Consider the following 72,089-nt stretch of genomic DNA (forward strand, 5'->3'; position numbering starts at 1 on the left):
GAATCAATACATTTAATCATGTGGTCGAATCAATTAACTTAACTTGAAATTTGGTGTAAATAATGCATGTGGTCAAATCAATTACCTTTATTTAGTAGTATATCAATTACATTGGCTTAAAATGTGGTGCATATAATGCATACAGTCAAATAAATCATATCTCATTGGCATATTTACATATAATTAATGCATGATTTCGTCTAACTTCCAAATTAACTCTCCACTTAGGTTCTTAAGCTATTGACTAGTAATCAACAAGGTCATTTAACAAGGCTAATAACTAATAAGGTCATTAAATTTTAATAACAGTGCAATTAAATCTTAATTTTTAAATCTAACGACTAGTAATACAAATTCAAAACATTACATAACCTTTCTAAAAGGACACTAATGCAAAGTACAATATATAATAATACATACTGACACTATGGAAGGTGTATTCATTATTACAAAATGACATATTACATTAAAGTTAGAATCTAGGAATAGTAACATCAAGGGTGGTTCCTAGATTTGATTTTGGTGTTGGTTCATCAAAATTTCCTGGATTTGATGGAAGCCCATTCTGCTTTCATCAAGGCCAATTTTGCAAATTATATTTTTCTTTAAATTTTCTTCATTCGATTTTTCAAGATTATCTAGATCCTGTAGATCAAAGTCATATAGATCTTGAGAAACCTTTTCAAAATCCACTAGTGGTTTATCTTCAGTGTTTTCTGTAGAGTTTGTACTAACTAATCCTATTTCATTTATGCGTAAATTTCTCCATAGAGGTTCTCTGAGTTGTCCTTCCATTTCAAAGTATTTGGGTGATTCCAATGCTTTCGTGTGGTTGTCCTAAGTACAACTGGCTCCAGTACATTTTTTCGAGTACCTAGGCTTCTGTTGGGTAGTGACAAAATAGATGTCAAAGATGTCGGCATTGACTTGATTTACTTCTACTCCTTCCATCACAAATATATAAGTTGGTTTCATTTTTCACACAAATTAAGAAATCGTCTTTAATATCATTGAAAAATTAATTTTTGCCAAGATTTTCCTAATTTACCCCTATTTAAATTTTGGTATGTAATATTAAATTATTGATTGAATTGAGGAGAATCATTGGGAACCATAACTTGGAATTTTTGAAACTAGTAAAACTAAAACCAAAATTGATAATTCTGCCAGCCGAAAACTAGAAACTAAATTTAAACTTTTTGATCAAAACAAGTTGATCCAAATTCATACTGAAAACTTTAAAACAGAATTGATCAGAATGCCAATTTCCATTCAGCCAAATTTCAAATCTTGATCAAATTAAAATTCTTGAAAACTTTAAACCAGAATTGAAATTTTTGATCGAATCAAATTTCCGTTCCGTCAAATTCATACTGAAAATGCCAATTTGGATTTGAAAATTTTCACTTGCACGTTATAAATAGAGATCCAGAGATAGATTTAAGCACAACACAAAACATGAACAGCACATCAAAAACTTTTTCCATTGATTTGAATTTGTCGCCCAAAACTATTCCAACGTTCCACAAAATTTTCAACTCGATTTGAATCAATTTCCAGAAGATGTTGACTCTTTATGCACTACCGACACAGTGGCTAACAATATGCATCATGCAAACAAGAAGAAAAATTTATCCTATGACACAAGAAGAGCAGTTTTTGAGATGCTAATCCATGAACGACAAGATGGAAAGTTAGCAAAAGGAGTCATTTCGAAAGTTGCCAACTCGTTTTCTATATCTGCTAGATCAGTTTCTAGAATTTGGCATGACGGAAAATATTTTAGTACTACAAATTGTGATGTGCCAGATTTCTTTTCTAGGCTATTGAAAAGGAGATGTCGAAAGAGAGTGGAAATACGATTCGAACAAATGAAGGATATCCCTTTCCGTCGTTGAACAAATATGAGATCTTTATCGAACGCTTTGGATATGTCGAAATCAACTATACATAGGAGAGTTAAAGAAGGACATATTCGGCCACATTCAAATCCAGCGAAACCATATTTATCGGACGAGAACAAGAAAACACGGTCGGAATTTTGCCTATCAATGGTAGATGAAAGTACCCTCGCATCTACGCCTACTTTTGTTAACATGCTGAATCAAATTCATATTGATGAAAAGTGGTTTTATATGTCCAAGACATCACAAAATTATTATATCCATCAGGATGAAACGGAGCCCTTTCGCACATGTAAAAGTAAAAGGTTTATTACAAAGATAATGTTTTTGGCTGCCATTGCTTGTCCACAAGTTGATGGTACTACAAATGAAGAATTCAATGGCAAAATAGGAATATGGCCGTTCGAGTCTAAAGAACCAGCAAAGTAGAATAGTAAGAATCGTGTAGCCGGGACTTTGGAGTCGAAGCCTATTGTGTCGGTAACTAAAGATGTGATCCGATCATGTGTGATTGAAAATTTGCTGACTGCAATCAAACAGAAATGGCCATGTTCAAGTTCTAGGACCATCTTCATTCAACAAGACAATGCAAAGCAACATTTGGATGTTAAGGATATCAATTTTGTAGAAGCAGCGAGAAAGGATGGATTCGATATTCGTTTATGTTGTCAACCTCCGAACAGCCACGATATGAATGTCTTAGACCTTGGTTTTTTTAGAGCCATTGATTCACTTCAACATCAAGAGGCTCCAACTACAATTGAGGACTTCATTTTAGCAGTTGAGAATGCTTTCCAAACATTTCCTACTGAAGAGTTGAATAATGTGTTTTTGACATTACAATCATGCATGGTTGAGGTGATGAAAAATTCGGGGGTAACAATTACAGGATTCCACATACGAACAAACAAAATTTGATGAGAAATGGGCAACTACTGAATTGTATGCAGTTCGACTCTGACATTTTACGAATGACTAAGGCGGCTCTTAATTCAATCGAGTAACTTCAATCAGGTAATTTTGTAGATTTGCATACGAGCTCTGATTTGGGTCCATAATACCTTTTCGAGTAGGGAACGACGAGACGAATCAAACCAACTGCTATACAATTGCCTACGATGGATTTGAGCCATCCGAGGTCGTTAAGGACTCGAAAACAGCACGTTTATGTTATGTGTACCTTTTTTTTTTTTTTACATTAGTTACATCATTTTAGTTCTTGGCCCATATCCTAGCATTTCTAAAGTATTGTAACATGTTCAAAACTCATTTTGAGACTTGGCATTTGACGTTCGAACGATATCATTTGGTTGTGTTAGTTTCCCATTGATCAGCCTACATTATTTTTCTTACTGTACACCATGTTTCCCACACCATCCATGCATAAAAAAGGAAGCTATAAACTGAACTTACTCAACACCAGAAGCATGTACTGCAAAAAAAGAAAAACAAGATGCCTATTTGGTGTTCAACACATCCCTAAGTTGGCATTGAAATACGATAAACATTGGTTATGCACAAGCCTCGTAGAATTTGGATATACTATTTCTTAATATCAGCATCGACTTTATCAGCAAGAGCATCCATTTGGTCCTTTAGATTTTTGGTAGATATATTTTGATCATCTGAGAAACAACACGTTGAAACTCTTGAGAAGCGGAAACGTAACAATCTTTAGTCGGTAGAGCATTCAAATCAAGCAATGGCCTCACCGCTTTTTCGAGTTCAGATCACTTCGTAAAATTGATGCACAAGTATCTTCGATGGAACGTGGATGATTTTTAGAGTTCATACTTATGATCTACAGTGTGAATGATTGTGCTTTCGTGGAAATGTTTATCAGTTTCTAGTTTGAAAAAAAAATGATTTTATCAATGGCAGAAGACAGAAGACAAATAATCAGAGGCAAGACAAATAATCTGAGGCATATACTCGTGAAGACACAAAGAAGCTGAAGAATCACAAATGGAAGAAGACATGAAATTTTCAAGAAATGGGAAATATGTGCATTTGGATAATTTCAATGAGTTGGTATAATAAGTGTGGAAAATTAAATAAGGGCAACTTAGTAAAGTAACAAATCAAAATATTCTAAATGAAGAAACCAACCTATATATTTGGAACAAATGAAAAAGGAAATTCAGCCTATATAATTGGGACGGAGGGAGTATCAGTTATTAAGAGAAAAGTTTGACTGTAAGATTTTTTCATCCAATTTTTTGGATCATATCAAACTAACTCAAAAGCTCAATATTATATAAAGATTGTTACCCCTTATTTTTAAGTCACTGGAAGCTTTGTAAATATTTTAATTGCACCATAAATCAATCAATATAGTAAAATATAGAAGTGAGGTGGTTCGATTTCGTTTGATTCCAAAGGGTGGAAGCCCAAGAATAGCTAATCAAGAGGGGTGATTGGTTTTCAAGACTTTTTCTAAAATTAATTCTAGACTAAACCAATGTGATAACAAATGAAACAATTAGACAAATATGCACAAATACACACAGACACAACGACAAATAAGAACAAGTAATGGGAAAATATAATAGCAATTAATAAAAGAGAGAGGGATGCAAACGATATAACTGTAGAGGTTTGATCCAAGGCAATGATCTACGTCCTCTATTACCAAATTCTCCAGCACCATTCACTATGTTGATTGATTTATGGTGCAATCCAACCCTTCACAATGCTTCTGATGACTTACAAACAAAGAGCACCGATTCTTATAAAATCTTGAGCTTTATGGGATCTCAACATAACCTACACTATTAAGTTTTACGGGGCCTCAATATGATCCACACTTTATCAAAGTGATTTTACAATAAAATCATCTTTTGATAAAAAAAAAATACAAAACAAATTAAGTATTAAGAGAGGCTAACACTTCAATGAATAGTAATAAATGATAGCTCAAGTGTTAGATGAAAATTTTTGATGAATATAATATTTAAAAGTTAGATTCAATCAATCAAAGTATTTCAACGAGAAGATTATGGAGAATTAAATGCAATGTAATTTCAAAAAATCTTTTCCAACAAATCTCTCTCTTTAAATTAATGATTGTAATAAGTTAAGTACTAAGAGAAATGAAAAAACTTTGATGAATATGATAAATTGATAATTTTACAAATTTGATTTAATCAATCAAAGTTATTAATATGAAGTAGAAAGGATTATATAATATAAGTACAAAGACCTTCTTCAAAAATACATCTCTCTTTTAATATTGATATAAATAAATTAAGAATAAAGAGTGATGAAAAACTTTGATGAGAGAAATTTATTCAAGAAATTTGATTTAACAATCAAAGTTTTTGCTATTAAAAAATAAATAAAATGAAGATAAAAATGTAAACTCAAAGAAATTTTTTCACAAATATGCTTATGATGAATGAAAGTGAAATGGTATTTATAGCAATCAAAACAAAAAAGTTCTACCAAATTGGACTTCCACTCATGAATCGGACAAACAAACTAGCCGTTGTGTATCAGAAGTCAGAACTGTTAAAAAATTTTGACCGTTGGTGAACTGGATGTCCAATTGATCGTTGACCATAGACTTTTTTTATTTATATTTTGTCATCTTACTTTTGATTAAAACATTTTATTCAGGCGATAATGAAAATAACTTTTTCGTGCACAAAATGATTTTCAAGCTATTGTCATTTATTACTAAAGACCAAAGTGTTATACATTTACAGATTATCTAGAAAGCCTAGTCTTCAATCTTACTTCGAAGTTTGTTTCATGTTTGGCTCTTCAACTTCTCATCTTGATCTTTTTTTGATGTCATCTTTTATGCTCTTGATCTTGATCTTTTTTGGAAGCTTGATCTTTTTTGGCATTTAAGTCTCGTCTCGAATGATTTGACTTGAATGCTTAACTTTCATTTTGATCTTCATTTCAAGTCTGATAAATAATGTTTGATTGATTTTAATATTGAACTATCATCACTCAAAATAAATTGTTTAGAAAGAACATTAATCGTTTTTATTATGATCAAACCATTGAGGATGAAGTTGACTATATGTCAAACAAAGGGAACCAATGAGAATCTTATATATTGATCCATTGGTTCTATATCTAATGATCAAATATTATAGAAACTAAAATGAAATTAGGCTATTATTTTGTGATAATCTAGTACCACGAACCTAGCCCATTCAAGAAACGAGCTATGGAAGCTCAAACTATTTATGATTTTGAAAGCCCAAGCCATAAGTTAATTAAAATGCCAACAATTTAAGATACTAAGTTTAAGTAAATTTGATTACAAAGATTTAATGAATAACTAGGTTGCCTCATCTACATGGTATTTTATATGGGCAACATAGGTTCGAATTACCACGTAGATGTTTTTATAAAACTTTTTTATAATTTTTTAATGGCTTAAAAACTCTTCAAATTCTTAGTTAAAGATCCCATTTAACAAATTTAATGATAATATAATTCCCCTATTTAATTATTCATTAAAAATGAATGTTACAAGAAGTGGAATGTCACTTTTTCACTACATCTCTCTTCAAATCCGAATTTTCTCTTATTCTCTCTAAAAAAATATATATATTTCATGTCAAGTTAAGCTAAGGGAATATTATTACAAGGGTGAGAATAAGAAAGACTTTTTACACGTTTTGTTTTTTGATATCCAAGAAAATTCAAGGTAGTTAGAGGTGTAAGTATTTATTTCATTTTCAAATTATGATTTTTCGATAAATGTTTGAATGAAATGATACCTCCGGGTACCGTGGATTGGCACAACAACAGTTTGAATGATCATTCTTTGGCTCTACGTGTTATGATAATGCTATAGTAATTGAATTTTATCTAAAATCCATCTATGTGCGATCATATGAATCTATAGTTCAAAATTTTTAATTTGATAACGAAATGCACCGATGATATCTATTGAGTTTCAAACTCATGAGTTAATTCCCTTCTTACAATTTGAATGGATTTTCTTTGGAACACGAATAATGGTAAAGGATGATGCGACATGTCATGGAGAAGTCGGTGATTTAATATCTTTAGTTGATTATGAAATGTTTAAGTTTTCTTTAAATTAGATTCCTATGGATATCGTGTGTAGATCTATTCTTTAAACATTCTTTTATGAATAAATTATGTTTGAAAGTAGATATGTGTCATGGGAATAAATTTATAAATCACCATTTACAAAAATATGTTAGCAATTTAAAGTTTTGCTGTCTTTTCAAAAATTTCAGTTTCTGCCTCATCTTTAAAAATTTATAAATCTTTCGTTACTTGGCATTTTTATACAAAGTTAGTGGCGTTGGATAGCCTCATAAGTTAGCTACTGAATGAATTTGAAATCATGTCAATCCAATGTCGGTAGGATTTTATATGTTGCATAAAGTAAACTACACTGGTAAAGTTGCCCTTTTTCCAGCTTCTGCCGTGACTTCAAAAATTCATAACTCGATCGTTATTTGGAATTTTTGGATGAAATAAATTGGATTTGATAGTCACATGGATTAGCTAATGCATAAATTTAAAATAGTATGATTTTGATATTTGTGAAATTTTATATGTCATTTTAAATGAACTGCATTGGTTTACCTTTCAATCGAGTTGCTGCTGGGTTTTAAAAAATATTTTAATACCACATATGATGCCGACGGAAGCTGATTTTTTACTATATCATATTATAAGGAGTTTTTTACTTTACATTAAAATTTGATAAAGTTTCGAGGTCGATAGTTATGTAAACGAATTTATTTTGACAATTACTGTTTGAGACAAAAACTAAAACAGCAACATTACTTTTTAAGTTTTGCCAAAAATTTCACTTCAATAGTCGTTACTTGTATGGAACCCTTTCTAAAAACATTTTTGAGATTGTTTTCTTAGTATTGAATTATTGTTAAAAAAATAAATAAGTTCTTCAATTAAATTCTAAAATTTAATATTTATACCTTCCACTAAAAAAATATAATTAAATAAATTTACAACTAAAATACAGTTAATCTAGTGACATTTCAATCCATGCGGGTGCGAGCGTTATATTTGTAACTTGATTATCTTTAATAATCTTGAAGAAGATGATCTAGATTTTGACAATCTACTACTAAAACAACAAGAAATTTGAGTTCATACAAAAGATTGAATTAAAAATACACTTTTTCTTTACATTAAAGCTATGAATTTATGTAAAATATTTAGATTTAAATGTTTATTACTTTGCTGTAAAAGAAAGAAGAAGTACATGAAAATTAAAATTTTGACGTGAGATAATTTTAGGATCTAGTGTTTAAATAATTGGTTCATATTTGTGCAATATATCTGCAAAAAGAGAAAATAGGGAGAGTAGAATTCATTATTGTTTGTAGGGCTGTACCAAGAATCAATCGAAACCAATCGATTCTCAATGCATGGCCAATCCATTTAATAAAGGAATTGGAGCTGAACTGGCCAAATCTATTTGGTTCTGGTCCAATTCCATCACTTTCGAGAAAAAAATGTACACCCCTAGTTAAAATGCCTTGTGGCGGAGCGTTCCATAATGGAAGAAGTAGATCATTGCAATTCTCTCTACTCTTTTATTTATCTTTATTTTGCTAACGATTAGTGTTTGATTGATCTACATGAATTTTATTTGCTTTGTTTGAGATTAATATTTGAAAAAGTTTCAGAAAACAAATTCACTTGGATTATCAACACCATTATCTGAGAAGGAATTGGTTTCGGAAGTGGTGGATAGGGAAATTTTAAGTGCTATTGCTGCTGAGGATGCTAGTGGATTTCTGAATATGATTGCCGAGAAAATGACGAAAATGGTGGAGTTTTGAACAGTTTTGGATTTTGTTTAGTTCTCTCGGCCACACTTAATTGTGGAAATGTTGACTTGTCACTCTTGACTTCTCAGCGGTGCCTTCCAACTTCAACCCAGATAGGCCAGAACACGTGTGTGTCTATATGTAATGTTAAAAGACTAAATTGAATAAATAAAGACGTCCTTCACAAACTGAGGGTGTGCTCGAACCCCTTTAATTTTGAAAAATGTATTATTTAATAGTATATTGATGGTGAATATATAGTTAAAAAATAAGGAAAATTTTTTTCGTTTGCGTGTAATATTATTTTAATAAAAAATGTATAGTTAAAAATGAATACTGCAGAAAAATAATATAATAGAATATAAAATAATGAATGACAAACAGAGGCTCTCAAACAAAGCAATTGACATTGTATCTCTACGCTTTAAGAGGCGGCAGTTTTAACTTTATAAGTGGTATGATGCCAGCAAAGAAAATGCATTTAACTCTTGCGGCCAAAAAAAAAAAAAAAATTGAAAAAAAAAAGTCTATGCATTTTTTTCAGATGTAGGTCGTGCTTAGTTGTTTTCTGATTTATGAATACGTAAATGTACAGTTTTTAGAACTAATAAACTAAAAGCATAACAAAGACGGGTACATTGAATAACCTAAGCCCTTATTTGGCGGACTTAAAAAAAGAAAAAAAATTTAAAACATAATTTTAAATAGTGTTTTTTTTTTGAGAATGTGCGTTTGAAAAGTATGAAAAAATCTCTGATTTATGTATAAAATATTTAAAGGCCACCAAACAAGGGTTAAATAAACTTTAGTTTACGGATCCTTAAATGCAGTTTTTGGTCAACGGAGTTCCGTTTATCTTTCCTTTATCGGACGACGGCAACGAAGTATATTAACCTCAGTTGCTTGATAGTTTAGTTTTTTCAATTAATAGCAATGTTGTCAAGAACATATGGCAACTAAACTACAAATAGAACTCTACTATTCAACAATGAAAAATGTTGGTTGTACAGAACACTTCAGAGAGCACCATTTCTCAAAAACCAAAGCAAATTAGGGAAATTCCAGCATTAAAAAAATAACCTTTAACAAACGACGCCAGTAAACGTGCTTTCAGCTTAGCCAAAAATGCTCAAGCAGGTGTATCCAAAATTATTTTCCAAACAAGCTTTAAGTTTATCCAAGCATGCTCAAGCAGTTCGATCAAATTGAAAAAGAGAAGTACAACCAAATCCCCCAAAGAAGAAAGAGGAGGAGGCAGGAGGAAGAGTGGGGAGAGGAGGAGGAGCGGGAGGAGGAAAAGGAGGAGGAGAAGCAGCAGCAGCAGCGAGGAGAAGGAAGAACAAGAACAAGAGCAAGAACAATAACAAGAAGAAGAAGAAGAAGGAAATGGAGGAGGAGATGGAGGAGTAGGAGTAGGACGAGAAGGAGGTGGAAATGGAGGAGGAGTAGGAGTAGGAGTAGGAGTAGGAGGAGGAGGTGGTGGAGGAGGAGGAGGTGGAGGTGAAGATAGAAGAAGAAGAAAAAGAAGAAAAAGAAGCAGAAGAATATTTCTCAAGGATACAGAGAGGCTCCAGCAGCTCTTCTCTTTAGCTTTATCAATCTCTATTTGATGATAATCCACACAGATGAACAAACCATGAAAAATGCTACAATCAAGAAAAATTATGCATCAGAAGAGAGCATAAACAGGGCATAACTGAGAAAGAATGGCTGATGCTTCCAATAATCTCGAAATAGTTAAAAAACACAAAAGGAAATAAGATATGCATCCGGCAAGACAAAACAAGACTGGCCTCCAAGGATGAGGGCTCAAGAGGAAGGACATAGAGATGATACCATAAAAAAATAAGCAAGATAAGGTGGAATTTATCCTTAACAGTTACCGCCAAAACAACGGATCATAGCTTTATCATATTAATTACATCCTCACGGATAGAGCAATCCCCACGACTCGAGACAATGAGAGAATCTTAAAATTAAACCGAATTGCTTCCCAGTTTGATTATACAAATTTTTAGTAATTGAAAATCTATCATGCACAAGTCAGAAAATAATTATTATAATCTTTCCTTTAGTTTAACATATCTAATTTTTATATAAGACAATAATGGAAGTAGAAAATATAAATATTCATAAAAATACTCATAAAGCTCGTGGCTATGGAGGGAATCGCTGCTAGGCTTAAATTGAGCAAACAAATATGTAATGGGTGAGGTTTGTTCGCAACCTCCAAACTCAAATCAGTATTAAATCACAGAACTCAAAAGGAAATTCAGTAACCTAGTAAATTAATTGCAATAATGGTTCACTTACAGCAATTAATCATAAAAGAAGATATGAAGAAATGGAATGAGAAGAGGGAAAGAAATAGAATCTGAAGAAGGAAAATCGCGCATACACTTTGCACACCCACTATCTGATGTTATTAAGATGGTTAAAACAGAAATGAAAAGTAAGGGAAGAAATGAAAAGTGAGTTTCCCATTTTACAATCAATAATTTTAATTAAATATTGCCGCATCACTTAAAGCCAAACAACGTCATATTCTTCTAATTCAAGCTTCAGTTAAAAACGGTTGCCTCTGCTGTTCCTCTTCCGTTTTCCTCCCCAGTCCAGCTGAGTTCCAACCTTCTCTTCATAACATCCCTCCCCCTTAGCATACCCTTGTCCCCAAGGTTGAAATGCCAGAAATTTGGATTGAACGTAAGCTGATTCCTCCCAGGTAGCATCAGCTGGTGTAGTTCCTTCCCATTGAACTAGCTATTGGGCGACAGCTAGGCCATTCTTGTTAATCAGTCTCGTAGATAGTATCTGCAGAGGTTGTCCATGAAACTGCTGGTGCTTGTTCTGATCTGGGAGTTCAAAAATTGGCACTTCTTTCTCTCTAATTTTTTTCTTCAATAAAGAAACATGGAAGATAGGATGAATTTAAGCTGTGGCTGGTAAATCCAGTTTATAGGCCACCATCCAAAATTTTTTTATCACATGGTATGGACCATTACACTTCGCAGATAACTTCTTGTTGATCCTTTAACTACAGTTTGTTAAGCATAAAGGTGAAGCTTGAAGTAAACCCAATCCCCAATACTCTCTCACTCCCATGTCTATCTGCATATTGCTTCGTCCAGACTCCAGCTTGAGCCAGATTTTCTGTGACTAACTGGTCTATTCTACGCCTTTCCTGTAATAACTCTTCCACTGCAGCAATGTTAGTCTGTTGGTATGGACACAGAGCTAACTGTGGTGGTTTGTTACCATATAATGCTTCAAATGGAGTCATTTTGATGGATGTATACAGAGTGGTATTCTACCACCACTCAACCAAACTAATCCACTTGCTCCATTGTTTATGCTGTTTATAAACCATAAAACTGAGATACATATCCAAGCACTGTTCTGTTTTACCCATCTATTTGTGGGTGATAAGCAGTACTTATCTGCAATTTGACCCCTAGATGTTTGAATAAGCTTTGTCAAAACTCATTTGTGAATATTGTCCCTATCTGTAACAATGCCCTGAGGCATTCCATGCAGCTTATGTATGTTATATAGGAATAACTTGGCAATAGTAAGAGCTGAGGAGGAGGGTATCATTGTAATAAAATGTGCAAACTTAGTAAATCTGTCTACTACCATTACAATGAGTCAATGACATTCTTGGCTCCAGAAGTGGGAAGTCCCTCGATGAAATCTATAGAGATGTGGCTCTAGGTATAGTGTGGTTCTGGCAAAGGTTGTAATAAACCTGGGTAGGCCACACGATCCCCTTTACATCTTTGACGTGTCAAACTCTAGAACTTCCTGCTTAATTTCTTTGCTCATTCCTGGCCTCAAAAAAATATTGCTTAGCCATGTGAATACTAGCTTGTACCCCCTGAATGCCCTCCTCTTGTGATGAATGGATGGCTGCTATCAGTTTCCTCCTCACTTCACCATATGAACTAATATAAATTCTAGATTTGTATTTGAGCAATCCATTCAAGAATTGATAATCCTGCTCAACAGTGTTGTTGAGTAACAAAGCAGCAATCTTGCCTTTAGCTTATTTATCCGCTTGGTAACTGACTGTTACTTCTCCAATGCACAGTGGAGTAACTTCATCTATTGCTAAGCACTCAACTCCCTTCTCCTCTCCCTTACATGGAGCATCTACTTCTTTATTATTCAATCCTTTCTTATATCTTATCTCAAAGCTGAGCCCCATAAGTTCGGACAGCCACTTCTGTTGCAAAGGAGTAGTAATCCTTCGCTCAAGTAGATATTTCAGTGACTGATGATCTGTTTTGATGATAAAATTTTGGCCATCTAAGTAGTACCTCCATTTTCCAACTGTTGTTACTAGAGCTAGGAGCTCTCTCATAGATTGATAAACCCAAGTTCCTTCTGTTTATCACTTTGCTTAGATAGGCTATTGGTCTCTTATTTTACATCAACATCGCTCCCAATCCGCAATAGCAAGTATCAGTTTCTACAATGAATGGAATGGAGAAGACTGGTAAGGCCAGCATTGGTATAATATTCATATCTCTGGTTAATCCCTAAAAAGCCAATTCAGCAGACTCACCCCCAATTGAAATTCTCCTTTTTCAAAAGTTCAGTTAGTTTGGCTATCGCTCCATACCCCCTAGCAAACCTCCCATAATACACAGTTAGGTCTAAAAAACCCCCTAGTTTTTGACATTGACTAGCTTAGGCCACTCCTACATTATAACGACCCAAATTTTTACCTTTGGAATCATTATACATATTCTGTAAAATGATACTTTCATAAAAAAAAAAAAAAAACACTATCTTTTGAATGTGAAATGTTTAAAAAAAATTTTAAAAAAAAAAAAAAAAAAACACTATCTTTTGAATGTGAAATGTTTAAAACAAATTTTAAAGAAAATACAATAAACATAGTTAAAAATTGTTTACTACTTAAATCATTATTCATTTTCAACCACAAAGCACAATCCACCTCCGATCGCCTCGAACCCCCCTCTTTTAATTGCGTATAAAATATTTAACTTATACATGTGAGACAAAAATCTCAGTAAATGACTAATAACGAATTTTCATCTCATATTTAATTATAGCAAGTCATAACATGCATATGGAGACACGAGAATTAAAATCCGAACTTCGTGGCTATAATTCTCGTGCGTAGCGCTACTAAACTCCGGTCATTTGAACTTACACATATAAGACCCTTATCATAATCATATCTAGAATTTTCGTATCGTCATATTCATAATATAAATTTCTGTAATTTAAATAATGAAAGAACAATTTGTACTACTACACTTACCTTTCACTTGATAATTCAAAAATGATAGAAAAAGTGATTGTTGGAGAGAGATCCTTGAGCCGCGTGCCAGATTGTGTGATTGTGTAAGTGTATGACTAAATTTAATATGAGAAAGACGAGAAAGAGTAAAGGTGTAAAGACAAAGTGATATAGATAGAGAGGAAGAGAGTAAATAATTGGTGAAGGATAGTCCAATGTAGAGTTTAACTCCTATTTATAGTGTAAGTTCTTGGACCATGTATGGAAAATTGAAAGGAAATGGCTAAATGTTAGACATGGTCAAAACACAATTGGTTCATGTCTTGAAAGTTGTCAAATCAATTCATTTAATCATGTGATCAAATCAATTCACTTGACTTGAATCTTGGTGTAAATAATGCATGTGGTCTAATCAATTACCTTAGTTTATGTGGTCAAAGCAATTACTTTGCTTAAAATGTGATGAATAATGCATGTGATCAAATAATAACTTCAATCGTAGCTAATTGACATATTTACATATATTTTACATATAATTTTATTTAACTTCCAAATTAACTCGTCACTTAGGCTATCAAACTATTGGTTAGTAACTAATAAGATCATTAGACTTTAATAATAGCGCACTTAAGTTCTAATTTTTAATCTAATGACTAATAATAAAAATTCGAGATATTAAAAACTACCTCCCTTAAATTAAATTTTGTCTGCAAAATTTTCCTTGGAACTCCTTGAAGAGTTGTGGGTATTTGGCTCGCATTTCCATTTCTCGCTCCCAATTAACTTCTTCTACTGAGTGATGTTGCCATAACACTTTAACCAACGATATTTCTTTGTTGCAAAGCTTCTGTACTTTCTGAGCTATGATGTATATTGGTGCTTCTTCGTAACTTAGGTTCAGCTGAATATCTAACGATTGATGTCTCACCACATGAGTTAGGTCAAGGACATACTTTCTGAGCATTGATACATGAAAGACATTGTGTACAACGGAAAGTTCTGGTGGTAAGGCTAACTGGTATGCAACATTTCCAACCCGCTTTAAAATTTTGAAAGAACCAATGTCTCTTAGACTGAGCTTACCCCTCTTACCAAATCGTAGCACCCCTTTCATGGGTGTAACATTTAAAAGTACTTTATCTCCTATCGCAAATTCCAAGTCCTTTCTCCTTTTATCTACATAATTTTTCTGTCTATCTTGAGACTTCTTCATGCTAACTCTGATATTTTCAATTGCTTGTACTATTTGCTCCACAATTTCTAGCCCAAGATCTTACGTTCGCCAACATCATCCCAATGAATAGGCGATCTACATTTCCTCCCATAAAAAGTCTCATAGGGTGTCATGCCAATAGAGGCATGGTAGCTATTGTTGTATGCAAACTCAATTAAAGGTAGATGCTTTTCCCGATGTCTACCAAACTCTAGGACATACGATCGCAACATATCTTCTAATGTTTGAATTGTCTGTTTAGATTGTCCATCAGTTTGAGGGTGGAAAGTTGTCCTAAAGGTCAATTTAGTTTCCATGGCCCGATGTAAACTCTTCAAAAGTTTGATGTGAACCTTAGGTCCCTATCAAATACAATTGAAATTGGGGCACCATGTAGTCTCACTACTTCTTTAACATATAACTGTGCAAATTGGTCCATGAAAAATGTCATGCGAACAGATAGAAAATGGGCGGACCTGGATAAATGGTCGATAATAAACCAAATAGCCTCGTGTCCTTTTACTGACTTCAGAAAGCCTACAACAAAGTCCATCGTCACACGCTCCCATTTCCATTCTGGAACTTCCAACGATTGCAACAATCCTGATGGTCGCTGATGTTCATCTTTCACTTGTTGACATATCATACACTTCCCCACATATTTAGCTGCATCCCCTCCATATTTTTCTACCAAAATACAGCTCTTAGGTCACGATACATTTTTTACTTCCTGGATGCACAAAATAAGAAGAGTGGGCTTCCTCTAAGATTTAAGTTTTCAATTCTTTGAAATCTGGTACACATAGGCGTCCTTGATAATGAAGTGCCTTATCTTCAATTATGGCTAAATCTTTCCATTTCTCTGTATTAATCTCAACTTTGATAAACTCATAAAGGATTGATGACCTTTTTGATGGCTCTTAATCCGATCATGGAGAGTTGGTCGAATTGAAAGTGCTGCCATTCGAGTAATAGAATCAAAGGGGAGTAGCAACCACTTTGAGACTTAATCTCTCAAATTCTCTTTATAAAGGTTTTCGTGTTGTTAACATTGCTACTTGCCCCGTTGTCTTCCTACTTAAGGCGTCGGCTACTACGTTTGCCTTTCCTGGGTGGTAATGAATTCCACAATCGTAATCTTTTACTAGTTCAAGCCATCTTCTCTGTTTCATGTTCAACTCCTTTTGGGTGAAGATGTACTTGAGGCTTTTATGATCTGTATAGATGTCACACTTCCCTCCATACAAATAGTGCCTCCAAATTTTCAGGGCATGAACTACCGCAGCCAGTTCTAGGTCATGTATGGGATAGTTTTGCTCATAAGGCTTCAACTGTCTCGATGCATAAGCCACTAATTTGTCTTGTTGCATCAAAACACATCCAATAACCCAGTTTGGATGCATCACTGTATATTACAAAACCTTTCGATTTTCTAGGTATGGTTAAAACTAGAGCATTGATTAACCTCTTCTCTAACTCCTCAAAACTGCATTCAGATTTCTCTGACCATTCAAACTTTACACCTTTATGAGTTAATTGTGTTAATGGTCAGGATACTTTGGAGAATCCCTCAATAAACCATCTGTAGTATCCTGCTAAACCCAAAAAGCTACGAATTTTTCCCACAGTGGTTGGCCTTGACCAATTCAATATTGCTTCTACTTTACTGGGATCCACCTCTATTCACTGTGCTGTGACCATGACCAAGAAAGACCACTCATTCTAACCAAAATTCGCACTTCTTGAATTTTGCAAAAAGTTTTTCCTTCCCGAGGATCTCTAGCATAATTCTCAAATGTTTTTCGTGCTCTTCTTCACTATGAGAGTAGATCACGATGTCATCAATAAATACAATGACAAATTGGTCCAATATTCATGGAAAACGTGATTCATCAAGTCCATGAAAACTCTAGAAGCACTTGTCAAGCCAAACGGCATAACTATAAACTCATAGTGACCATATCAAGTTCTAAAGGCAATCTTTGAGACATCACTAGATTTCATCCTCAACTGGTGATATCCCGAGCTTAAGTCGATCTTTGAAAATACTCTGATACCTCGTAGTTGATTAAACAAGTCTTCGATTCTAGGTAGGGGATACTTATTTTTAATGGTGATTCTATTCAATTCTCAATAGTCGACACATCCTCACTGTCCCATCCTTCTTTTTGACAAACAACACTGGTGCTCCCCATGGTAAAACGTTGGGTTGGATGAACCCTTTTCCCAACAATTCCTGGCCTTCAGTTCCTGTAATTCCTTTGATGTCATTCTGTAAGGAGCCTTAGAAATGGGCGTGGAACCGAGAACTAGATCAATCGTGAACTCCACATCCCGTTCCGGCAGCATTTTATTCAAATCACCAGGAAATACCTCTGGGAACCCTCTTACCACCTTGACATCACTCACTTTCAGTTTTTCATCTTCTTTAACTACTATTGACATAAAAAATCCACTATAGCCTTCTGATTTCAAGAGTTTCTTAGCCTTCAATGCCGTAATGATACAAGGTAAAGTTTTTTTCTTAGTTACAGAAAGACGACGTTCCATTTCTCCAGGATGGTTAAATGCCACTACTCATTCAAAACATAGAATACTTGCGTGATTCTTAGACAGCCAGTCCATTCCCAAAATTACTTCAAACTCTTGCATGTTCAAAACATATAAGTTTGCTTCTAAGAATTTATCATCAATCTCTACCCTAGCTGTCCTTGCTATAGAGTTTGTACCTAACACTTCTCCTGAGGGCATAACAACTTCTAAGGTAGTATTTATATGTTCACTAGGCATATTGAGTTTGTTCACAAACTTTGGAGATATAAAAGAATGAGTGAAGCCAGAATCAATCAAAGTATAAGCAGGGGATCGAGATTTAAGGATGTTACCCGCTAAGACGTTGCGGTTCTTGTCCTCTTCCTGTTCTGTTAGTGCATACACCCTAGCTTGGCCTCTAGGGAGATTCCCACGCTTCTGTTGTTGCTTTTGTTTCTGTCCCTTGGGGCATGTTTTTGCCACATGGCCCGCTTCACCACAATTGAAGCATAAACTTATCCTCATGAGGCACGTTCCAGCATGATTCTTTTGGCACTTGCCGCAAACTGGATACTGTTGATAACTGTTTGCACTTGAGTCTCCTTTATATTTCTTTACGAAATTCTGCTTTCCTTTTCCCTTGTAATCCTCCCACTTGCATTTTTCTGGCTGTACATGCTGCTTGTTCTCCCTACTAGTGTGACGCTTGAAATCTGCCAACTGTGCCTTAGCTAACACTTCATAGTAGGTTCCTAGTTCAAGTACTACCACTGCCTGCCTTAGATCATCCCTTAAACCCTATTCAAAATGTCTCACCCTCTTCTGCTCCGTATCTACAAAGCGTGAGGTATAATGGGATAATTCTTTAAACTTTCGCTCGTATTCAGTAAGAGACATCAAGCCCTGAGTCAATGTAATAAACTCAGCCTCCTTTTGATTCAGGACACTTATCGAGTAGAATTTCTTCAAAAAGTTCTCCTTGAATGAGTTCCATGTCCACATATGTCCGCAAGCCCTTGACCTTGAGATTAAGTCCCACCAGCTCATGGCACCATTTTTCAGCAGAGAGGTTACGCATGTAACTTTTTTGGAGTCTGGATAGTCAATGAGATCGAAGATCCTTTCTATACCTGCCCACCAATCTTCTGCTTCCAAAGGATCTAAACCACCTTCAAAAGTTGGAGGATGCTGTTTCTTGAGAAGTTCTATGACAACCGCCATAGTACTCCTGTTGTTACTGGTGCCTGTAACTAAGGTGGCAACAATTGTGATGGTGTCGGTTCTTGTGGTGGTGTTTGTTGAGGCACTGCTGTTTGGATGAACATCTTCTTCATAGCTAGAAATTGTTGAGCAAACAGTAGGTCAACCCCACTAAGTTGGGATTGGTGGGGTTGTTCGCCATTATTATTCGCTCTTCTACCTCGAGGTGCCATAACCTTAATAAAATATAATAAGATAAACAAAAAGTTAAATGAAATTTTTTTTTTTTTTTGTGTGAAATAGAAGAATTCAAAGATCTACTTCTCAAATTAGACACTTCACCAAATTATTATTATTATTATTTTTTTTTGAAATAGAAAATTTCAAAGATGGTAATTTCTCAAATTAGACACTTCACCAAAAATTTTCCTTTGTTTAGAGTTTCTAAAAACGGAAGTTTCATAAGATAGAGATTCTTAAAATAAATGTTTCATATTCGAAAATTCTTAAAAAGTTATTGAAGAATGAAGTTTGAAAATCTTCTTAAATTTAGATTAAGTATGCAATATTGTTTTCATTCTATTGGCTTGAATAAAGCTCGTCTGAGTGGCTTCCAGGAAATGAAAAGGGGTCACATGTGGACCACTTAAATCCCAAACTCTCCTTAGACAGTTTAGGTCTTTTTTTACGAAACCCTTCAGTTTTGCGAATATGCACACCAAGAAAACTTACAATAAGCAAAAAAAAATAATAATAATAATTTAAGATATTTTGAGGTATAACTTTTCTAATTAGACTATTATTTATTCAAGGGACTTTCCAAGATCAAAACGTACTTAATAGTCTAAGGTTACATAATAATATCATGAAATTGTCCATTTCATGACTAGAAATTTAAACATTCATAAATCTACTGTATTTAAGAGTTTAGGAAGTTTCCATAATAAGGAACATATAAGGGAAATTTGTACGTAAATAAGCACATTTTCACAAACCAAAATTTTAGTTTGCTTAAATATAATTTTGTACATATTTATTCATATAATCGTGTATAAACATGTTTAATTTTTCATAATTTAGCACGTTCTAAACGTATGTAAGCATAATGAACATGAACATGAACATGATCATAATATAATCATCATCATATGATCATAACATTAAATATTAATGCATTTACATGTTTTTTACCTGATTCGATGACGTCGGAGTTTGAAAAGTGGCATTGCGTGGTGGTGATATAATAAACTTTAAATACTTTTTTTCTTTTTTATAAAAAGTCTACAGGAACATAGACCCGCTCTGATACCATGTTGTAACGACCCAAATTTTTACCTTTGGAATCATTATACATGTTCCGTAAAATAATACTTTCATAAAAAAAAATATCTTTTGATTGTGAAAGGTTTAAAACAAATTTTAAAGAAAATACAATAAATATCGTTAAAATTCTTTTAACTTCTTAAATCATTATTCATTTTCAACCACGCAAGCACAATCCACCTCTGATCGCCTCGAACCCGCCTCTTTTAATTACGTATAAAATATTTAACATATACATCTAAGACATAAATCTTAGTAAATGAGTAATAACAAATTTCCAACTCATATTTAATTATGGAAAATCATAACATACATATGGAGACACGAGAATTAAAATCCGAACTTCGTGGCTATAATTCCCATTCACAGTGCTACTAAACTCCGGTCATTTGAACTTACACATATAGGACCCTTATCATAATCATAGCTAGAATTTTCGTATCATCGTATTCATAACATAAATTTCTGTAATTTAAATAATGAAAGAACAATTCGTACTACTACACTTACCTTTCACTTGATAATTCAAAGATTATAAAAGAAGTGATTGTTGAAGGGAGATCCTTGAGCCGTGTGCCAGATTGTGTGATTGTGTAAGTGTATGACTAAATTTAATATGAGAAAGACGAGAAAGAGTAAAGTTGTAGAGACAAAGTGATAGAGATAGAGAGGAAGAGTGTAAATAATTGGTGAAGGATAGTCCAATGTTGAGTTTAACTCCTATTTATAGTGTAACTTCTTGGACCTTGTATGGAAAATTGAAAGGAAATGGCTAAATATTAGACATGGTCAAAAACACAATTGGTTCATGTCTTGAAAGTTGTCAAATCAATTCCTTTAATTATGTGATCAAATCAATTGACTTGACTTGAATCTTGGTGTAAATAATGCATGTGGTCTAATCAATTACCTTAGTTTATGTGGTCAAAGTAATTACTTTGCTTAAAATGTGGTGAATAATGCATGTGGTCAAATAATAAACTTCAATCATAGCTAATTGACATATTTACATATATATTTTACATATAATTTCATTTAACTTCTAAATTAACTCATCATTTAGGCCCTCAAACTATTGGTTAGTAATTAATAAGGTCATTAGACTTTAATAACAGTGCACTTAAGTCCTAATTTTTAATCTAACGACTAATAATAAAAATTCGGGATATTACATACATTGCCCCTATTTTTAAGGTATCTGTTAACACTCCTCGTGAAGAGACAATATGGCCTAAAAACTCTATGCTGGGTTGTCCAAAAGAGCATTTGCTCTCCTTAGCATAAAGCTGGTGTTGTTTTAAGATTCCCAGCACCACAGCAACATTTTCTCAATGAGTTCATAGGTCTGGACTATACACCAATATATCATCAAAGAAGACTAATATAAACTTGCTGAGATGCTAGGGTGTTTGTAAGTCCAAATGGCATGACTCTAAACTCATAGTGGCCATCATAGGTCATAAAAGCTATTTTCTAGATGTCTTGTTCCGCCACTCTTATTTGCTAGTACCCAGCTCTGAGATCAATTTTGTTAAACCACCTAATCCCCTTCAATTCATCTAATAGCTCATCACTCAGTGGTATTTGTCTTTAATTGTGAGGGCATTCAGCTGCCTGTTATCAACACAAAACCTCCCAGTTCCATCCTTTTTCTTAACCAGAAGTTCAGTTAGTGGTTAGGCTATTCCTTGATGAATTTCTATTATGGAATATATGGAAGTACAATCCAAATGAAAGGAAATACAATAAGTTGCAAAGCATTCGAGAGGCTCTACTACTCTACCTTAACAATAACAAAATTCTGCCTACTTATAATGGTTCCTCTTGTCCGCTTATATAAGCCTCCATTAACTAATTCTATTCAAGCCATTCAGTTTAGTTAACAGAATCTGTTGCTACTTCTTCCCAGCTAGTGCACAAGTCTTCTTAACCGTTCAAGAATGTACCTAATTGGAGGTTTATCAAATCCAAGCTTCCTTTTGGTTTGGATATCCGAGGGGTGCTGGCTTTGAATTTAAATGGGTTGATGGGGGTTTTTGAGATTTGGTTCTGTATAGGGTGTGGATTTAGATGTGGTTTCATTTGGTGTAGTGTTTGGATGGCACCATTTAGTAGGTGAGAATGATTTGAAGGTCTTAGATCCTTTGTTTGGGGTGTGATGGTATTTTCTTGTAAGGAGGCAATTTCAAAGGCCATAATTAATGTTGGGGATTGGATGATTTTAACCATAGATTTGATCTCTTTCAGGCCACTGGTGAAAATCGAGATGTAATAGGACTCAGGCAAATGGGATAGGGATATCATTACCTGAGACTTCAACTCTTCAAATTGCACTTGATATTCCATAATGGTCCCCATTTGCCTCAGCTTACTGAAGACTTCTATCACTTCCTCAGTAGTGTTTTCAACGAACTATCTACAAACTTCACTCGAAAACTTGTCCAAATCAACATTGGTATCGCTGGAGATGAAGCCATGAAACCATGTCCTATTTTCCCTTCAAATACATCTCAGTTATTCCCACCCTCAACTCATCAGCCACTAGATGAATCTGGAAATATATATGGCCTTTCTTCAACTAATCTCTAGGGAAGTCTATGCTGGGTAATATAATATTCACTCTAGTCTCCCCAATTCTATGGGTATTTCCCAGTGATGGTTTCTTCCCAGAGGATGGAGTACCATATCCTTCAACACGCTTTTCCTTGTGGTCTACCTTACCCCAAGTCATCTAGATGAACATGGATATCGATCGTATTTGCTATTCATTTCTCCCATCAAATGCTCCATTCGGTCCTGCTTAGTGCAGACTGCCTTCAACATTTAATTTGACCTCTGGTATTTCTTTGTCTAGCTTCTCAAGGTGTTCCGCATTAGATTTACTCCCTATGAAGCACCAACACGAACACGTGCGTCCAATATGAAACACATCAGAAACGCTAACACTCGATTTTGCAAAAAAATTCTGACACTACACGTCGTCTACACGTTGATTAAATTCATTAAAAATTTTCATATATAGAGTATAAAGTTCCGACATGACACGTCTTTTAACACATTGATTAATTCTTTAAATTTTTTCACTTGTTATTAATTTTTATTGTCGAAATCTTTTAAATATGAGTATTTATTTGTTATTTAATAATAATTTTAAGTTAAAAATATATAATATTTTTAATAAAGAAAAAAATGAACATAACAGAGTTTTCGAGGAGTGTCGATATTCGACACGTATCCGATATGCTACTGTATTTGAAGTGTCCATACTACAGAGTTTACTCTTAGTTTTAGCCATACCCAAGTCGCATTGCTACTCTAATACCAAATGTAATAGTTGATCTTCAACCTCCAAACTTACTCAATCAGTGTTAAATCACAAAATAGTAACCTAGTAAATTAATTGCAATAATGGTTCACTTACAACTATTAATCATAAAAGATGACAGGAAAAAATGGAACGAGAAGAGGAAAAGAGAGAGAATTTGAAGAAGGAAGATCACACATATACTTTGCACACCCGCACCAGTGGCAGATCCAAAATCTAAAGCTAGGGCGGTCGTTGAACGTTGACCGTCAACGACCATTATTTATTAATATTTAATTAAATAATATTAAAACATCCTTCAATCAATATATAAATGCATTAAGATGTAAAAATCATACAGATATGAAAATATAAACAAATACCACCCAAGTTATAACATAGACGTCACCAACAATAAGTTAAAAATAACAATTTTCAATTTCCAATTTCATGAAGACAATAACAAAGTATTAAGTCAAAGTCAAATAAGGATTTAAATAAGTTAGTGATATTATTGTGCGCTATCCTGCAATTTTAAAAATGCATGGGTTAGTAATTATATATGAAAAGATTTGGGGTATTAGCATAATAAAGGAAGATAGTTGGGCCCACTATTAATGATTTAAAAGTCTTCTAGTCAATACATTGCCTAACCATTTTAGAACTATCCATACAGCCAATGAGAGAGAAAGAGAAAATGTGAAGAAAGAAAAGAAAACCAGAGAAGAATGGGAAAATTGAATGAAGCAGAAAGAGAAGAAAACGAGAGAATGAGTCGCCGAGCAAGATTGAAGGAACTAGGAAAAACCTTCAAGCTTGTTTTCCATTTCATTTGTCTATTTTCTATCTATCTTTTTTAGAGAAAAAAGAAATGGCAAAAAAATCTACTGCCGATGGAGTTGGCACGCGCTACCAATGCTCGCCGGGTGCTACCAATTCAGACGATCATAATAGAAACGAAAAGCGTGGGACGAAGCCTCTAGTGGTCCTCTTTCCTTTTTCGCCCCAGTCTACCTGAGTTCCACCCTCGTCGTAAAAAAAAAATGCATATTTCAAGCGTAAAATCCCAAAACAAGAATAATATCAAAAAAGACAAAAACAAAACCACTGACTCGGAATGAAACTCGGAGACCATACAGACTGGTCGAGGATACATACCATGGGCAACCCAATCCAGACAATACAATCAGAGGATAAAGAGAGTACCATTGACAGGGCCCAGCGGCCACCCATTTTTCCTATTCATTATCAAGATCATGTATAACAAAATAGAAACGAGACTATATGTTCACATCTTCGAACTAAACAATTAACAATGAAAGCAATACCTCTTCATAAAGAGGCACAGAGAATAGCCAAAAGATGCTACACACGGATGCTAAGGTAGTCAGAAATCCCCAGATATTCCAAAGGATATGAAGGTAAGCCCCAACAGCAGCTGCTGCCGTTAAAGCAAAGCACAGTGAGAGCGAGACCTGAAATCAGACAGTCCAATACATATGTCCCCATAGTTTAACTTTTTGAATTTTAACAAATTTAAAAGGCAAGTGCTGAGTGTAACAGAAATAAATCATTAATCAAATAATATAAAACAAACATGATTAGAGGAAAATGAAAAGATAGGGAAAAAAAAGATAAATTCCAATTAGTGAATGAATGCTAAGGTAAGGACCAGTTCAGAGAAAAAGTGTAATTTTTCTGTAAAAAAGACGGAAAATGAAAAGAAAATACTATAAAAAGATTCCCAAAAGCAAAACTACTAGCATAAAAAAATAAAATTCCATATTTTCCAAACAATAACTCAAATTCCATAAATGCCTGCCAACATGTAAATTAACCCTCACTTTAAACACGATATATGATTGGCTAAACCCTCATTAGAGGCCATACATTCAGACTTGATATTAAATTAATTGATCAATCGCGTATTGAAATTCGGATTCATGTCGCTCTAAATTCAATTAATTCTTTAAATAAAATCTGAAAACTTTTCGAGAATACAATACAAAAATTAAAAAAAGCACAACCAATTGCAGAAAACTATGCGATCGTTAATACCCTGACTCTAGAATTGGACTCCAAGTACCAAATTTCAGAAAAACACCAATTCAAGTTCAAATTTCCCAAGAATCCGAAGAAGGTAAATTAAAACAAACTTATTACGTAAAAAATAAATTGATAATAAAATAAAATAAGAAAAAACCTGTTTGTAATGAGTTTGAGCGACTGAAGAATTGTAACTCCAACGGTTCCCAGACGCCGATTGCGAGTCGAAGAACCGTGCAAATGCGTCCATTCTTAGAATTAATTCAGTTTGTCACACAACTGAGAGAAAGTCGACCTTCTTTTTATCTATCAATTGACAACAATGTGATTTTTCTCTTGTAATATGTGTTTGTGTGTTGAAGGTCGGTTTATACGAGGCGACGGGCAGGACAATGCAAACCAAGCCTCCGGCCCGATTAATTTCCAATCCATTATATTCCATTATTCTTCATCCCACCGTCAACAACCATAAAATAATATTATACAAAAATCGAAAAAAAAAATTTCTTTTTTCAACCACTCATTTTTAAAAATAAATAAATAAATACTATTGCACAAATTTTTATTTCAGAAAATGAGGGCCAAACGAGGGCTAAATAGCTAAAATCGACCAACCCAATCTAAAATAGATTGGTTTTAAAGTTTAATTGGATTGATTAGGAAAGTTAAGCCCCATTAAATTAAATTTCGTTTTTCTCTCTTCTAATTTCAGGCGCATAATCTTTCATAAAATAATATTATATGTAAATCGAAATTTTTATTTTTTTTAACCCGTCATTTTCAAAAATAAATAAATAAATATTATTCCACCAATTCTAATTTGAAAAAATGATGGCCAAACGTGGGCTAAATTTGGGTTGGTTTTCAAGTTTTACTCGATTGAGTTGGGTTGTATTGAATAGAAAAATCAAATTAGGAATAATACATAAATAAGGTGGTTATTTTTTACTATTTAATTTTTAAAAAATTAGTTTTAAACATTCAAAAATTAGATTACAATTAAAATTATTAATGAAATAAATAATTAAAAATACATTAAGGGTCATAATTATACAGTTTATTGTCAGAGTTATGCACTTAAAGATCACAACTTATTTATCAATCACTAATTATCAAATTAATTAGTCAAACAATATTTCATGGTCACAAATCACAAATTTTATAGGTTAAATTAATAAAACACGTGTTATTTCTAGATCACAAATCACAAATTTTATAGATCACAATTTATTTCATAGTCACAAATTATCAAGTTTATTGTTCACAATTAAACACATTTTCACAATTACAATTTTAGTCACAATTTGTCATTCACAAATAACATATTATTTATTAGTCTCAATTCATCAATTTTATCGGCCACATACTATTTATAGATCACAAATTGACCAATTTATTGGTCACAATTACTCAAATAATTGATCAAAAACACTCTTTATCCCATCTCAGCCCCACCCCAGCATTGTCACTAACCGAATCGCGCCACCTCACTACTTTCATCGTTAGCACCATCACCATTACCATTTCACCATTGCCATTACTTGCACCAGCAATGATTCAGCTCCACCCATTGCCACTACCACTGCACTACCAACAAACCTTCATCTCTACTACTACACCACAACGACAATCCCCACCCAAAAATTAAAAAAATTAAAAAAATTCCCATCACCACCCCCCTATATCAACAATCACGACCGCCACTTCCTCAAATCCACTATCTCCTCCACCTCTACCACACTACAACCATTAACACTACAAACAAATGATGAAAAGAGAGGATATGAAAAAATAAAATAGATTGCACCAATGCAAATAGAAAATTATAAATGCAAATGAAAAAGAAAGCAGTAGTGTGTAAGAAGCAGCCCCACCTTTGTAGGCGCACCAATACAATGCTGCTAATAGCATAGCAAAGCGGTGTGCTGCACGTGACCTCTCCCTTAGCATCTCTTGCCGCTAAGCACAGCATGCAACAATGCTCGTCGCCAATGAGCGATAGCAATAAATGCTGCTATTAGAGAAAATGAGATAGATAAAGAAGGGAGAGAAAGAAGAACGTGGGAAAATCTATGGTTTGGAAGTGAGATGGAGGTGGATGGGGGTATGTCGATTAATTTAATTTTATAATAATAATAATAATAATAATAATAATAATAATAATAATAATCTGACTTTGAACAAAAAAAAGGTTTTAATCTGATTTTTGAATTGAATACTTAAAAAACATGTGTGCGTATGTGTGTATGATTTTTACATTCAAATTTGAGATTGAATTGAATTGGGTCTCTAGTTATGAATTGAAAAAATTAATACCTAAATGGAAAATCCTAATTTGATCCTAGTAAGGACAGCTGGAAAAGAGTTCAGTCTAACTAAGGAAAGATTCAAAGTCTTATTGAAACCTTCTACCATATAACTAAGTTGTAACGCAGTAGTCCAGTGAAGGTAAGAACGATTATCAATTTATTTACTCTTCTGTATGATCAGTACTTTACAAAATTAAGCATATATCAGTATTGTTAGTCGTGCTCGACTGTTCGTCCCCACCTTTGTTGAGGATATTATAAGTCGAGTTGCCCCAGGAATGACTTGGCTTCCGACTATAACAAAGTGATAACACCTATATATCAACATTTTGTATCACCCTATTGTTCGAAGAAAAATCTTACTAAACATGAATACCTACGACCATAAGCTAAAATAGAAACAAATTGATGTGCTTGTTAAAGTACTCTAGCACAGAGCCGGTCCTGCCATGAGGCAAATGAGGCTAGGGCCTCAGGCCCACAATCTAAGGGGGCCTATTTTTTTGCCCAAAGATTTCCCTTTTTTTTTTTTTTTTTTTTTTACAGGTTGCATAGGCCAAATTGTGGAAGAGAAGCTGAGGAAGAAGATGAATGTTTTAGCCCTTTTGTTTGGGCTGATGAGTGATGTTGTGAATAAGGGGTGGATCCAGCTGGAGTTTATAGTGCTACCGGGTGGAATTTACACCAGGCACCGATGGAAGTCGGAGGAAGGAGAAAGAAGAAATGACACAGTTACACAGGTACAGGATCATGTTTTGGGCCTCTTTATGTTTAGGTTTTGGACCTTTTTTAGGCAATTGGACCTCTTCTGTTCTAAATAAAATCAGGCCCAAATCCCAATTATGAGTAAGAATAATAACCATTGTGCACTCGACATTCCAATTGAAAAAAAATCAATTACAAATTTTGCAAACCCTTGGTTGTTCTTCCCTGCGACTGCGAGGCTGCAATTGTTATTCTGCACGCAACCGAACACTATAGCCGGCCTTCCCAGTTCCCGGTGACTACTGCGGTTATGGGGGCCCTGTCGTCGGCCTCTCCACTCTCCGGCTCTCAGTCTCTGTGACGGTAAGTCCTGTCCTGCTGCATTTTTTTTTTCTCTCTCTTATACTAAGCCTATAGAAAGTTGAGTTTTAGGATAAGTTTGTGTTTATTTCCTTTATTTTGTTTTCTTTCAGAATCTTATTGTTGTCATATTTGATTTAATTACTTTCAGAATCCCAATTATGAATAAGAATCTTATTGTTGTCATATTTGTTTTCTTTAGGATAAGTTTGTGTTTATTTCCTTTATTTTGTTTTCTTTCAAAATGTATATCTACGGCGTAGGAAGGTATAAATTTAAAGTTTTGTTTCACATGTCTTTTATTTTGGGCACTTCCCATAGTTGCCTAGGTGTATCTCTGTTCTTATGCTTCTTTATTTCCCCACCTTTGACATATTTAAAACATTTCTGATTGATCTTAATGTTATTTAACTTGCAGATTAAGCACGAAATCTCCACCATGAAATTATTCAGACACCCAAATGTCATCCGCATGTATGAGGTTGGAATTTAACTTGTTTAGCCAACTTCTCGAGGAATAATTAGGCATATAGTGCCGGATGTTCCTGGAGATGTGGATTTTATATGCATTTCTTGTATATTTAGTTTCCTGATGAATATGGCATAATCTAGGTTATGGCCAGCAAAATGAAGATATATATCGTTATGGAATTTGTTATTGGAGGTGAACTCTTTGACAAAATTGTAAGTTTATGATTGCTTTTGCCTTATGATTCCAGTATGATAATCTAATTAGATGTAATTGAACAACGTGCAAACATGGTATCATTTTTTGAGGCTAGGCCACTAAAGGCAGGCTGAAAGAAGATGAAGCAAGAAAATATTTTCAGCAACTCATCAATGCAGTAGATTACTGCCACAGCAGAGGCGTCTGCCACAGAGACCTGAAGGTGAGGATGTAACTTTATTTTTAGTTGCTCGCTTCATTTTTTTTTTTAGAAAATTGGAATTGTTGTATTTTTTGGGACAACAAAAGACCGGTTTTAATTTCATTTCATGATTTATAGCCAGAGAATTTGTTGCTGGATGCCAATGGAGTTCTTAAAGTTTTAGACTTTAGATTGAGTGCTCTACCTCAGCAAGTTCGGGTTAGTATTGTACTGCACAAAAACTTGTCATTTTTTTGTAATCCACATTCTGTTTTTATTTCCTTTGGCGCATAAGGGTATTTATACTTTTACATAGAATCGGTACAAGTTATTTGGTAGGTTCTGTACATTTTACCATAGAATATAAAAGTAGGGAGCAAAACCATATTAATTAAAAAAGGGCAAACTTGCACTGCAGCTTCTTTCTTTTGAGAGTATTTGTGTTATTCAATTAATGTCCCGAAAGGCTTGTGATTTTGACAATTGGAATCTGTCAAAAGTAATTTCGACAATGAATGCTCCTCAAAAGTAAGTATATAGACCAAAAACATATAGAACATGGCTAATCCTAATTAATAAGTTAGGGTACCTTTTTGTTGATCATAATCTTCTATTTTTCGATATAGTAACATTAACATAACTAAAGATGCACGAGATTTTTCACGCTTAGATTCTCAATTTGCTCGTGTAGGAAGATGGGTTGCTTCACACAACATTTGGAACACCAAATTATGTTGCTCATGAGGTATATAATTAGCTTTTGGGGCAAATCCTATACTTTATATTTTTTGAATAATTCTTGAGGTATATAATATAATTAGCTTTTGGTGCAAATCCTATAATTTATATTTTCTATATAATTCTTCACTCTCACTCTTTTTGGTTAGCTAAATATCCAGGTGATCAACAATAAAGGTTATGATGGAGCTAAGGCAGATCTCTAGTCATGTGGTGTTATCCTTTTCGTCCTTATGGCTGGCTATCTGCCTTTCGAAGAATCAAACCTTATGGCATTATATAAAAAGGTAATTTACATGTCTTCATTTTCCAATTCGTCATCTGCGCAATAGTCTTACATGGATTTTCCACCAAGTTGGTGAAACATTGAGAGAATTATATTTCTATGTACTATGTGCTTTTGTCCACCAAGTTCGGGTTAATTGTTCCAATGGGCTACCAATTCTTATTATGATTTTATGACTGTATGAGAGAAGAAAGTAGAAGATTAATGTATAGAACTTAGTTGGATCCTCGTGTATTAATGTATCTATCACTAACTCAATTCTTTAATCTCTTAAAATAATCAAATATTGGTCTTGATGCAATAACAAATTTCAAGTATAAAACGGTTTCGTCATCTTGCGGCAACCAAATTGTCAATCTTGAGGCCCTTCCCCTGTTCCCCAAGGTGCTGTTGGAATTTGGACCTTTCATTTCAGATTGTTGTTTTCCTTTACTTGGTGTTGCTGTTCAATCTTATGTTGTATGAAGACTTTATGCACATGGTTGGTGCCATAGATATTTTATGTTTGTTGTTTTTGTGAGATATGTCAGTAGTCAGGTGAACAATATCAACTGGAATGAATTTTGTCTATGGTTTGGTTTGGTTTCCACTTTTTTATTTTGGTTTTGTATTGGTGGTTGATGCTAAATTTTTATTTCAGGCTTGTAAATTGTAACGGTGGGATTCTCAACGGCATGATTCCACCATTCTCGTCAAAATTCTGCTTCTCAAGTAAGCAATGGCTTACCTAACTTGTTATTAAATATATTGGAAATGTTTGAAGCCTTGTCGGCTTATATAATTGTGGCCTGGTCGGCTTATATGATTGGTTATTGTAGGATCAATTGCACAGGAACACATAGTAACTATATTGAAAACGTTAATTGTGAAATGATTGAGATATTTTGTGAAAAGAAGTTTTTCCAAATTGAAGTTGATCAAAACTTACCTCCGATCAACTATGTCACAAGAAAGATTGAACGAATTAACTATGTTGTTAATAGAGAAAGAAATGGTTGAACAACTAAATTATTCAGATTTAATGTTTTTGCATCTAAAACAGCAAGACAAATATTATTTAAATGATTGTTTGAAACGTTGTTAGTTTTGTTATTTTATAATATAATTTTTTTGTACAATATATGTTTTTGTTGTTATACTGTTAAGTTTTAAGTTAGCAATATGTTGCATAATACACAATAAGTTTTGTTGAATTTTGCATTTAAGTTGATTTTTGGGGGGGGGGCCTAATTTTTGGAGCTCGCCTCAGGCCCCAAAAACCACAGGACCGGCCCTGCTCTAGCAACTCGAAAACTGCTTGTGCGTAATTTGAGCATGATTGGCCAAGCGTAGATATTTATAAGTAAATTTACTCGTAAGTGAACTTTTTAAACTTAGGGCACATGCTCTAATTCTTATTAAACCCCTATTTGAGCCACATTTTTTCGAGAATACTTTTTTTCAAAACTCATTTTCAATCACACATTCTTCTATAAAATAATTATATACGTATTTCAAAAATTTCTTACTTTTTAATCACACATTATCTAAAAAATCACTATTTCATAATACATTTTATCCCAAAAAATGGGGATCAAACATGGGGTAAATATAGTGCACAATGCTTTAATACTCATTAAAATAGAGCACAATCAGTTATCCCAAAACCAACCCAAGCTTGATCGATTTGGGTTGGGATGGGCTTAAACCAATAATTGGACTGGGTTGATTTGATTTTTGATCAAATTGATCACGTTGTGTTGAATTGGGTTGAATAAAAATTGACACAATCCAACCCATGCCCAGCTCTAGAAGTGAGTCTTAATATTTCGAAATCCCCTGGAATTTACTATAATGACCTTATTGATTCCATTTGATTTTGTAATAAGTAATTATCCTTTCGGATTTTAATTTATATATTTCTATCAACTTATGGTGTGTTTGATTACAAGCATGTCATTTACATGAAAAGAAAATAAATTCTAGGCAATTGAATTGCCTAAAAGTTATTTGCATAAAATTTGTTAATTAAATGTATATGATTGATTTTATTTTTCAGATAGAAAATGTTATAATTGTCCATTTTTCATTGGTAAGTAGATGGGAGAAAGAGATGAGCTAGATGAGAGAGAAAGAGAGTAAATTACCTGAAAAATAAAAATCTACTTCCCCTAAAAGAAGATATTTTTCTGGTTTTCAAAAAAAAAAAAAAAAAAAAAAATTATGGTCATGTGACCAAAAGTAGGAAAATATTTTTCTTTGGAAAAAAATATCAATCAAACAGCACAAAAGTAGAAATTTAAATGACAAAATGACATTTCCATGAAAAATATTGACAATCAAACGCACTCTTAGTTATTTGTCAAGTTTTGGATATTCTTAACTAGTTTACACATTTTTAGGTTTATTATCATTTCGATATACTATAAGCATGATGGAATAATTGTCAAATAATGTAATTGTTACATATTTCTTTTTTCAGACCACAACACAGTGAAAACTTGCCATGTCATCAGTGACAGCAACCAATCTTACTTTGCTTCAACAATGAAGACGAAGAAAAATACATTTTTCCCCCATCAAATTCACTTTGCCGATTGAGGATTCGAGTTACAAGGTGAGCGTGAAATTGTCCTTTTCTTAGATTTTATTCATCATTTTTTTTTAATATTGGCTTTTGATGATTCAACAAAGCATCCTGCCTATATTTACAAGTTAAAAAGTCTAGAGGTGAGGAATTAACAAATTAGTTAAAGTTCACTCTTCACGAAATTATTTTTTTGATTTAAAACTACCGTAAGTGTACGGTTCATTAACAAGTAATAAAGTGGATTAAATGAGTCCGAATATCGTCCCACGGAGATTGATTAGTTCAATTTTACATATCGTCGCCTTAACCGAAACAATAGAAATTCTTGATATTTTCGCTAACTAAATTATGATTTAATAACATACTTATAAATATAAAGTCTAAATTAACTAAATTAAATGTGTGATTATAACTAAATGCAAGTTTTATAAAAATATGATAATGAAATGCGTACTAGGATCCCGAATCCCCTTATATCATTCCCCTTTAATCCGAATTTTATAAAATTGACAACACGATTCAATCATGAAGACCAATATTCCTAATTTGTTTAACAATCTCTCTCAAGTAGAATTAAACATATTTTCACATGCGATCCGACTATATTTCTATGATGGATGCGAACATATAAAACTACATTAAAGATTTATGAATACTTAAAAATCACATAAAGCACAGCGGTATATTTCAATCCCCTATCGAACTTTACAAAAATTAACATAATGTCTAACTTATTTTCCATCTCTCAAGGGTAAAACAAGTTACAAAGTTCATACAACTATTACGCACATAATTGTAGAGAAAATAAAATCCATGTCAAACATTCAATAATTAAAAACATGTTTTAACGTCAAATTAATAAAATGCAAGATTAAGGGTTCATAATATAAGGTTCATCGCAAATCCTAGCACATGAAAATCTAGCCTAACATAATGGAAAATAAAGAAAAACAATAATTAAAACCAAGGAAGAACATCACACAATTGATTCTTGAAGTGAAATCTTGAATCTTGAAGTGGATTGCCTTGTTTTTGCCTTGTTCTTCCTCTCCAAATCCTCCAAAATTGTGTATATTCTCCCCCTCTTATGTTTCAGGGTCGTCTGGTATTTATTGAGAATGAAATTAGGTCAAGGAAGTCACCCAAAACCTTACTAAATCGTGTTTGAGTCGAATAAGGAAACCTGAGATTTCGTCACATTTTTATATCATGCTATCGCATGGTTCAGAAGTTTCAGCCCAGATTTTTCCCTGTATTGCCTTGTGCGACCGCAAGGAATTATAACCACGCGGCCGTATGGTTATAGAAATTTTTTCGTCGAACAGATTTCAGTATTTTGATTATAAATTTTTTTTCCTAATCTCTGATTGAAGTGATTCAAAGTGCATTGGGACGAAAACTCAAAGATCTAGACTTTTGATAGAAATAGGATTCCTCAAATTTTGATTTTTACTATGCCAAAAATGGATCTCAAATAGAGACTAAAAATCACGAGCATAGCTTTTTCACCTGAAAGTTGATGCTTGATAATACTTCGACCATATTTCACCTCTTGACTCCTTTCTTCATCAGTTTGACCTCTAACACTCTTTAATCTTCATTTCATTTTCGTCTCATCTATGGATTATTTGCAACTTGATCCCCAAACTTTTAGTTTGATTCATATGGTCTTTTTGCTTGTTTCTTTTATTCCTATCATCTCATAATATCACCAAATTGGTACTTAGCTCATTCACTTCCTTGATTTGTCCTTCGGACCATCTTTTGGATAATTTCACCTTGGTCCCTGAACTATCACTTTGTTCCATTTTAGTCCTTTTTCGGCTCTTTTCTCCTGAATTCCACCATTTCCATAGAAACACATACATTGCATGAAATCGACGAGATTAAATTACAATTTAAACATTTTGCTCGTAATTAAGCCATATTTGTGATCTAAATAAGTGTGCAAAAACACACTTATCAAACCCCCCAAACTTGAACTATTGTTTGTCCTCAAGCAAGATAGTGACTTAATTCTGAACAAACATGGCTTAATACCCTACCGTGGCTCAGGATTGGACAAAGTATTTGACTTTACGAAAATTTACCGGTGCAAAAATGACATCAACTTTTACCTGTTAAATGCATACTTGATGTGTGTGTGTGAATTCATGCCAATATATCAAATTCATGATAGGTTGAGTCCCAACCCTAAGTGGTCAAATGTATCCTTACTCGCTCGAGAGATACACAACCCCCAAAACTTATTCTTATCACTCAATTATCCCGGAGTTGTGTTTTAAAATTAGGAGTTTACATAGCTGTAGCTCTCACCCTCTCGTAGTTTGGATTAATCTCACTATCACAAGTTTACATTTCAACGAGTGAAGGCTTTCCCAAGTTTGATTGCTTCGATACTCAAGATTAAAATAAGTTACTTGCTTCACCTCAAAGGTATAGTTTCTTTAACCAAATTTCTAAGGGTTTTTCTTCATGTTATTGTCTCTCTTTTATTTTTCTCACTTTCCAATTTTTTTTTTTAATATATCACCTTCTCATTTGCTTTCTATATAACCCCTTTAGCGAGTTTTAGGCCGATGACTCCCAAACCAATTGGCTTTAGAGCACCAGGTTTTAAACCCTTGCAGGCTTATTCACTCGAGTTATAAAGGCTCGATCAGATGACTTTTTATTAACTTCTTTCCCTCTTACTTTCTATATGACCCTTTTAGCGAGCTTTAGGCCGGTGACTCCCAAGCCAGTTGACCTTAGGGCACCAGATTTTGATATATCCTTACAGGCTTACTTGCTCGAGTCATAAATGCATGAAAAGAAGTGTCTTATTCTCACAAATTTATTTTATGCCCTTATTGTTCTAGACATTTAGTTTCTAAAACCAACCCCTAATTTAAGATTTTTACCTAATCTTTACCTCACTGGTCTAGGCAATCCACAAAATAAAATTCATGCACGGAACGCTCGCTCATCTCAATGCTTTCTTATAGTAGCTCAACCATCACCAAACTGTCTTAAGATAGTTTACGGGTTAATTCAATAGATGGTTATCATTCTTTTCCTACTTTATACTCAAAATCCAGTCATTCATCTAACATGTCAAGCATGAATAACGTGCATAGATAATGTCAAGTGTTGCATCAACAAGTATCAATTAGTCTAATTAACACCAGATCCAAAGTGTTGCAGTTTAAACAAGCCCAATAATAACATCATAGCTAGTAAGGTTATCAAGCCCACACGAGCATTCATGAAATTTTTTTAACGCTCATCATGCATACATTATGCAATAATCGAATACAGATACTGATGAACGCAGATAAAGATTTAAAAGTATGTCACCCCCCAAACTTAGTTAATACATTGTACTCAATGTAAGATTAACGAAATATTAAAGACATAATTTTGCCCTCATTGTTGAAATAAAGTAGAAGTTCAAATACATATAATTGAGGGACAAAATAAGCTGAAAGCACAAGAAATGGGATAACTAGTACTCCCCTAATCAGTATGGAGGTGGTCAAAAATCGGGACCTGCAATGCCATATGTGGAGCCGACCTTCTCTTTTCCTGTTGAGGTCTTTTTGGCGACATCCTACAAAAGTACAAAGTATGTGTGTTATATCTTATGGTGATAATTGATAAACTTGGGTGTGCATGAAAGAATCCATGTGATGCACCATTCCCCCAAACTTATTTCAAGGTGTATATACTGTTGGCGGGTAAGATGCATAAATTATATCTCAACATAAAGTTCATATCACAAAAATGTGAATCACCAACAAAGTGAGCTCTAATCATGCACTTTGTTCAATTTGACCCATGACTGAATAAAATAAGATTTCAACCTTATGACTCGTGCTCAATGCATTGGGACTCATGTGGATTGTGCTTAGGCTATTTATTGACATGCGTGGATGAACGATGACCTAAACTAATAAAAATGTTGAAAAATTGAAAAACTCCTAGACTAATGCAATATGAAATAAATAAAGGATAGAGACGTTGGGTTGCCTCCCAATCAGCGCTATTTTATAGTCGATAGCTCGACTTTTGGCACAGGTATTTTATGGCACTTTAAATATGGCTTGGGAGGTCTTGCATAGTTTGCTCAATATGGTCTTGTTCCGCACTGCAGTTATCCTTCGAATTCGATCCATGTCTTTCTCCAAGTGATTTGTCATTCTCTCCTCTTCCGTATGAAATCCCATATTGAATGCGTTAATCTCCTTTAAATCGATAAGAACGGATGGAGAGTGTACTATATAGGCCTCATGAATGTTTGGCTGTTTCTTCAACTCAAAATTATAGGGGATTTCTATGTTAAGCACTTCAATCTGGAAACAGCTTTCAAGCTCATTGGGGTATTTCATTGCCTTGAAAACATTAAAAGAGACTTGTTTCTCCCCCCAACCTCAGAGTTAATTGTCCTTACTGCACATCTATGAGGGCTCTTGTAGTAGCTAAAAATGGTTGTCTCAATATGATAGGCACGTCCTTATCTTCTTCCATATCCAAAATCAAGAAGTCTGCTGGGAATATGAGTTTATCCACTTTGACCAATACATCTTCAATAATCCCTCGTGGATGTGTAAGTGATTGATCAGCTAGCTGTAGAGTTACTGTGGTTGCCTTAGGCTCTCCCAATCCTAGTTTCCTGAAAATAGAGAGTGGCATCAAGTTAATACTCGCACCGAGATCACACAATGCTTTATCAAAATAAAAATCACCAATTGTGCAAGGGACAGTGAAACTCTCGAGATCTTTCAGTTTTGGTGGGAGCAATTTTTGGATTCGGGCACTGCATTCCTCCGTAAGCATTACTGTCTCATGGTCCTCCAGCTTGCGTTTTTTTGATATAATATCTTTGAGAAACTTCGCGTAGCTAGACATCTGGAATGGTGCATCGGCTAGTGTGATGTTGATATGGAGCTTTTTGAAGACTTCTAGGAATTTTTTGTACTGTTGCTCCAATTTTTGCTTCTTTAACCGTTGTGCAAAAAGGAATCGGAGGTCATAGGGGTTGACTGTGACTTTGGCCTTATCCTGTGACTTTTGTGAATTTTCCTTTGAAATTGATTCCTTTACAATAGTCTCTTCTTCAGCAGGAGAAGATGTCTCTCCAATCACACCCGATCTCTTGACATGGATTTCAGGCAATTGCACTCCACTTCGAGTTGTAATGGCCTTGGCTTGCTCTTTGGGATTGATTTCTGTATTACTCGGCAAGTTTCCTGGCGTTCTGCCAGTCAATGCTATGGCCAACTGCCCCATTTGAGTTTCCAATTTTTTGATCGCTGCATTTTGATTTTGAAGTGTAGCTTTGGCTTTCTCCATGAATTTTCCTATCATATCTTCCAATTGAGGCCTCTTCTCTTGTTGTTGAAATTGTCCATGTGGCCTATTTTGATTCTGGTTGCTGCAAGAGAAGTTGGAATGCTTCATCCAACTGAGATTGAAAGTTTCTCCATATTGATTGTATTGTTGGCGTTGTCCTCACTGTGCATAGTACGCTTGCTCAATTCCTTGCATGATTATCGGGCACTCCGATGTTTTATGCTTAGCTCCACATTCATCACAGTTGCTCTTCTTAGCTTGTGCTGCTTGTGATATTCTTTCCACCTTGTGATACAGAGAGTCGATTTTTGCAGATATTACTGAATAAGTATCCACCTCGTAGACACCCAGAGTTTTCCTTGGAATCGCCCACTCAGAAGACCACATGGCTGATGTGGTAGCCATTCTCTCAAATAATTCCAATGCCCCATCTACTGTTCGTGTGGATTTTGAGCCATCTAACGCTGAATCCGCCATGCTCTTGTGGTATGGAAGTAACCCTGCGTAGAAGAATCGGATTTGGCTCTTTTTATCAAACCTTGAGGGCATTTCCAGAGCATGTTTTTGAATCTGTTCCAAGTTTCGTCAAATGATTCGGTTTCTCCTTGACTAAATACTGATATATCATGTCTCAGCTTCGCTATCTTGGCTGGGAGAAAAACTTTGTGCAGAATTTGTGTGCCAACTCGTTCCATGTAGTGATACTTGCAACCGGAAGTGAATCCAACCATTCAAGTGCTTTGTCTCGTAACGTATGTGGAAACACCCTTAGCCTAATAGCGTGGTCCGAAATCCCTTGGTATCTGAAATGTTGACAAGTATCCAAAAATCAAGATATGTGTGTATGTGGATTCTCCTTGGCTTTGCCATAAAACTGGTGTCCATTTTGAAATAACTGTATTACATTAGTCTTCAATTGGAAATTTGGCTGCCCAAACGGTGGATACACTATGCTGGATTGACTTTGAATTACTTGAGGAGTCAAGAAATCTCCCAAAATCTCATTTCGTTCGTCCATTGCCTCTCCTTCATTAGTTTGAATAATGGGATTGTTTAGTTCGTTAGCCATTTGTACTAGTGCTTCTCGGTGATCTCTTTGTAGTCGATGAAAGGTGCGTTCGATTTCAGGATCAGCTGGAATCAATTCTCCTCCAGTCGATCGTGGCATGCAAATCTGAGAAACAAAACCAGTACGAGCACTGAGATTCAAACAAATTAAATAACTAAACACAAATAAGGGATAATAACCTAAAATAAAAATAAAAACAAAATTATACTAACAAAATAAAAATTGAAGTTCGAATTAGTGCCTCGAAAAATAAAATTACACTAAACTCAATCCCCGGCAATGACGCCAAAAACTTGTTCACGAATTTATTTCTTTCTATTTAAAACTACCGCAAGAGTACGGTTCGTTAACAAGTAATAAAGTGGATTAAATGAGTCCGATTATCGCCCCACGGAGATTGATTAGTTCTATTTTACCTATCGTCGCCTTAACCGAAACAATAGAAATTCTTGATATTTTCGCTAACTAAATTATAATTTAATAATCTACTTATAAATATAAAGCCTAAATTAACTAAATTAAATGCGTGATTATAACTAAATGCAAGTTTTATAAAAATATGATAACGAAATGAGTACTAGGATCCCGAATCCCCTTATATCAATCCCCTTTAATCCGAATTCTATAAAATTGACAGCATGATTCAATTATGAAGACCAATATTCCTAATTTGTTTAATAATCTCTCTCGAGTAGAATTAAACCTATTTTCACATTCGATCCGACTATATTTCTATGACGGATGCGAACATATAAAAATGTATCAAAAATTTATGAATACTTAAAGATCATGTAAAGCATAGCGGTATATTTCTATCCCCTATCGAACTTTAAGACAATTAACATAATGTCTAACTTATTTTCCATCTCTCGAGGGTAAAACAAGTTACAAAGCTCATACAACTATTGCGCACATAATTGTAGAGAAAATAAAATTCATGCCAATCATTCAATAATTAAAGACACGTTTTAACGTCAAATTATTAAAATTCAAGATTAAGGGTTCATAATATAAGGTTCATCGCAAATCGTACTACATGAAAATCTAGCCTAACATAATGGGAAATAAAGAAAAACAATAATTAAAACTAAGGAAGAACATCACCCAATTGATTCTTGAAGTGAAATCTTGAATCTTGAAGTGGATTGCCTTGTTCTTCCTCTCCAAATCCTCCAAAATTGTGTATATTCCCCCTCCCTTATGTTTCAGGGTTGTCTGGTATTTATTGGGGACGGAATTAGGTTAAGGAAGTCGTCCAAAATCTTACTAAATAGTGTTTGAGTCGAATAAGGAAACCTGAGATTTCGTCACATTTTTATACCATGCGACCTCATGGAATAAAGTGTTTGAGTCGAATAAGGAAACCTGAGATTTCGTCACATTTTTATACCATGCGACCTCATGGAATAAAGCCATGCTACCGCATGGTTCAAAAGTTTCAGCCCAGATTTTTCCCTGTATTGCCTTGTGCGACCGCATGGTTATAGAAATTTTTTCGTCGGCCAGCGTTCAGTATTTTGATCATAACTTTTTTCCTGATCTCCGATTGAAGTGATTCAAAGTGCATTGGGAAGAAAACTCAAAGATCTACCGTTTTGATAGAAGTAGGATTCCTCAAATTTTGATTTTTACTATGCCAAAAATGGATCTCAAGTAGAGACTAAAAATAACGAGTATAGCTTTTTCGCCTAAAAGTTGATGCTTGATAATACTTCGATCATAATTCACCTCTTGACTCCTTTCCTCATCAGATTGACCTCTAACACTATTTAATCTTCATTCCATTTCCGTCTCATCTATGGATTATTTGTAACTTGGTCCCCGAACTTTCAGTTTGATTCATTTTGGTCCTTTTTGCTTGTTTCTTTTATTCCCATCATCTCGTAATATCACCAAATTGGTACTTAGCTCATTCACTTCCTGGATTTTTCCGTCGGACCATCTTTTGGATAATTTCACTTTGGTCCCTGAACTATCACTTTGCTCCATTTTAGTCCTTTTTTGGATTTTTTCTCCTAAATTCCACCATTCCATAGAAACACATACATTGCATGAATTCAACGAGATTAAATCACAATTTAAATATTTTTCTCATAATTAAGTCATGTATGTGATCTAAATAAGTGTGCAAAAACACACTTATCATTCACAATAGAGGGGATGTAGTAAATTGAATTTGTAGAACTCCAGAAAATGATATGAATTTGTTGTATTTTGTTGAACTTATGATTGCATGCATAATTAAAAATTTAAGGATGACCCAAGTGAAGATCAACGCATTGAAGGAAGGGTCTGTATTTGGTAATTGCTCATGTTTAAGAAGAGTTGATGGAATTGATCCTAGATTAAGACTCAGCCATCACCAAGAAATTAAAATACTTCAACAAGAAATAAAATAACACGAGATTTTTCGGTCCAAGCCATGAAAGTTCAGTGACTACTTCTAATCGTTGAGCATTCGTTAGGATTACGTTCAAATTCACTAGCACAGACTCAAAATACAAGGCAATTTGTTCGATTACAAAGAAAACAACAGTTCTTACAGTTCTTAAAACTCTTACATAGAAAGAACTCTCTCAACCTTTCAACAACTACAAACCACTCACAAGAGAGATGTACTTCCATTAATTCACAACACCATCTCTTTTTCACTAAGAAGTTACAGAGAAAACCATCCAAATGAAGAATGTATCATAGAGTCGAAAATCAAGAGAGAACGAGAGAAGCTGCTAGGGTTTAAAACATTGGTGCCAAGTAATCCACATTAAGAAACCTTTTATAAAGAAAGCATGTTTACCAAAAACGTGTCCAGTTGGCAAAGAAGTCCTCTTGCTCTGGTGCAGATCTGTTGAGCCCACAACTATTTAAGCTTAGTAGCCTTCGTCTTAATGGAATCAATTTCATCTGCTATTATCTCAAAGTTTTCACAAAAGTTTGTTGGAGATTTACTTAATCATGCACCGCAGAAAATAAAACAAATTTCAATTCCCATAAATAATCTGCTTTGTGTTTAGATAGAAATTGTGATAGAAATTGCACATTTCTTGAATTCTGCCAACTCTTTTGTTATTCTTTTGTTCCAATAATTTTGATCTGCCACCAACAGCTGTTTACTTGTCTATTCTTCAATAGAATTCCACACAGAGAACAAGATTGAGAGAGAATCAGGGTGTTATTTTCTTATGCTAGTAAGAAGAATGAAAATCTCTATAGTTTTCAAACTCTAACTGTTTATTTATATAAGTCCAAATGGTCTTGGCCCTTCTCCTAACCCGGTCCATTATGATCTAATCAATTACTAGATATAAATAAGTGTCAATCTCAATTATCAATCATATCTTTCATTCCACTATTAAGTCAATGCAAGTCAAAAACTCTTTTTCGACATTTGAATACATCTTGTCCAAGGATTTTATTATCAACTTAATGGAATGAAATGTACGTCATAATTTCTTATAATCTAAGAGTGACGAATCTTCTATTGGTGATTCACAATCTTCATACGATTTTTCATATACCTGAACGTCGTATTAGCGACCTTGGTAGAGCAACATCCAACATCACTAAAATATGACTGCCCTCATACAAGGTATAATAATGATCTCAAATCAATGGACCAATTTCACTACCGAACTTCAGAGATTAACCACAGATACTCAAATAGTTATCTATGTGGAATCTCTTAGCGGGTCTCCAATATTTTATTCTATAAGAAAACATCCACGTATTCATTTAAGTGTCACCATACTTTAGCTTGTAAGATCAACTGCTTACTTCACAGGTAACAAATGTCACACGTGATGGTCTATCCATAATAACGATATCTGTATCTTGTTGTTACTTACGACCAAGGATTATTTAAGATTCAATCATGTAACGATCGAAATTCTCGAAACACGAAGCGTTAAAAAGAAATCTTTCTTTGGCTCGACCCTTTTGATGTTAACCAAAAAAATTTGTAAATGAGAAAAAAAATTTGAGTTTGAAATATATAAAAATAATGAGAGATATTTGTCCATGTAGACTTAGGCAATTATGGTGAAGTTTGATTTTGGAAAAACATTTGGGGAAAAATCAGCAAGTACCAATTGTGCAGCAATGAAAAGAAAAATAAGTTTGGTCTAGTAAACGTCGACGAAAAATTATGAAATTTTAATTGAGACTAAAACATTCAGGTTTGTACAACATATAAAATTTTGGGGTCTTGATGATAATGTTTGAAACACGAAAATAGTGTTCGACTATGCTGGACAGAAAATTCGGATCCGACTCAACTCAGTTTACTAAAACATGTATAATTTTTTCTCTAGGTAATATTTTTTTTGGGTAATTCCAAAGACTGCTATTAGAAGACTCGTAAACTTTCTAAATCCCATTGATTTCTCTCTAAAATATGTATTGTAGCCCAAGTTATGGCATTTTGAGTAGAAGGGCAGAATTTGGAAATCCAATGCAACAATACTTAAACTTCATGCATAGTCAAATACAATGTTTATAAAATTATAGTTGATATGCAATGTATATAAAACTAGAAGAATTAGGCCTTTAAACATTTTTAAAAGTGCCATCTAGTTATTCATAATAGATTTTCATGAACTGGAAATTTTACTAGAAAGTTGAAAGCTTTTCAAATCGCCGAGCACTTGCCATTATCCCATGCCTCGAATCAACATGTAAGATTTTAGTATGGATGAGTACTACAAACAATACTCAATAGGAAAGCACTAAAGTAAATGGTGTGTGTGTGTGTGTGTATATATATAGATATAGATATATGTATCATATTCAGAAATGTAAACTTCGGTCATTTATCTCACCATCAATCTCGTCATCTCTTATTTGAACCACCAAACAGTGCTTCCTTCATGAGTAACAAAATAACACAAATTTAAATTTTTGTCATTAGTGTCGCCTTCAATCTCTTTCTCTTAATTGAACCACCAAACGGCGCTTCCATCATGAATAACATAATAAAACATTTAATGCAAATCGAAAACAAATGATTTTTACATCACATACAAAAGTTCCGAAAACACACATACCTTAACGCTTGGAATTTAAATATCCTTTCGTGTCCCATATATTACTTACAACATACTTTTACTTCTTTAGAAAATTTTAGATTCAAAGGTTCCTTTTTTCTATGGAAAAGGGCAAAATAATTTTTTATATATATGTATAATAGTTTGGGAGAAAAAATGTGGTTATAGAGGTTGTAGGAAATTTTTGTTTCTAACAAGGTGTATGTGCATCAACTTGAAAGAAATGAAGTTTCGTTCTAAGATAAAACTTTAACCTAAACATGTATATAAAATTCTAACAAAATCGTAACTCCTAAGTAAATTCAAATGGCTTTTCAGTTTAATCATTTGATTTCCAAATGTAAGATGTAAATTAAGAATTCTCATACCACATACACATAAATTATATAATTTTAAAAAGGCAATCAAGTTAATGAGAATTAATGAAATTGATCACTGTTAGTTATTAAATTTTAAATAAATTACACAGACCTTTTCATAACCGTACAAAACTCCCATTCTAGAAATATACATACATACATACATACATACATACATACATACATACATACATATATACACACACACACACACAATGTATGTATATGTATATACATATATATGTATTTGTATATATGTATATGTATATATGTATACGTGTGTGTGTGTATATATGCGTGTGTGTGTGTAGTGAAAGATAGCACTTTGCAGTTTATTAGAATTAATCGAATTTAGCTATTTCAAAATCATTTTCTCTCGAGTCCAAATTACTTTATTTAATATGAGCTACAAAATGAGTATAATATTGATATATTTTCATCAACTTCAAAAATACTTAAATATTCAATCCAAATAGTTTACGATAAATTCTAAAAGTGCATGTAAGCAAATAAATCACTTATGGAGTTTGCCACTTCAACCTTTGGACTTTTAGTGTAACGACAACTCTATACATTTTTATTTGTTAAATGATCAATATTAAGTTTAGAGTAGCGACATAATAAATATAACTCAACTTATTTTCGAATCTTGCAATAAAATTTTATTTCAAAATGACACAAAATATTTTTTTTTCTCGGTCGCTACAACTCTCCCACTTAAAATGATTTCATCCTCGAAATTTAACTTCCCTTTCCCAAGTAGCCTCATCCTAACTATGTTTATTACACTGGACTTTGACTAATGGAACCCTTCAATTCCTCAGAACATGGTCCTTTCTCTCCAAAATTACTGCAGGAGCTTCTTTGTATGTCATATCACTCTGGACATCCAGTGATCGAACATTCACAACATGGTTAGGATTTGGAATGTACTTTCTCAACATAGAAACGTGAAATACGTTGTGCACTATTGATAGTTCGGGTGGCAATGCTAAACGATATGCCACATTACCAATTTTTTCAAGAATCTCAAATGGATTAATAAATCTTCGACTCAATTTTCCTTTCTTTCCAAATCGTAGTATTCCTTTCATTGGTGCCACTTTGAGAAATGCTTTCTCTCCAACCTCAAAAGTCAATTTTCTCCTTTTGTCAATATAGCTCTTTTGACGGTCTTGGACGGTCTTAATTCTTGTTCTAATTTATGTATAGCCTCCATAGTCTTCTTGACCAATTCTACACGTAAAATTTTCCTTTCACCAACTTCATCCCAGTATAATGGCAAATGACATCATCGACCATACAAAGCCGCATATGGTGCCATGGCAATAGTAGCTTGGAAGCTATTATTGTACGCTAATTCAACTAACGGCAAATGATCTTTTTACTTTCCACCTAAATCTAGGACACAAGCTCTCAATATATCTTCAAGAACTTGGATAGTTTGTTTAGATTGCCCATAGCCTGAGGATGGTATGCAGTACTAAATGTTAACTTGATACCTATAGCTTTTTGAATGCTTATCCAAAACTTCAAAGTAAACCTTAGGTTTCTTTCAGATATGATAGAAACTAGAACACCATGAAGCCACATAATCTCTTTGATATAAATCTGTGCGAACTGTTCTAAGCTATAGATTGTTCGGACTGGCAAAAAATGAGTGGATTTTTTCAGTCGATCCACGATCAACTAGATTGCATCATGACCTCTCATCAATCTAGGAAAACCAATGACAAAATCCATTGCAATCTTCTTCCATTCAAGGTATGTCCATAGGGTTCAACGGTCCTGATGGCCTCTATTGTTCAGCCTTCACCTATTGACAAGCCATGTCTTTGGACACAAATAGAGCTATCTTTCTCTTCATATTTCTCCACCAAAATGTGTCACACAAATCTATATACATTTTAGTTCTACCTGGGTTTGCAGCATAAAGAGTAGAATGAATTTCAGTCATAATCTCATTCCTTAATACTTTGTCCTTCTTTGGCTAATTCAAATCCTTTCTTCTTCTTAGTTCCCACTTCTGCCTTAATCTTTTCCAAAAAAGGAGATCATCTCTCTGAGCAGCTACTATTCTATCCCTGAGTGTCGATTTCATTGTAAAACTTGCTAACATTGCTGATGTCCTTACTGGTGGCGATAATACTTCAATTTACATGTTCTCATAATCCCTAATTAAATGATCATGCCTTGTACACAGTACTGACAAATGTCCCATTTTCTTTCTACTCAACGCATTAGCGATTATATTAGCCTTACCAATATGGTACAAGATATTGTAGTAGTAATCCTTCACCAGTTCTAACCACCGTCGTTGTCTCATAATTACCTCTTTTTTGGGGTGAAGAAGTATTTGAAACTCTTATGATCGGTATAAATCTCACTCTTGCTCTCGTATAGGTAGTGGCGCCAAATTTTCAAGGCGTGCTCTACCACTGCTAGTTCAGATCATGTGCAGGGTAATTTTGTTCATATTGCTTTAATCGCCTCGAAACATAAGCTATCACTTTCCCATGTTGCATCAAAACACATCATAAACCAAGCTTGGATGCATCACTATAAATCACAAAACCTTCCAAACCATCGGGAATAGTAAACACTGGCGCCGATACAAGCTTGTCCTTTGACTTTTAAATACTCTGCTTCCATCTGACCGTTCAAACTTAGTATCCTTCCGAGTCAATTGTGTCGTAGGACTTGCTATCTTGGAAAATTCTTCTATAAATCATTGATAATAGCCGGCTGAACTTGAGAAACTCTCACTTCTCCAACATTTGTAGGATTCAACCAGTCGATCGCAGCTTCAACTTTGGATTGATCCACTTCAATTCCTCGTGCGAAAACAGTATGGCCTAGAAATCCCACTCGGTCCAACCAAAATTCAGATTTCTTGAATTTGGTATATAACTTCTCCTCACGCAATGTTACAAAAACTATCCTCAAGTATTCTTCATGTTGATAAGAATCTCCCGAGTATATCAGTATGTCGTCAATAAATACGATGATGAACATGTCCAAATACCATGGAACACTCTATTCATCAAGTCTATGAACACCATAGGGGCATTCTTCAAACCAAAGGACATCACCGTAAACTCATAATGCCCATATCGGGTCCTAAATGCCGTCTTTAGTATGTGATCTGACTTAATCTTCAGTTGATGGTAGCCCGACCTCAAATCAATTTTTGAGAACACGGATGTGCCCTCCTAGGAAGGTGATACTTATTTTTAATTCTCAACTTATTTAGTTCACGGTAGTCGATATACATCCTCATAGTACCATCTTTTTTCTTTACAAAGAGTACCATATCTCTCCATGGAGATACATTCAGTCTAATGAACCTCTTTTTCTAGAAGTTCTTCTAACTACATATTCAACTCTTATTTATTTGGTGCCAATCGGTGTGGAGCTTTGGACACAAGATTAGCTTCAGATATCAGATCTATTGTGAATTCCACTTGTCTATCAGGAGAAACACCCGGTAGATCATCGGGAAACAAGTTAGCATACTCCCGTACTATTGGCACATCATAAAATACTTTCTCTCGAGTGGAGGTGCTAGTAAGACGGACAAGGTATCCTTAACAATCAACTTTCTCAACGTGCTCTCTGTGTTTAAAGTTGAGATGATGCGAGGAAGTTCCTTAATCCTAAATCCATAAAATCTGAATCTTCTTTCCCGATCTTCGAAAAATTACCTCTTTCTCAAAACATACTATTGTGGCTCGATTCTCACCTAACCAATCCATACCTAAAATAATATCAAAATCCTTCATCTCTATAACATACAAGTCACCCTGTAAAATCAATCTGTCTAAATTTAGCTGCACTTCCTTTGCTATCCTATCCGTATCAATTATTTCCCCTGATGGCATATTAACCTCTAGTATACTTTCATTCTTCTGACATTAAGCATTAATCTTAGCTAGACATGTATTAGATACGAAAGAATGTATCGCATCGAAATCAATCAAGATGTATACAGGAATACTAGAGACGGATAAAATACCTGCGATCACGTCCAAATTTTTGGCAGCCTCATTTTGAGTCAAAGCAAATACACTTGCTTTTCCTTTCTTTTCTTGCTCAGGTTTCTAAATCAATGGGAATGAAGAAGCCACATGGTCAGGTTGACCACACTTATAGCAGACATACTTTCCATATAGACATTCTCCTTTGTGAAACTTGTTGCACTTAGTACATTGGGATAAAGGATTGCTTGGCTAACCCACATGTGTCTGCTTTACAAATTTTCTTGTATTTTTATTCTTGTCCTGCCACTTCATTTTCTTTTGAAGTGTTTACGCAGTCCTTGATTTACCAACTTCACCCCGCGTAGGTCACTATTTGAGCTTTCTTTACCACTGCCTGAAAAGTGGTGAGATCATGTAGACTCACAATCTGCTTGATCTCTAGGCACAAGGCTCTTTCGTAATGTTTTGCATTCATGAACTTAGTACTTACAAGATGTGAGGCATATCAGAACAATTCCTCAAATTTGCTCTCATATTTAGAAAGTTCCATATCTTCATGTACCAGTCTTAAGAATGTTGTCTCCTTGTGGTCTCGCATTGACATGACTCATCTCGAATCACCCTAATGGACCCAACATATGTCGTGCACCGATGACAGATACCAACTAAGTGCCGAACCTTCCATCAATACAACTTTGACCTTCTTAGACTGTGACATACTTTGTAAAAATTTTGCCAAATTTCCCTCTGAATTATGGACTAAAACCACCTGAAAATATATTCCAACATCCCAAACATGTACATATAGTTTAAAATAGGGTACACTGGTCCCACAGAATACCAATCAATTCAAATACAACAGGTAATTCGACCTTTGCACTAATTTACAAACAAAAGTACCCAAATGCATAATACATAGAAAACACAGCAGGCCCAAGACATAGAACTAATTTCTGACCAAAAGATGTGTCTATCCTAAAATATGAACTATTAAACTGATAAGATGAATCATAAATATATGTATTCCAGATATGCCAACTTTCTGAAAATTGGTATATAATAAAAACTTTTGTTATTGTACTATAAGCTAAAACATTTATTCTTTAATCTGAATGACTAAATTCTGTAATCTAAAAACTGATGAACTTGAATTTACTGAAAATCACACCAGAATGATGCCCAAAATAACCTTACTCATGTATCAGTTAGTGCCGATATACATGGCAAAGCTATTCGATTCTGAAATTCTGAAATTTTGAAGTTTTGCACTCAGAGCTATCTAGTCATACAATATGGAAACACATTCACAATAGTACAGAGGGGTTAAAATCACCAGAACTGGTAATACACTGTGGAAACACATTCATACCAATGCAGACTCGGGTACCTTCTAGTGATTTAAAAAAAATAACTTTAAATATGTTAAAATATTTAATATTGAAATAATATGTCAATGAAATGATTTAATTGAATTGAATTTAACTTTAAAAACAATCGATTATAAATCCACTTTATTCTAAAAATCATATTATAAAATCAACTGTATGAGATAATAAATTTTCTGTTCTAATATAAATTTAATAAATACTAATTTTGAAAAATAAGTTTTTATGTCCACTCACGAATCAAGTTATAGCCTAAGATGGTCGATAATCTTTTCCGATTTCCTCATCCCCTCCTGACATACTATACAATATAATCAATTTAACCATTATTAAAACAAGAAACCTTTTATCCCTAATAATATAATGCCTAAATTAAATTATTCAATACTTGTATAAATTTCCAAATTTTCCTTTGATCAATTGGAGCTAATTCTACTTTCTAATACCTTTACAAATATATACTACATCCAAATTTACCTTCATTTGATTCATAAAATAATTATACTTTCCAATCTAATGCAAACTGGTAACCATAATTCCACCCATTTAAACTTTCATCTTGTTTCTCAACTTCGTGCTTTCATGTGAGTATTCCATCAATATAATCATTTCCCCTAACAATACTTAATAAAAAAAAAATCCCAAATAGAAATCTAGGGTTTGCCAAAAATTATATTGATTACCTTTATCAACTAAAAATTAATCCATCAAGCAATCTAAACAAGGATTCATACTCCTTTCACTAAATCTACAAATTTAACCAACTAATTAAACCCTAGAAATTTAATATCATAATACCACAAAACATTTACTTCTAAATCTCATGAAGAAATGAATAAATGTACTCAAACATGAAAAAATCAACACTGACTTCCTTTCTTCTTCTTTTCTTTTTTCTTTCTTCTTTTTCCTATTTTTTCCTTCTCTTTCTTGGCTTTTTGCTTCTCTGCGTTCTCTAGTGTGCGTGTGTTTTTGAGAGAAAAAAAATGGTCAAAGGTTGAATATAAAGGCCCACTTGTTCAAAATTGCAAAGGAAGTCCTTGCACTCTATTTTAATATAACATTTAACCTTATAATTTCCCTTAATATAAAAGTAAATTTCCCTCTTTAACTTGTATCCAATTTAACCCTCATCTATTGCCAATTATAAAATAAACCCCAATCAAATATTTAATTTCGTTTTAGTGCTTGATTGATTTTGACCTTGACTAGTTAATATTTGGTTTTTGACTAGTGAAATTTGGGCTATAACATGCATGATTTGTGGAAAAAACTTTTCTGTTAGCTAAATCTTGAACTGATCCCAAGTTTGGTTATGTTGTTCCTTTTTACTGCGAGTGCGTGACATAGATTACCACAATGGCCTACTCTTTCGATTAGCATAAATTTTGCACATAATACTTTTTGATTTTTGGACAAGAGATGTGCCGAAAGATCTTTTTAATAGTACGTAACCACTCGCAACTGTCAAATGGTCTTTCCCACCATCAGAGGTAGGGGTCGATATTTACGAAATTGTTCCATCGTCGGAACAGGCGGTGCAATCGGGGATGTTGGTGGCACTGGTGGTGCTTGGGAACTAGTGAAGCTTGAGGTGCTAAAGGTGTAGCTTGAGAAGTTAAGGCCCGTTTCAACTCATCAATCTCCTGCCTTAACTCCCCTGTTGTCCTCACTTGTGCCATATTCCTATATACCAACATAATTGCAATCTCATTTAGAAGAGTCAACGGTACTTGCACAATATAGGAAAATATTTATAGCTCAACATCTCTTATTAATATCTCATAAGAATCCTTCAAGAGGAACACAAAATAATAAAAGAGCGTTTGGCGCTAGTCCACAGAATCATAAAAGAAATCATACTAAACACGAACAACAATTAAACTCAGGGATGGCAATCGTGCTAGTTGGCTCGGGCCGCTGTGGCTTAGGTCAAAAAAAGCCCGAGTCGACTTAGCTCGAGGCTCGGGCCGAGCCCCAATTTGGGTTTTCGAGCCAAGCCCGAGTCGACCTGTATGGCTTGAGGGCTTTATAAAATTAAAAAAGTTAAAAATTTTAAGGCAACCCATTGCCATTTTACTAAGGCAGCAGCCTATATATTAATAAAAAAAGAGAGAGCAAAAAAAAAAGGAACCTGCCCACTTGGCTTCGCTCGGAAAGGCCAGAACCGAAAGGTCGGGTCAAGCCTAATTTTTTTGACCGAGCTTTTGCTCAGCTCGGATCGAGCCCAAAGAAAAGCTTGAACATTTTATCTGAGTCGAGCCCGAGCCAAAATTTTCAGCTCGCGAACTGGCTCGGCTCATTGACATCTCTAATTAAACCTGATAAAAACTTCTAAAATTCACTCGTTTATTCATTATTGCCATCATCATCATTAATCCAGTCTCGATGAATCCTAGGTTTCTTAGAAAACTAAGCCTCATTGTCTGAAATAAGAGGAAGTTTATCTTCACAAATGTGCATCTCAATAGGTACAGTATCATCCTCAAGAATAGAAAGTCGGGCCAGCTCCCATCGCTCAATTAGCTCTGCATAGAAGGTCTCATAATCAATCTCTCGAGGTAACACAGCAACCTCCTATAAATTATTATAAATCGATTCGACCATCTCTAGCCACTCTTCTAGCAAGGTTTCAATAAGGAGGCGGGTGGTTCGATGACCAGTGACCATCTAGCCTAGTTGTCTTACCTCCTTCCATCTTACTAACATCTCCCAAATGTACTGGCCTATATTGTGCATTAGATTCCACTGATACTCTTCATATTGCCTCACAATCTCATATCCATGAGGCATCGATAAACTCGTCTTCCTACAAATTTTCTAAATCCATACCATTTGAGTCATACCAATTATTCAAAGTCCAGTAAGTGGATGTCTAATACGATTTAGTTAATTCTCGAAGACTTAGATAAACATTTAATTTCCTCACTTTCTCAAAATACTTGATACAATAATGATTATCCACAAAAATATTCAAACTCCAACATATGTTGATATTCATATGTACATTTCAAATATTGTATCTACATTAAACTTTCTCATACTCATCACATAGATACAAGCATATTTATAAAACTTTCTTTACCTCAAAAATTGGCACACGCAGCTATGGTAGGCATAGTGCTCGGGATCGTCAGTTTTATGCGACACATTACACCAAAGATATAGTTTTTTTTATGCAAGTCTACAGGAAATAAACCATGTTCTGATACCAATTTGTAATGCCAAGATTTCTTGGAACCAGAGGCATTAAAAAAATCTTTCTTTAGTTTGACCCCTTTGATGTTAACCAAAATAATTTGTAAATGAGAAATTTTTTTAAGTTTGAAATAGATAAAAATAATGAGAGATATTTATCCATATAGACTTAGGCAATTATGGTGAAAATTTGATTTCGAAAAAATATTTGGGGAAAAATCAGCAAGTACAGATTGCGCAGCAGCGAAAAGAGATAAGTTTGGCCTAGCACACGTCGACTAAAAATAATGAAATTTTAACAGAGACTAAGACATTCAGATCTGTATAGCATATAAAAATTTGGGGTGTCAATAATAAAGTTTGAAACACGAAAATAGTGTTCAGCTATGCCAAACAGAAAATTCGGATTTGACTCTACTTAGTTTACTAAAATCGGCATAACTTTTTTCTAGGTAATATTTTTGGGTAATTCTGAAGACCACTATTAGAAGACTCATAAGCCTTTCAAATTCGATTGATTTCATACTAAAATATGTACTATAACCCAAGTTATGCCATTTTGAGTAGAAGGGCAGAATTTGAAAATTCAATGCAACAATACTTAAACTTCATTTAGAGTCAAATACAACGTTTATAAAATTATAGTTGGCATGCAATGTATATGAAACTAGACGAATAAGATGTTTAAACATTTTTAAAAGTGACATCTAGTTATTCATGATAGATATACACGAACTGGAAATTTTACTAAAAGGTTGAAAGCTTTTCAAATCGCCGAACACTTGCCATGCCTCAAATCAACCTGTAAGATTTTAGTATGGATGAGTACTACGAGTAATACTCTAGGAAAGTACTAAAGTAAACGGTAAAGATATATATTTTTAGAAATACAAACTCTGGTCATTTGTCTCACCATCAATCTCTTCGTCTCTTATTTGAACCACCAAACGGTACTTTCTTCACGAGTAACACAAAACACAAATGTGGACTGTGTCACCTTCAATCTCTTTCTCTTATTTGAACCACCAAACGGTCCTTCCATTATGAGTAACACAATAACTTGTTTAATGCAAATCGAAAACAAATAATTCTTACATTACATAAAAAAGTGCCAAAAACACCCCTACCTTAACGCTTGGAGTTTGAATATACTTTCGTGTCCAATAAGTGATATAATGTGACATACTTTTACCCTCTTCTTTAGAAAATTTCAGATTCAAAGGTTCCTGATTGAATAGGGCAAAATATTTTTTTATGTATAGATATAATAGGTTGGGAGAGAAAATGTGGTTATAGAGGTTGTAGGAGATTTTTGTTTCTAACAAGGTGTACGTGCATCAATTTGTGAGAAATGAAGTTTTGTGTTTTAAGATAAAACTTTAACCTAAACATGTATATAAAATTCTAACACAACCATAAATCCCAAGTAAATTCAAATGGCTTTTCGTTTTAATCATTTGATTTCCAAACCTAAGATGTAAATTAAGAATTCTCATACCACATACACGTAACTTACATAATTTTAAAATGCAATCATGTTAATGCGAATTAATGAAATTAATCACTATTAATTAATAAATTTTGAGTAAATTACAGGGTCCTTTTCATAACCGTACAAAACTCCCATCCTAGAAATAAAAGTCATTTTATATTATATATATAATTATATTATTAAAATATCAAAAGATAACACTTTGCCTTTTATTAGAATTAGTCAAATATAGCTAGTTCAGAATCATTTTCTCTTGAGCCCAAATTACTTTATTTAATATGAGCTACAAAATGAGTGTAATATTAATATATTTTCATCAACTTCAAAAATACTTAAATATTCAATCCAAATAATTTATGATAAATTCTAAAACTGAATGTAAGCAAATAAATCAATTATGGAGTTCGCCACTTCAACCTTTGGACTTTATTGTAACGACAACTATATATATTTTCATTTGCTAAATGATCAATATTAAGTTTAGGGCAGCAACATAATAAAATATAACTCAACTTATTTTCGAGTGTTGCAATAAAATCTTATTTTAAAAGACACAAGATATTGTTTTCTCGGTCGTTACAAATCATAAATAATTTGTATCTTACAATAGCAACTCTTTGTGATTAACAAATTATTGAAACTTGAATCTACGGATTTTATTATTTAATATCATTCATTAAAATATTAATTTATATAAATAATAGATCTTGCCAAAATAAATGCATTAGACATGTTAAAAATATTTACAATATAAATCGATTGGCCCTAGGGCATAGCACTTACGAATTCCCGCTTGCACTAGATCCAATAACTAATGTATCGAATACCATAAGCATCTACATAACGATCATGCTTATGTTGTGACAATGGCTTTGTTAATGGATTTGCAATATTATCGTCCGTGAGAACTCGCTCTATATTGACATCATTTCTTTGTATAATTTTCCTAATGAGATGATACCACCTTAGCACATGTTTGAATTGTTGATGAGACATTGGTTCCTTCGCTTGTGCAATGACACCATTGTTATCACAATACAGAGGTATGGGATCAACAATGTTTGGAATAACTCCTAGTTCATTAATGAACTTCTCGACCCAAACAGCTTCATTTGCTGCTTTAGAAGCAGCAATGTATTCGACTTCTATTGTTGAATCAGTAGTTGCCTCCTATTTGGAACTTTTCCATTTAACCACTCCGTTGTTCAGAGTAAACATTTATCTAGATTGAGATTTATTATCGTCCTTGTTAGATTGGAAGCTGGTACCAGTATATCAATAAACCTTTAGTTAATCTCCTTCATATCTCAAGAATACATCTTTAGTCATTCTTAAGTACTTAAGAATGTTCTTAACTACTATCCAATGTTTCTCACTAGGGTTTGCTTGAAACCTGCTCACAACACTTAGAGCATATGAAAACATCTGGTCTTGTACATAGTATCACATACATGATAGATCCTATCGCTGAAGCATAAGGAATCTTATCCATGTGAATCATTTCATAATGTATTTTAGGACACACACCTTTTGAAAGGTAAATCCCATGTGACATGGGACACAATCCTCTTTTGGACTCTTCCATGTTAAATTTTCTCAATATTTTATCTATGTACGAAAATTGGGATTAGCCCAGCAATCTTTTAGATCTATCTCTACAAATCTTACTTCCTAAGATATAACATTGCTTCTCCGAAATCTATCATGGAGAAATTCTTTGACAACCACAATTTTACTAATTGAAGCATTTGGATCTCGTTTCCCATTAATAATATATCATCCACATATAATATTAGGAATACGCAATTCATCTTCATTTTTGATAAAATAAAACCTTTTGATTGTCTCATCAAAATGAAGATTCTAGCTCCTAGAGGCTTGCTTTAACCCATAAATAGATAGATTAGATTAAGCTTACATACCTTGTTGGCTTTTTTGGAATCAAAATCTTCTGGTTGTGTCATGTACACTTCTTCTTGCAAGTTTCCATTAAGGAAAGCAGTTTTAACATCCATTTGGCATATCTCATAGTCATGGTATGCAGCAGTTACAAGCAAAATTCAAATGGACTTCAGCATGGCTTCGCCGAAAAGGTTTTGTCAAAGTCAACACCTTATATTTGTGTATAACCTTTTAATACTAACCTTGCTTTATATGTATGGACATTCCCATCCACGTCGACCTTTTCTTGTAAACCCATTTACAACCTATGGATTTTATCCCATCAGGAGGGTCGACCATGGTCCAAAGCTTATTTTCATACATTTTGAGTTCATTTTGGATTCCATGGCCTCATGTCATCTCTTTGAGTTAACATTTGACTTTGCTTCTACGTAATTAGTAAATTCATCATCCTCGACCAAGAATACTTGCTTAGTAATCGTAAATTTGTACCTTTTGGGAGGTCGAATGGTCCTACTTGATTTACGTTGAGTCGAAGTGTCCTCATGAATCTCTATATCCTAATCAAGAGTTTGTCCCCTTGCAGGTGTGGGATCAGACTCAGGTTCATCTAGTTGGTCATCAATATCTATGGATTCATGAACTTTTTCAAGTTCTATCTTGCTCCCTCTACCCTCTTCTAAAATAAATTCTTTCTCTAGAAATATGGCATGTCTTTAGATGAGCACCTTTTTTCAATGGGATTATAGAATTGATATCCTATTATCTCTTTGGATACCCACAAATATACATTTATCAGATTAGCCTCAAACTTCTCTGATTCAATACGATTCACATAAGCGTTACAACCCTAAACTTTCATATTATATAAATTGGGTCTTTTTCCTTTCCATAACTCGTATTCAGTTTTGTCGACCAATTTAGATGGGACACGATTCAGTGTTGCATGCAGCAATTCTGCATGGCTCCAAAACGATTTTAGGATGTTTGCATGGCTCATCATTGATGTTTGCATGGCTCATCATTGATTACATATCTAATAATGTGCGGTTCCTTTGTTCAAATACGCCACTATGGTATGATGTATATGGTGGAGTCCACTGCGAGAGAATAACGTTTTCTTTTGGATAATCTAAAAATTCTTATTTTAGATACTCTCCACCTCAATTTGATCTTAGTGTGATAATATTTTTACCAGTTCGTTTCTCTACTTCAAGTTTGAATTCCTAGAACTTTTCAAATGCTTCATGCTTGAACTTCATCAGATACACATAACCATATCTAGAATAATCATCAGTAAATGTGATAAAGTAAGAAAAACCAATTCTAGCGGTGATTGACATAGGTCCACATACATCAGTATGTATTAGGCCCAGTAGTTCCACAGCTCTTTCTCCTATTCCAGTAAAAGGAAAATTTCTCATCTTGCTTAGTAGGCATGATTTGCATTTGTCAAATGATTCAAAATCAGTTGACCCTAAGTATCCATCTTTATGCAACTTGAAAATACGTTTCTCATTGATATGACCAAGTCTGCAATGCCAGAGATTGGTATTATTTAGATCTTTTTTATGCCTTTTATTTTTTATCCTCATAATAGACGACTCTGTATTCAGAATATAAATGCCATTTTGCAATACACCACAACCATTAAAAATCTCATCTTTATAAAATGAATAATGATTGTTCTTAACATTAATTGGAAAGCCATTCATGTCCAAGCATGAAATAGAAATAATGTTTTTAGTAATGTTGGGAGCAAAATAGCAATTTTATAATTTTAATACTAAGCTTGAAGGCAATGGTAAGAAGCATGTTCCCACAGTTAATACAACAACTCTTGCTCCATTCCCCATGTGCAGGTCGACTTTTCTTTTTGGCAATTTTCTACTTTTCTTTAATCCCTGCATATTTATACAAATATAATATCCACATCCGGTATCTAGTACCCAAGAAGTTAATGAAGTCTCTAGAGAAATATAGAGGTGCTCGCAGTGAATATAGGAATATATCTAAATTTGTGAGGTGTCACAAGTGTCACCTTTTGCCTTATGAAGAATGAGTACCCTACAAGCAGTAGAAATTAGGATAAGCTATGAATGCCACTCTTAATGATGATGAGTCTAGCTCGGATAATCAGATTGAGAAGACTACTCGTGAGGAAAGTGGGAAATACATTGCCGTTACTGCTAGGACTAATAGATGAGGGTATAGTTAGTGGTGAGCAATCTAGAGAAGATTTTGAGAGTAAGGAAGATATCCATGAGGCTTACGATAAATTGTATAAGGAGAGTCTTAAGATTCTTGCTAACAAAAAAAGCATTAAATTCAAAAGTAACGGAGCTTAAATGGGAGAAAGAAAATATATTGAATTACCACTACAACAAAAAAGGCCTTTTCCATATTGCAAAAGGCAACATTCATCAATTGTATGTTGCTAAAAATGGTCTATTGCAACATTCACTAATTGTATGTTGCCGTTGGTATTAATAATTGAGATTTTGCAGCAGTCTATCAATGCATGTTGCCAATGTCACATTTCACAACATTGGGAAGCTTTTGCGAAAACTCTATCTTTTTACAACATTCTCTGAACGCTGTGAAAAGTTTTATCTACAGCAACGTTCGGTGTGTGTTGGTGAAACTTCTTTTTGCAACGTTCGGTAACTCTTGCGAAAGATTTGAGTTTTTGCAATGTTCTTTGGCTATTGTGAAAGGTTTAAGCATTTACAACAGTCATTGATTGTTGCGAAAGGTAATCTATAGTAACATCCAAAGAATGTTGCTGCGCCATTTTGCAACGCGCATTGACTGTTACAAAAATCTATTCTTTCCCACTTCTGTTAATCCCTACCAAATCCAATTCAAATAACCCATTTCAATTTGCCCAAAAAATCTCCAGTGCAATTAGACCATACTCACCCGACGCATAAAAATCCAATTCACCAATCCCTTCATTCTCTTGTCGCTTTAAGCTTTGCTACATTCATCCTTGGAATGTACCGGTAGGGTTGGATGGACGTTAAGCCACAAACAACCAAATTTGTTGAGAATCCAATGCACCACAACTTTACCCAACTCCGACACCAGAGAGAGGGATAGAAAGTAGGAGGAAGGAGAAGAAGAAGAAGAAGATCTAATTGTGAAAAAGATTTTCTCATCGGTCAGTTCAGCAGGATCTCCTATGTCTCGCAGTGTGATAGCAGGTCATTGACATTTGGGGAGATCACTTCGGAACCACTTCGGGTAGGTGTCTAGTAGATCGAAGAGTGTGGTGGTAGACATTCCGAGGTGGTTTATATAGGGGCGTAACAGTGGTTCCCCAAGTCCAGGTATGAATATTTATATTATGGGTGGACTTGCCTTCCCGACCGGATGTATATGCCTTGGTACGTGGATCGTGACTTGTGGGAGTTTGTGGGCCGATCTTCTGCATTCGTCGAAATGATGATCTTAGGCAGGTGCTCTAAAGCTTCACTACTGCGTAAGGAAAACAATTACTCATTTGAGACCGAAGTGCTGCAAGACTGGATGATGCGTAGGAAGAAGGTCAACACAGCGACTGAGGCTATGACCTACAGTTGACTCACCTTAGGTACATCTAAACTTTGTAAAGTTGAGTGAGGAGCTCATCTGTCACCGGTGCGCTGACCCACAGGGGACGACGCGTTAGGAGATGGCTAAAACTTTGTAAAGCTTAGGAGAGAATGGAGCGACCGAGGCGATGACCCATAGGGGACTCCGCGTCAGGTGCGTCTAAGCTTTGTAAAGTTGAGTGAGGAGTTCATCTGCCACCGTTGCGCTAACCCACAGGGGATGATGCATTGGGAGATGGCTAAAACTTTGTAAAGCTTAGGTGAGAACACAGCGACCGAGGTGATGACCTACAGGAGACTCCGCGTCAGATGTGTCTAAGCTTTGTAAAGTTAAATGAGGAACTCATCTGCCACCCACTGACCCACAGGGGACAATGCGTTGGGAGATGGCTAAAACTTTTGGGCCTCCTGGAGTGCCCAAGGCTTGCTGGGTCGGCTGAAAGAGGTCCAACTCACTCTGGACATCTCCTCTTTGGTGGCAGAGTTTGGGGGACCAAATGGAGGCCAGTCTGATAGGCTTGCTAAAGAAGCTCCGGAGGCCCCGGAGGCGGTCGAGGCAGAAGCGGTCCAAGAAGACCCTTCAGTAGAATAGGGCCAACTTTTGTAATGACTTCGGCCTTTTTGTATTTCAAATTCAAGTAAATGAAATGAAATTTTTTGTTAAGTATTGGTGCTTCTGCTATCTTATTGTATTGATCTGTTTACCCTTGTATGAACATTCAAGACTAAGTGCCTCTTAACAATAACCAGTTAATAACAGAAGATCGGATCACTCAAGTTAATATGAAGCAGACCACTTAAGTAAACATGAAGTGCCTCTTAACGTTAATCAGTTAACAATTTAAGATCGGATCACTTAAGTAAACATATTGAAGGACTGAGGAAATAATTTACTAACCGATGTGGCACATAATCGAAGTTTCATTACTTTGACAAATTACACCACACTTTACCAAGGCAATTTTAACATTTAGTAAGCTAGGGAATCTACAACTGAGATCAGATCAGAACACCCATTCATTAGACAATATTGAGATCGAATCGGAACAAAGGCTCATCATTAATAGTACTTCCTCAAGTGTTTGATGTTCCATTGATGAGCTGGTGCCTTTCTTGCCATGTCTTCAATTTCGAAAGTGCCGGATCGGGATTCTCTGCGGATGTGATAAAGGCCCTCCCAATTCGGTCCAAACACTCCGGGCCCTATTGGTTTTGAAGTTTGGAAAACCCTTTTGAGGACAAGGTCCCCCAAGCGAAGAGTTCTGTTTCTGACCTTGGAGTTATAATAGCGGGTCATCTTTCGATGATACTTTGCCAAGTTCACTTGGGAAGTATCCATCCTTTCTTCAAGGAGGTGGAGTTCACTTATCTGAGTTTCGTCGTTGCTGATCTCATTGAAGTGTATCCGACGGTGTGATGGGACCCCAACCTCGATCGGGCTCATGGCTTTGGCTCCGTAGGTCATCGAGAATGGTGTTTTCCCTGTTGCAGTTCGGCTTTCTGATGGCCCAGAGGACGTGGGTGAGTTCGTCCACCTAAGCCCATTTTGAGGTGTCAAGCTTCCTTTTCAGGGTATGCTTGATAGTCTTGTTCACTGCCTCAACTTGTCGTTTGCTTGAGGATGATGAGGCATTGAGAAGTCCTTCTTTATGCCTAGCTCATCGCATAATTCTCACATCTTTCTGTTGTCAAGTTGTCTTCCACTGTCAGACAATAAGGAGTGGGGAATGTCGAACCTAAAAATGATGTTCTTCCAGACGAATTTGGTAGTGTTCGCCTCGGTGATCTTGGCAAGGAGTTGAGCCTCGACCCACTTAGTGAAGTAGTCAATGGCGACAATGGCGAAAGTTACGCTTTCTCTTCCTTTTGGGAGTGGACCAATGAAGTCAATGCCCCATTTGGTGAATGGCCAAGAGCTGGTTAATATGGAGAGGCTCTGAGAATGCTACCTTTGAATATTTGAGAAGCGCTGGCACTTGTCACATTTCTGGACAAACTGGAAAGCATCCCTTTTCAGGGTCGGCTAGAAGTAGCCTTGATGAAGAACATTGTGTGAAGAGTCGTTCCTTCGGAGTGATTTCCACGGATTCCCGCATGGATTTCTTTGAGTATGTATGTGGCCTCTTCGCCTTCTACGCATCGGAGAAGTGGTGAGGCGAAGCCTCTCTTGTAAAGAGTATCTTCTTGCAGGACGAAGTGTGCAGCCCTTCTTCTTAACTTCCGCGCCTTGCTTTCAGAAGCAGGCAGTGATTGATCCTTCAGATAGGCGATAATAGGCTGCATCCATAATGGGTGCCTTCTATCCATAGTACCTCTTCACCTCCGGAAGTGGAGGGCTTTGATAAGTGCTCAATAGGGACAACCTTTAGCAACTCTGAATCCTTGCTGCTGGCCATTTTTGAAAGGGCGTCTGCATGTGTATTTTTTAGGCAGGGGACTGGAGTCAGTTCAAACCTTTCAAAATGAGGAACTAGGTCCATAACCAACTTCAAGTATGCAACCATGCTACTGTCCTTGGCCGCAAAGTTCCCATTGACCTGATTCACTATAAGTTGAGAATCACTACTCGCCAGGAGCCTTCTGACCTGCATCTCTTTAGCAAGTCTAAGACCTGCCAAAAGGGCCTCGTATTCAGCAGCGTTGCTTGAGGCTTTGAAGCCAAACCTTACTGCGCAGTTTAGCTTGTGGCCTTTCAGGCTTTCCAAGATGATCCCTACCCTGGAGCCAGTCTCTCTTGAGGACCCATCTACGAACAGTTTCCATGTGGGGGGCTCGACTGGTTCCATTGTCACCTCCATTTTTGGGGTTTTGGCAAACTCAATCATAAAATCTGCAAGGGCCCGGCCTTTGATGGCGTGTCGAGATCGAAACTATAGATCGAACTCACTGAGCTCGATTGCCCATTTTAGTAGGCGTCCTAATGCGTCTATTTTCTGCATCACCTGCTTCAATGGGAAGTTGGTGAGAACTTCCATTGAGTGGGAATGGAAGTATGGCCTCAGTTTTCTTGAGGCTGTGATAAGGGCGAGTGCCAGTTTCTCCATGTCTGGGTAGCGTGTTTCAGTTGGGAGAAGTGCTTTGCTGACGTAGTACACTGGCAGCTGGCACTCACTTTCTTCTCTGACTAGGACGGGGCTGACCACCACGTTCGAAACCGCTAAGTATGGCAGTAGTGACTCATCTGGTTGAGGTTTTGACAGGAGGGGTGCCTCTTCGAGGTGCTTTTTCAGCGCCTGGAAAGCTTCCTTATATTCAGAAGTCCATTGAAACTTCTTTCCTTGCTTAAGCATATTGAAGAAAGGCAAACTTTTATCTATGGCTCTGGAGATGAAGCGACTGAGTGCGGCTATCCGACCATTGAGGCTTTGGACCTCCTTTGGTTTCTGAGGTAACCTCATCTCTAGCGAGGTCATTATTTTTACTGGATTTGCTTCAATTCCCCTTTGATTGACAATATATCCCAAGAACTGACCCGAAGCCACTCCAAAGGTGCATTTGAGGGGATTCAACTTCATCTTATATTTCCTAAGTATCTGAAAAGTTTGGCGGAGGTAACTTACATGTTCGGCTACCTGGAGGCTTTTGAATAACATATCGTCCACGTAGACCTCCATGGTTTTGCCAATGAGTTCGACAAATATCATGTTGACAAGCCTTTGATATGTAGCTCCGGCATTCTTCAATCCAAAGGGCATAACTTTGTAGTAGTACAGACCTCTGTTTGTAATAAACGACGTAGCTTCCTCATCAGGTCGAAACATGGGTATCTGGTTATACCCTGAGTATGCATCCATGAAGCTCAGCAGTTCGTGTCCAGCAGTGGAATCCAAAAGTTGGTCTATCCTTGGAAGTGGGAAGCTGTCTTTAGGGCACGCCTTATTCATGTTTGTGAAGTCTACGCACACCCTCCACTTTTCGATGGGCTTTTTCACCAAGACCGAGTTGGATATCCACTTCTGGTAGATGGCTTCCCTTATTAAACCACTGCGGCTAAGTTTGTTTATTTCGTCTTTCAGTGCCTCGTACCTCTTTGGATTGAGGGCACGTCTCTTCTATCGATGGGGAGCACAAGAGGGGTTGATGTTAAGATGGTAGCAACTGATCCTTGGACCTATTCCTACCATGTCTTCATGCTTCCAAGCGAAAAATCCAAGTTCCTTTTCAGGAAGCTTATCATCTCTTCTTTCGCTTCAGGGGACAGTGCCTTTCCTATACACAAGACCTGACTGGGGTCTTCTAAGTCGGCGGAGAAAATTTCCAGTTCTTCCATTGGGGTTACATTTGGTTCAGAGTCAATTATTCGGGGATCTAACTCATCAAGAGGGTGCCCTTGTTTGGGGCCTCTTCCATGTCGACGTCTTCTTCTTGTTTAGAGTTATGCCCTTATTCAGGGACGTCGAGCATTTCCACATCTGTACTAGTTTCAGTGGGAACCTCAGTTAGGATAACATTAACAGTTCGGGGCTCCGACTTTCACAACGAGTTTAAGTAGCATGCCCTGGAGCCCATCTGATCGCCTCAGACCGTTGCAATCCCATGTTCAGTTGGGAATTTCATACACAAGTAATGGATGGATGTGACGGCCCAAAGATCTTTCAAAGCGGGTCTGCCCAATACTCCATGATAGGTTGATCTGTGGTCTACCACTAAGAATTCCATGAAGTGTTGGGCCACTAGGGATGCCGAACCCATCTCGACGAGCAGAGTGATCCGCCCTCGTGGGACAATGCTGTCCCCAGTAAATCCGAATAGTGAGTCGGTCATGGGGATCAACCCATGTTAAATTTGCATTTTGTCAAAGGTGGAGCCGAACAATATGTTCATCGAACTGCCATTGTCGACGAGCATGCGTTTGAGCCTGTTTCTGGCTACTACGGCTCTCACAACCAGTGCATCGCAATGGGGATGGTGAACTCTTTGCGCATCTTACTGGGAGAAGGTAATTGGGGCCATCCTGCTGGCCTCTTGGGACTCATTGACAATGTGAGTGATCATTGGTTGGTCCTTTGCTTCCCTTGTATAATTTCTTTGGGCATTCCTGGTGTTGCCACCGACGTGGGGTCCCCAATGATGGTGTCAATTTTCCTGATGATTTGGCCCCTAGAAAATGGGGCTTGATCTCTCTGCCTGGACTCTCCTCGGTCCCTTGATTCTCTTCTCCGGGATGACTGCTCTCTGTGCCTTCAATCTCCCCTGTTCAGGGAGACAGATCTGTGAGGATATTCATTCATACTAGAGGGGTGTGGATCGGTCCGGTATGGACGTCGAGGAGCATCTCTGCATTCGTTGGTGTCATGCCCATAGAGTTGATAGAAAGTGCAAAACCTTGCCCCTTCCAAGGGCCTGTTTGATCGCTTCTTCTTCTTTTTCTTACTATCATTTCTTCCAGATGGCCTCGCTTCGCTAGGAGCATTTTCATATGCCAATACCGGCACTACATTTAGTGTGGCGGAAGCCAGTGCCTGTCTGAAGGTGGGAGCTATTGTGTGTCTTGCTTGAGTCCATTGCTGAGTAACAAGGTGTGCTACATGTCCTGGACCTACCTGCCTCTGAGGTGAAGGGAGTCCCTGCGCGGCACAATTTTGGTGATCAGTCATTTCTTCACTCACGATTTCAACTCTCATCATTTCCACGAGTTCTTCATAGGTGGAAGGATTCTTGCTGCGCACTTCCCTCTAGAACAAAGTGTTCATGTTGAGGCCGCCTTTTAGGGCTGAAAGGGCTTCTCTGTCAGTGACCTGTTCGTAGTATGTGATTTCGTCCGTAAACCTTGCGAGATAGCTTTTCAGCGTCTCTCCAGGGGCCTACCTCATGTCTTGCAGGCATTGCACTGGGGCCTCTTCTTCTCTTCGTGAGAGATACTGATTCAAGAATGCCTTCTTCAAATCTGGCCAGCTTCTAATGCTTAGGGGAGGAAGCCTACTGCACTACACTTCGACGGCTCTGTCTAGTGTTAAATGGAAGGCCCTGTACTTCAAAGCAGGCGAGGCTCCTCTGAGACTTATTTATGTCATACACTTGGTGAGGTGTTTCTTCGGGTCCCCCTTTCCTTTATACTTGGGGATTTTAGGGGGCATGAAATTTGCTGGCATTGGGAAGTTTCGGATCTCCCTTGAGAAAGGGAGGTTATCATCATCATCATCAATCTCATAAGACTGACAGGCCCATCTGACCCTTCATCATCTTGAATGTTCTGGGGAGGTGGAGGTGCTTCTCCTCGACTCCCCCAATCGACTAGGTTCTTCCTCTCCCTCCTATTTCTAGGAGGAGGAGGAGCCTGTTCTTGTTCCTGATCTGGCCGAACTGATCTTCTCACTGGGCGGACCCTATTGCTAGGATCCTCCCCTATCCGATCGAAGACACTTACCGACCTCTGTTCCTCATATTCTTGAGGGAAATTGTCCTCCAAGTATGGTTCTGATGGCTGGTTCCCTTGTACATAAGATGTGGTTTCGGCACCCACTTCTCTTTCGAGGGGGCGTTCTCTGTGCTGACTGGTATGGCCTCGAGAACGAGATAATGGGGCTTCCTGCACTGGGTAAGATCCTTGGGGCATTTGAGAGCCCTGGTGACCTCGGGCTTGCATGAGAAGTTCATGCATCGCCATATTCTGAGCTGTGACGTCTCTCATGCCCGCAGCTATTTGAGCCATTCCTTCAGTGAGCATGGCCGTTCTTTCACCTCGACAACGCCGGTGTTGGGGTCTCTGGTGAGTAACATTGTTATGGAGCACCTCCTCTTCAGAGGCCTCTCTCATGGGGTTGTCGTCGTCATGGCTAAACTCATCCTATCTCGTTTTTTAAGGGTGGTGAGAACTTGGATTATAACTCCACTTTGTTCTTTTTCAAGAACATGTCCTTTTCAGGGTTAATCGCTTGTTTTTCGGTAATTTCTCCGGTGGAGAATGCAGAACTTTGAACTGGAAGTGCTTTCCACAGACGGTGCCAATCTATTGAACTCGAAAATTGGACCTTCTACAGGGCAAACCGAGAGCCACTCCACGTATTCCTACCCACGCACAATCAATGTACGGTCAGACGCATACGGCCGGGACCAGCGGGGGTGGTGGCGACCGTATACACTCCGACGGTCAAGTCAGGTTTAGGGGGTCGGAACAGTACCCAGGGATTGTGCAAAATAATAAGGGGGAGGAGAAAATATATATATGCTTTCTATGAAGTGCTATGTAGGAAGAGTTTCATTACCTTTGCCTCTTACCAACCCTTGGGCATTTATAGGTGGGATGAACCGTTGGATGTGGGGCACGTGTATACATCTGACGGTATGAAGTGTCTGCTCATAGGCGTCAATCAGCCACGTCTGTAGAGTGGGCGGGTAATTGCTTCTCCCAAATTGAGTTGACATAAAGTTGATAAGTCACATCAACTAGCATCATGGAGATATCAAATCAATTTAAACCTTAGGGGCAGAAAGTATCTTGGCAAAAATTTCCTTCTCAAATTGGCGGCGGATCTTCTGACAGAGGTCACCGGAGTGCACTTCGCCTCGGCCTCAGGGGCGAGGGCGCTTCGGTTAGTTCAGCAGGATAACCTATGTCTCACAGTGTGATAGCAGGCCGTTGACATTGGGGAGATCACTTTGGAACCACTTCGGGAGGGTGTCTAGCAGATCGGAGTGTGTGGTGGTAGACATTTCGAGGTGGTTCAGATAGCGGCGTAACAATATCTATATATATAGAGAGAAATGAGTTTGATTATGATTTGATCTGTGTTTAATCAAATGATTTTTTATACAGATTTATTCAATAAATTATCAAATTGGGGGAGGAGGGTTTTTATTTAAATATACTCCTGTGTATAGATTCATATATAGTTAATAATTTACTGAGAGATTTCGAGAAGCAAGTAGAGGGAAAACGTCAAAGAAGAAAGCAATGATGACTCTCAAAGACTTCCATGGCGGTTCCATTCCTTACGATCTTCGTCTTCCCTTTGCACCTGGCTTGTGGGTTCTTTCTACCTATTTGCTGCTTCCATTTCATTATTGCTTATACGGGAATAAGGATACGTGTCAAGTCTGTTTTTGTAACGTTAATTTGGGAAAATGTCGTTTTTTTTTGTTGGTTTTGAGTTCAGTACTATACTTATTCATTTGGTCTCAATTCAAGATCATTTTTTTTAGTTGAATTTTGTACCCAATAAATTGTAGTGTCATTTCCCATTAATTCCTTGAGTTCGAGTTTATTTGTTTATTTAATTTACAGGATTGTTTAGTGAAACTCAGTGCTTCTCTAGTTCTATTTTACATAAATTGTCTAGATCTAACTTCTAGATCCCTTGTAATGTAAAACCGATATGAACTTTAAATTAATTTATTTATGTAAAGTATGTGGTGGGCGTTTAATTTACTCTGTAAATCAGAACTGCAAAGTACATGATCTGGATCAGGGAGGAATATACGACCAGAGATTGCTCTTCAGGTTTTTTCTATGCCCATACTGGAAATGTAGGAATAGAAACTTCTATTTCGCTGAACCTTACATAAAAGTCGTGGGTTTAGTTGTTCGAAGTGACTTTTATTAGCCAGTCTATTTATAAGCAGTGCTGTTGGTTTTAGTTTGAGGGCTTAGTTATACTTGATTAATATATATTTTTGGACACTAAAAAGTGGGATTCTTCGATTTCGACTTCCTTTTGGTACTTGCTGTTGATTCTGAACAAAGTTTTAGTGGAAGATTGGATTATTTAAGTCCTATGAATAAGAGGATGAAGGATAACAAAAGGAGCAAGAAGAGTAGGAGAAACAAGGATTCAAAGGTTAAACTTCTATGGGTTATTTAGCTTAGATAAGAACTGGATGATAACAAAGTCATCATTTAGAGAATTTTTGGGAAGTGTATAAATGGCTGAAATTATAAACAGATAGAAATGAGTGTTGGATAAGTTGTAGTGCTTGTGGGTCCCTCGAAATGTATGAATAAAAAGTAACTTGAGTGTTAATAAATATTTTATAGAGTTGAGAAAAACATTTGTTTAGTCTGATTATTATTATTACGGGCCATTGATGAAAATCAGCCTCATAGGGTTTGCAGTCAATCATCTGAAGAGATATATGTCTCTCTTTTACCAGAAAGCCTATGTATGTGCAAGTTCTTTACTTAATTCATCTAAATACATTTGCAAAATATGTTGTATGCCTGATATCACTGCAGATTACGTGTAAGTGCTCCGGATGGGGATGATCATGAAGCTGAAGAATATAAACATAGAATCAAATTTGAATTTAAGGAAAGAAAGCTTGAAGAAACTTTGGAATATGAGAGAGATTGAAAATGAGGCAAAACAGAAGCATCACATTGAGCGACCTATGTCTTCAGAAAAAGAAATTGATGAAGTTGGTCACCTGAGATCTAAGCACACTCTCGATGGGGACGCAGGTTTGTACATTACTTCTTTCCAACTAATGGTGTTATCCCAATTTGATTTTTCACAGCTTCTTGTTTTGTGATCTTTATTTACCTAAAATTCAATTTGCATTTGAATGTTGAAACAGTCGAATTGATCAGTGAAACCATAGCACAACAGATAGAACTAAAAACATTTGAAAATCACAATATTCTGTTCAGATCTTCCAATTTAATATTCACAGGCTAAATTATATAGATTATCTGGTGCATAGAGAGTCACGCTGAATAGGAAAAACTCTTTATTTACCTGAACTATACTCGATTAACTTTACAACTCCACCCTTTATTATAAGATTGTATTCAGCCTAATTAAGATTATCAAGTTCCTGTAGGAATTCGTTGTCTGACTTTATCCAAAATCTGAAGTGTTGGTATGTTGTCCAACTGCTTGTGTCCGCTTATTATTTTACTCGAAATGTATAAAGACACAACTCCTAACAATATTTAACAATTCTAGAATATATTGTAACTAAGAAAAGAATACAAAATATAATTTAGAAACATAGATTTTTGTTTCCTTAAGCAGATGAAGTTGCTTTGTTTATTCTCTCAACATTGTATTCGATATTTTACATCAGACACATACCATGCATATTGAATATTGCTTTTGATTTGGACTTCAGAGTTGCAACAAAAAAAGCTTCTTGAAATGGGTGAATTGGACTGTTCGTCACGTGAACTCATAGCCGATGGCATCAATGTAATAGATACATTCCCTGGTCTGAAAAATGAACTAGGTGAATATAATTGCTTTGTCAATGTCATAATACAGGTTGGTATTAGAGAACATCCTTTCCTTCGTTGTTTCCAAATATTTTTCGTCCTCTTTGTATTGTTTTCTTCTCTAGTAATAATTTTCCTTAGGCCTAAGATATTTAATCATTTTTGGAATTCAGTCCTTATGGCACTTAAGACGGTTTCGAGATGAAATCTCAAGATCATCGTCTGGACATGTTCGTGTCGGTGATCCTTGTGTTAAATGTTTCTCCTGATGATGCACTGTCATTACGCATTTACAGAAGTTTGAGTTTTATACTGATTAAATATGTATCATATTTACTGCAATTGCTTTTCTCTTTTGACTTTTTAGCTCTATTATAAATTGTTTTTACTTTTCACTACAATTTTCCAATTTGGTTATGCTTTTCTTTCCTTTTCCTTTTTCTTTTTGTTTTAAAGTAAATAGATAGTATCACCTACAAATGATTTGCAGCTACTAAATATAGTTGTTATCTCCCCTCCCTCCCTTCACACGTTAGTTGTTTTATCAAAAACCATTAATTTCTGATCTGTGATTTTTCTTTGGTTTTCGATGTTAATTTGAAACTTGATGGATGGCATAATGCTCATGAAATTTAGCCATGTCTTGCTAATGCTTATAAAATGTTTATAATTGGTTGAATAACTTTTTATCACAACATTTCTTGGGACTCATAAGTACTATCCATTTATCAATTTTTTGCTAATGCTTATAAAATGCTAGCTTCATTTACATCAAGCACTCCTATAAATAAATTGAACTATCGCCCTCCTAATATTTATCACGTTTAAGAAAGTTACTTTAGAACATGTTTGGTATATCGTACTTAACATTTATCAACTAATTTTGTGCTAGATTATCTTATCCATTTCGATAAATGTGTTATGACAGTGCATCATCAGGAGAATTTTGATAAAAGGATTATTTGTATATTTTTTTCTTCTACCGGAAGTTTAAATGATGACAAATTGTTATTACGGGATCTAACCTCCTTCTGATATAAAATGCTCCATCCTTGTGACTCACTTGCGTTTTTGTTGTGTAGGGAATCTTTGTAACAGCCAAAAAGGACAGGTATAATATCCGCACAAAATTGAAAATTTAGGGGCTCATTT

General features: G+C 35.5%; 3 protein-coding genes and 1 long non-coding RNA gene across 8 annotated transcripts in view; 2 read left to right on the forward strand and 2 right to left on the reverse strand.

Annotated features, from left to right (window-relative positions):
- Positions 1 to 10,180: 10,180 nt before the first annotated feature.
- Positions 10,181 to 26,011, reverse strand: LOC111373579 (bax inhibitor 1-like). Of its 3 annotated transcripts, none has more exons than XM_022996130.1 (3): positions 25,752 to 26,009; positions 24,877 to 25,023; positions 10,181 to 10,353 (listed from the first exon to the last, which is right to left on the reverse strand). In XM_022996130.1, exons 1-3 carry the CDS (start codon positions 25,842 to 25,844, stop codon positions 10,303 to 10,305), a joined length of 291 nt encoding a protein of 96 aa, XP_022851898.1. In that variant the 5' UTR covers positions 25,845 to 26,009; the 3' UTR covers positions 10,181 to 10,302. The 3 variants fall into 3 exon arrangements, with proteins under 3 accessions (XP_022851898.1, XP_022851899.1, XP_022851897.1); XM_022996131.1 differs by lacking the exon at positions 10,181 to 10,353 and adding an exon at positions 10,968 to 13,175 and having other exon boundaries at positions 25,752 to 26,008; XM_022996129.1 differs by lacking the exon at positions 10,181 to 10,353 and adding an exon at positions 24,579 to 24,786 and having other exon boundaries at positions 25,752 to 26,011.
- Positions 26,012 to 29,153: 3,142 nt separating this feature from the next.
- Positions 29,154 to 32,137, forward strand: LOC111373581. 3 transcript variants are annotated; one of them, XR_002698958.1, is made up of 7 exons: positions 29,154 to 29,297; positions 29,387 to 29,449; positions 29,581 to 29,652; positions 29,751 to 30,056; positions 30,529 to 30,582; positions 30,737 to 30,862; positions 31,502 to 32,100. It is a non-coding gene; the product is annotated as an uncharacterized LOC111373581 (long non-coding RNA). The 3 variants fall into 3 exon arrangements; XR_002698959.1 differs by lacking the exon at positions 31,502 to 32,100 and adding an exon at positions 32,111 to 32,137 and having other exon boundaries at positions 29,154 to 29,449; XR_002698957.1 differs by having other exon boundaries at positions 29,154 to 29,449.
- A 13,909-nt stretch (positions 32,138 to 46,046) lies between these two features.
- Positions 46,047 to 47,886, reverse strand: LOC111373578. Its single transcript, XM_022996128.1, has 2 exons — positions 47,810 to 47,886; positions 46,047 to 46,431 (listed from the first exon to the last, which is right to left on the reverse strand). The coding sequence occupies exons 1-2, from the start codon at positions 47,884 to 47,886 to the stop codon at positions 46,047 to 46,049; spliced, it is 462 nt and encodes a 153-aa protein (XP_022851896.1).
- A 20,711-nt stretch (positions 47,887 to 68,597) lies between these two features.
- LOC111373582 overlaps positions 68,598 to 72,089 on the forward strand; it is a 4,571-nt gene continuing 1,079 nt past the window's right edge. Inside the window, exons 1-3 of the mRNA XM_022996133.1 lie at positions 68,598 to 70,184; positions 70,838 to 70,986; positions 72,020 to 72,089. The exon at positions 72,020 to 72,089 is cut by the window's right edge and continues 21 nt beyond it. Of these exons, the coding sequence (XP_022851901.1) occupies positions 69,980 to 70,184; positions 70,838 to 70,986; positions 72,020 to 72,079 (414 nt within the window). The 5' untranslated portion in view covers positions 68,598 to 69,979 and the 3' untranslated portion in view covers positions 72,080 to 72,089. The remainder of the gene's footprint in view (positions 70,185 to 70,837; positions 70,987 to 72,019) is intronic.

The sequence above is a fragment of the Olea europaea genome, unplaced genomic scaffold (genome assembly GCF_002742605.1).
Source record: "Olea europaea var. sylvestris unplaced genomic scaffold, O_europaea_v1 scaffold1145, whole genome shotgun sequence".
Lineage (NCBI taxonomy): Eukaryota > Viridiplantae > Streptophyta > Magnoliopsida > Lamiales > Oleaceae > Olea > Olea europaea.

What these genes read in the sequence shown, in the direction of transcription:
- LOC111373578 (XM_022996128.1), bottom strand. Translation starts at nt 47,886, where the DNA reads ATGGAAGCAGAGTATTTAAAAGTCAAAGGACAAGCTTGTATCGGCGCC. An exon ending in TATTCCCGATGGTTTGGAAG is followed by an intron (nt 46,432 to 47,809) that starts GTTTTGTGATTT and finishes TACATAAATTAG; the next exon opens with AACAAGAATTAAGACCGTCC.
- LOC111373579 (XM_022996129.1), bottom strand. Translation starts at nt 25,844, where the DNA reads ATGGACGCATTTGCACGGTTCTTCGACTCGCAATCGGCGTCTGGGAAC. An exon ending in CTCAAACTCATTACAAACAG is followed by an intron (nt 25,024 to 25,751) that starts GTTTTTTCTTAT and finishes GTCTGATTTCAG; the next exon opens with GTCTCGCTCTCACTGTGCTT. An exon ending in CTGTGCCTCTTTATGAAGAG is followed by an intron (nt 24,787 to 24,876) that starts GTATTGCTTTCA and finishes GATAATGAATAG; the next exon opens with GAAAAATGGGTGGCCGCTGG.